This window comes from Olea europaea, unplaced genomic scaffold, assembly GCF_002742605.1.
Source record: "Olea europaea var. sylvestris unplaced genomic scaffold, O_europaea_v1 scaffold1249, whole genome shotgun sequence".
Taxonomy (NCBI): domain Eukaryota; kingdom Viridiplantae; phylum Streptophyta; class Magnoliopsida; order Lamiales; family Oleaceae; genus Olea; species Olea europaea.
The window spans coordinates 153,056-218,189 of NW_019229928.1; the positions used below are offsets into that span (position 1 = coordinate 153,056).

The 65,134-nt window shown below is 34.0% G+C and overlaps 3 protein-coding genes across 4 annotated transcripts in view; 1 reads left to right on the plus strand and 2 right to left on the minus strand.

The window, feature by feature from the left end:
- The window catches only part of LOC111374421 (protein RST1-like), a 7,556-nt gene extending 1,773 nt beyond the window's left edge, over window positions 1-5,783 (plus strand). The window contains exons 6-12 of the mRNA XM_022997089.1: window positions 780-962; window positions 1,354-2,244; window positions 2,715-3,011; window positions 3,304-3,957; window positions 4,232-4,379; window positions 4,479-4,597; window positions 5,248-5,783. Coding sequence (XP_022852857.1) covers window positions 780-962; window positions 1,354-2,244; window positions 2,715-3,011; window positions 3,304-3,957; window positions 4,232-4,379; window positions 4,479-4,597; window positions 5,248-5,610 — 2,655 coding nt within the window. The 3' untranslated portion in view covers window positions 5,611-5,783. The remainder of the gene's footprint in view (window positions 1-779; window positions 963-1,353; window positions 2,245-2,714; window positions 3,012-3,303; window positions 3,958-4,231; window positions 4,380-4,478; window positions 4,598-5,247) is intronic.
- A 5,040-nt stretch (window positions 5,784-10,823) lies between these two features.
- On the minus strand, window positions 10,824-14,694 carry LOC111374425 (transcriptional regulator DEF1-like). Of its 2 annotated transcripts, XM_022997095.1 has the most exons (3): window positions 14,219-14,694; window positions 13,155-13,433; window positions 10,824-12,157 (listed from the first exon to the last, which is right to left on the minus strand). In XM_022997095.1, exons 1-3 carry the CDS (start codon window positions 14,516-14,518, stop codon window positions 11,129-11,131), a joined length of 1,608 nt encoding a protein of 535 aa, XP_022852863.1. In that variant the 5' UTR covers window positions 14,519-14,694; the 3' UTR covers window positions 10,824-11,128. The 2 variants fall into 2 exon arrangements, with proteins under 2 accessions (XP_022852863.1, XP_022852864.1); XM_022997096.1 differs by lacking the exon at window positions 13,155-13,433.
- Window positions 14,695-33,487: 18,793 nt separating this feature from the next.
- On the minus strand, window positions 33,488-39,568 carry LOC111374426. Its single transcript, XM_022997097.1, has 11 exons — window positions 38,919-39,568; window positions 36,962-37,078; window positions 36,620-36,720; window positions 36,127-36,198; window positions 35,827-35,908; window positions 35,650-35,730; window positions 35,162-35,200; window positions 34,894-34,959; window positions 34,542-34,691; window positions 33,941-34,069; window positions 33,488-33,759 (listed from the first exon to the last, which is right to left on the minus strand). The coding sequence occupies exons 1-11, from the start codon at window positions 39,150-39,152 to the stop codon at window positions 33,724-33,726; spliced, it is 1,107 nt and encodes a 368-aa protein (XP_022852865.1). The 5' UTR covers window positions 39,153-39,568; the 3' UTR covers window positions 33,488-33,723.
- Between the last annotated feature and the right edge of the window lie 25,566 nt (window positions 39,569-65,134).

Here is a 65,134-nt window from a genome sequence, read left to right on the forward strand (position 1 = left end):
ATAAGGATGCTTAAAAATTCTGCTTACATAAAGAAGTTGGGAATAATGCAATCTAATGGGTGTATAAAGAGCCAGAAAGATTATTTTTGATATAAATATTTACGTATGTGGATCTGTGAATAAATGTTAAAACATCAGAATATGAGTTCTGAATCACAATCAAGTTGCAAACCAAGCTAAGGTAAACTTTCTTCATGAATCCTCTCCTTAGTTCTGGCTTATTTGAATACTTCACGAAAAGGCAAGAGTTGGTAAGAAACGAAAGAGAAGTATGAGGAGGAAGACTAAGGTTAGATATATGTGACAGAAACAAAAGAGAGGTAGGGTTTATGCAGAGCAGGAAAAAGAAAGTAAAAGAGAAAAGAGAGGAGAAGGGAGAGAATAGAAAAGAGAGAAAACAGGAGAAGTTTGAGAGGAAAAATTCAGTCTAATATTCCCAGGTTGTATGCATACCAAGCCTGAGTTCCCAATTTGTACGTGTAAAAAATTTGAACCCATGGGAACTTCTAGTAATCCTAATCACATCAATATTTCATTAAAAATAGATTATCTATTTACATCTTAACAAATAAAATCTAAACTACTTTTTTTACTTGTCCCAAAATACATTTTTGTTTTCCATCACAGGAAGAAAGATACTTCTAGAGAGAACTTGGAAACAATTCATATTGCCTGTAATAGACAAAAGTTCGTTGCTGTGGGACAATTTTGGTTCTATGGTAAGTATAACTTAGCTTCCTCCTATTTACATATATTTGTTTTCTTTTTTCTATTTTTAGGTGCTGCCTGCTTCTGCACATGCTGTGAAGTCGTCTGCTTCAAAGTTCCTGCTGGTTTGGCTGTTTCAGTATGAGCATGAATGTCGCCAGTGGTCAGCTGCGATTTCTCTTGGGTTGATCTCAAGTTGCTTGCACGTGACTGATCACAAACTGAAGTTTGAGATTATAAATACACTCATTGAGGTATGAGGTTTGATAGTTTGTGTAACTTTGCAAATAGGAAACTGATATCAATTAGTTTTTCAATTCTTCTTATTTATTTATTTTTTCCCCTGTTGGTTTTCCATTATTCTTAGAACTATTTATTATGCTACTAGGACCTCAGAGTGCAGTTTACACATTTTATGTTTGACAGTTAGCATGCTCTCTTTTTCTGAATCATAAACTTCAGAGCTGTTACCCTCTTATACAAGTATTATTCTCATTTTTTGATGAAGTTGGTGTCCAATTCATGTTTTCTAAGTGATAGGGGTACTCTTTGAGAATGGAGCAATATAAACACTTCTGTATTTGTTAACAGACCGCTTAGTTTTGTTGAGGCAAATATGGTAACTCTTGGTATGTTCTTTTACAGGTTGCATCACTTAGCAAGAGCACCCTTGTAAAAGGAGCTTGTGGACTTGGATTGGGTTTTTCATGTCAAGATCTTCTAACCAGGGTTGATGCTGAAGCGAATTTTCAGGACAAAGAAACACGGAAAATGCAGGAAACTAATTTATTAAAAAAGATTGTTAGGACCGTGCTTCTTATGATATGTCAGTTTGCTGGCTTTTCAGTTGATATTTTGAAGAACCTATCTGCATGCTTTCCCCTTGGAACCAATGACTTCAATTCTCCTAACATTATTGAATATCAGAATGAGAATTTTGATAATCCGGAGGATGATATATGGGGTATTTCTGGACTTGTCATTGGTTTGGGGAATTCTATAGATGCAATTTACAGAGCCGGGACTCATGACGCGGTTGTATATTTAAAAGGCCAATTTATTTCGTGGATTCGACACGTAAACTCTCCTGTCTCTAAGTCTGCTGTCAGTGAAGCACGTGGGTTATTTTTATCGGTAGGATCATGTCTTGCACTACCAACTGTAGTGTCTTTCTGTCAAAGGGTAGAACTTATTGACAATACTGAGTTGGACTGTCTTCTGAGTGGCTTCAGGGAGCTAATCTCTGATCTAACATCTGTTAAACGATTTGATACCTTCCACCAGAGCTTGTTGACAGCATCTTGTGTAGGAGCTGGGGGGCTTCTTTCTAGCATTTTGAATGCAGGGTTACACACTATAAAAATCGAGCATGTTAAAGATTTGCTGACATTGTTTAGAAGAAGTTACTCAAGTTCTCACCCTCCACTTATTCATCTAGGTGGAATGCTTGGAGTTGTGAATGCAATAGGGGCAGGTGCTGGAACACTTGTTCAACAGCATCCTCTAACCTCCTCAAACACTGCAGTCTTTAGAAAGGTCCCAACACACAAGTTACTCTTGGTGTATATCCTTTTATTTCTTAAGAGTGAAACAGCTTGTATTGTTTTTCGTGTTTATTGTGTTATATAACTGAAACAACTGAACTAATTTAACAGTGCGAGAGAAGGTAATTAAATGGGTTTAAAGTGAGTAATATGAGATCATAGAGGAAGATGGTAATTTTAATTTAATTTAATTGTTGACAGTCTTGTGACAAAATTGTTACTAGTGGGGAAAGAAAGAGGCTAATTCCAGGGTTCATAGAAATAGTGCACAAACACAAAGTTGATCTCAATATGCATCCAGTGATTGATTTTCTTCTTTTGTAGACTAGATAAAAGGAAATATTATCTGCAAAACTTACCAATTTAAAAATGGAAAAGGGGCCAAACAAAACTTTTAGGTACAAAATTAGTTAACAATGGCTCATTTTTTGTTTGTCTATCTCATGAATATTTGTATTCCAGCAGGAATCTTCTTATATAACGGGGTCTCTAATTCGAAATCCTGACTTGGAGCCCGAGGTGACGTCATTGATTCAGGAGATATTTCTTGTTGCACAAAATTCTGATGACCCTCAACTACAGCAATATGCAGCATGGGCAGTGTCATTTCTAAGGCATTCCATGTTTTCTAGAGAACTTTCAAATGAGGAAAGTGTTGTTAATAATGACCCTCGTGATCTAAAGGCCCAATCTCAAAGTTTTTCGGAGGACAGCGTGGTCATGAAACTCTCTTCATGGCTAATGCAAATGAGTTCTCAGGTAGATTCTGTCTTTTGATTATAATAGTTGACATTTTGATAAGTACAATGGCTCCTGAGGAATGAGGGCCGATTTATGGAACACCCCCAGGAATCATTTGCATAGCTTTAACTTTAGATCTTGGTTTCATCTTACATTCTTGTACATGGTTACTAGATTTCTTTTTCCCCGTTTTTTCATGTGAGTGCCCCTAGTCTTGGTATGAAATATGCAGTGAAGCTCCAATGCTCTTTTAACTGCAAAACAAAAATTTATTCTGACCAGCCTTTCTCTTGGACTCTTAAAATTCCAGGTTGCTTCCAGTACAAGCACAGTTGCAAGTGTTTTGAGTTGCTTGTCACGTGCTCCTAGGTTACCATTATTGGACTGGAGAGCAATAATTGGGCGGTGCATGAAATATAAGGGTCTAGTTTCTCAGTCGCTTGCACCAGATTCAGCCCTTCGGAAAGGAATTCTCAGGGAGGAGTGTTTACTGTTCTTGATAGCCCATGCAAACCAATCTGATGCACTTCTCAGTTTCCTCGATGAGCTATCTGATCTAGCCAGGTTCAAAACACTCGAGCCAAACCTGCAGTCAACTATGCTCTTGCATGTGGCAGACCTGATAAAGATATTCTCCAGTTCTAGACTTGGGAAGCTCTTTGACGACTTGGCCGCCTTTTTACCTTGGTTTGCTTCTTCTGACCAGTACAACCAAGAACAGAAAATCTCTTTACGGGTTTCATGTTGGAAGGGTTTACACCTTTGTTTGAATGAATCCTTTCTCGAGACGCAAGATTACACACCTAACTTGGAAAATTGCATGGAGGTTCTCTTTACTCTGTTGCCTTGGTCATACTCTGCTGATACTGCAGGATCATGCAAGTGGAATTCTGATACAGAATGGATTGAAGCAATTAGATGCCTCAGGAAGGCTCGACAAGGCTGGTTATTGAATCTTCTTTTGGTATTATTCATTTCTTCTATGTTTTCCTGGTTCCACTCATCCGTAGTTGTTTCTGCCTCTGGAAATTATGCTGAAACTGCTTAGAAAGCTTGGAGTCTTATAATGATGTGATTGTTTTTATATCCAGAAGATTATGTACACAAGATAGATTAGTTTGACTTAATAATGCACATTAAGTCATTTTGGTTCTTGATCTCATGTCATTGTGCGATCATTGATGTTTGTATATTTGTAACTATTCTATTACTTAAAAGCCATCTTGTATTCCATATAGATTTCAGATGCAAATTTCATAGAGAACGGCCATGCCATCAAAATTTTGAAGAAGATTCAAGCGAAAGCCAGACTAGTTCGAATTGGTGTCATTTCATTGAATGAGCTCGGGAAATTAAAAGCTCATATGTTGAGCATTAGAACAGAAGGTTAGTCTGCAAAGTTATTCGGTAAACAATTTTGCCACTCACAGATATGATTAGTTGTCAAAAACGATAATAATAATAGTAATAATAAAAATCTTGCAGCTATCTGGGATGTTCTTGTAGAAGTTGCAATTACAGTGCAACATGCCGAAGGAAGTGCCAGGATTCAATGGCTTATTGAAACAGTGAAAATAAGCTGTGTTACAAGTTATCCTGCAACGGTATGAACCAAATACTTTTTGTCATATAAGTATATATCCAGATAAATGTATTGCAACCGAAATTGACTTTTATGAAGATCTAGACGAATGCATAGTAAGGATCCTTTATTTTTAAGATAATTCAATATATTGGAGTCAGTGGCTTCAGAGGAATATGTATTATTGAATTTAAGAGTACTCTCACTTTCTGTTTCATCAGCATCCTCTTCTATGCTGAAAAGGGCCATATAATCTCTATTCCACTTTATCTTCTATAATTTTGATTGTCCGAAAGGACTCACCAATCAATTTGTAGAGAAATATTAGTCTTTTTGTTGCTACCATTGTTTCAAGCGCTTTTGTCCTACTCTGGTTTGTCATAATCATCGTCACTTTGTTATGAACCAAACGGAGTGGCAAAAAGGCCACTACAAGTAAATTAATATATCTGTGAATGATGTACCTTTGAAAAAGGATGCAGTTTGCTCTGTTATTAAGACTAGTGAAAGCTCCCAAAATTTAGTCATGTTTTGTTTTTTTCAGCTTCACTAAGTTGCAATTTGTCCTTGCTTTACATTGGGCAGCCAATATATTCACAAGTCCTAGGGTTATTATTATGATCTTCATCTTGCTAACAGCCTAACATATTTTTCCGCTTCTGTAATCCTCAGGCTCTGCGGTTTCTTGGTCTATTATGTGGTGGCTGTTGTAAATATAAGACTGTCCTGATTATTGACCAAGTCAGTGTCTTGAGTGATCTGCCCATCACCCTTTCGTCTCTCCTTTCAGAAACCAGCTGGGGGGCAGTAGCAGAATCTGTGGCATCGGATTTCTGGACATCAACAGAACGAATTTATGATTGGGTGAAACATACAAAGGTTGGTGATTATTCGCCTAGTTCCCAACATATTGATAGAAGTGAGAATGATATGGCACCTTTCCTACTGCAAGTGATGCGGGAAGCATGTATTTATTTGAAACCTTACTTACCTCCGGAGAAGTTGCTTAGACTAGCTAACATGGTTGTCCCATGAAATAGGTATTAAAACATCAAGTGAATGTTTGGTATGCACTACTAGATAGAGTTAAGCAATACATAAGACAAGATTTTAACTTATGTTTTGTCTTCAATATTGTATGATAATGTCTAACCCAGCTTACCAGATCACAGGGAACGATATTGAGACATCAAAAGGTATTCGTCTGATCTTGAGCCAAAAAGTTTAAGAAAATTCTTGAAGTTGAGAAAATAGTGAATTCAAGTTCATTCTCGAATATGGTTGATAGTTATCGAAGTAAGTTTGACTCGATGTCTTTGTTTGGGACCGGTGCATTTTTTACATTCCTGGGTATTTGATAAAACCTCGGGGCACAGAGAGGTCGACGTGCACAGGCAGGACGACACTCTGACGGATTTGATATAAAAAGATAAAGATTAACGGAAAAACTACCAATATTTTTGGCTAACAACGATAGGATGCAAGAATTATAGGAGTGTATGTGGAGGGATTCGTAGGCTTGGCCCCTTGAACACATGAGCCTCGTGGCTTGTTACTTGAAGGCGAGTTTCGGCTTGCGAGCTCGTCAATTTTCAATATATATATATATATATATATATATATATGTATGTATATATATATTTTTTTAAATTTAAATAGATAAAAATAAAATACAATTATACAAATCACCTTCCTTTCTCTTGGTTTGAGATTGGTTACTTAAATTTTGAGTAGGTGGAGTTAAAAATTATACACGAACGATTTGTAGGTTATAATGTGTACAATTTTTTAAAGAAAATTAAAAACAGTATTATAAAATAACAAATTCTGATTAATATGATTAAAATTACATTAAATATCACCTGTAACTTATCTAACGACATTTAATTTCGACAAATTAAAATTTATCTTGCAATTGAAAATGAACATTCTGCTAATCCTTTACACACATTAATAATACTTGTAATGTACTTGTCAATTTATATGAGTTGTGACATACGATAAATTTGAAGCTGAAAAATGTATTATATATCTATCTAAATAGATCCAATTTCTATCAGATCCAATTTCAGTTTCTAATTTATCGTATGCCACATAGATTCAGATCATCATATGCCACATAGATCTAGATCTGAATCTATGTGGCAAAAAATAAATTGGAACAATAAGAAAATTGTAATTGTGTGAATCAGAAGAAAGTGAAGAAGAAGAACCAATAATTTGAAGATGAAAATGGGTGAGCCTTGTGGGGGTATTTATAGGCAAACGTTTTGAAGGGGGAAAAAAATTGTGGCCCCGAAATTTGGTCACTGTAACACGAGCCACGAGCCAGGCATCCAAGCCCGTTTGCTCGCCAAATGAGGTGTTGCACTCGGCTTGTCCTCCGGCTCGTGATTTGACGAGCCCGAGCCACTCAAGAGCTCGGTTCTGACAAGCTTAGTTGTCGAGCCGATGAATCGCTCGATCCCTTTGACATCCCTAGGAATCCACCATTCAAGAGTCACTTTATTTGCCAAAAATAGATCTTTCGTACATGTTACAAGATAACTTTTTGAAATCATCAATGTAATCCCAAGATAATAGCTTGACATAGTGCTCTGCTCATCTATTGGTTAGACAAATTTCTAATGTTTGCATATAGACTCAATTTTAATAGACAATTCAAGTAATAGGGCAAATAGTTCACGTGTCTCAATGATCAAGTGTCCCAATAAATGTGAAAACTGTTCAATAAATTCAATCTTATGAGATCACCCCAAACGAAGCATTTGGCATCCAGGTGTCACCTTATCTACCTTTCTACACTGCTAGTGCTTTCGTATTAAGTTTGATCAAAGTTTCAATTCTTTATCATCTAGAATTTCACTCGATAATTTCAAGTTTGCATGTAAGAAAATCCATACAAGCACATATAACCACAAGTTTCCATTAGGTGTATTTAACAAAACTCGATTAATACTGGACAAAAGATTCAAGATCGATTAAAGAAATTTACAACTCAACTTTATTACCAAGGCATCAAAGGTCTCGTAGAACACGAGTTCAAAATATTGTACCCTTTCGTATCAACCCACAAGCCTTAAAAACCGAAACCCCCAAACGGACGAATTGAAGTTAATTTTATTGGCTAGAAGAACTTAATCCTCCATCAAATCGTCACTTTTCTTACTATAGAATGACTTAGACCTTTAATCTTACAAAGAAATAATAGCATCATTAAACCAGAGGTTGAATATGAAGAGAAGACGAAGAAGAAAGCCCACATAGAGAGTTCAAGAAGATGGCCAAGCAAAATCAGAATGCAAGAATGAATTAAGATTTCAGCATAAGGGCCTGTATACCCTCGGAGAGTACCATTAATCATAAGTGTAGATCAATGGTCTAGAGTAACTAGCAACTCATCACTTCAAGAGGCAACTAATAACTAAAGTTGCACTTCTCAAACGTGAGTTCATCCGTTTAAATGGGTCTGGGTTTTGGGCCTCATCATTGAATTTATCAGGCTATAGTTTTATAATTGGGCCAAGCCCAATTTCATCATAGCCCAAAAGGGCCGAGTTTGGTATCACAACCCAACAAATCTGCACTTTGATACCAATGGTATTACAAACGTAATTCTAGACTAATCACTTAATCTAAAACAACATCAACTCCTTTTATTACCTATTAGCAACAAAGAATATGTAGGTGTCCTCAATATAGAATTTAATAGGTACTTTAGAAATTTAGGTGTTCTCGATAACTAATTGATTTAAAAGGATTTCATTAATTAGATAGATTTTGACAGATTTTGAAAGATTTAAAACCATATATATAAATACAAAAAATCTGTAACAATTTTATCTCAAACCTAAAAATTTCACAACTTTTCTCACCCTCCCCCCCCCCCCCCCCCCCCCCCCCCCCCCCCAAAAAAATATTTTTTTTTTCTCCTTTTTAATGTTAATTTAAACAATTTTTCTTTTTCTCCCTCTAATTTCCCACAATTCTGATTTTTTCTTATTGAAAAGATACTACTGATTTTTTTTCTTCTCCCTCTTTCGCATTCTGTTGAATATGTGGGTATAACCATTTGTTTAGAAAATTTGTAATGATCTATTACATAATATTTATGAACTAAACGTAAAGCCATGATAATCTTGAAAAGAGCATATAGACTCTCCATTTTTCTTGAATCCTACTGCATCTGGATTTTGAGTAAGCTATGATTCTAGTAGATCAAAAAAGAATTGTAGAAATTTTAGCTAAATTCACTAAAATCTTTTAAAAACTTGAATTAAAGTTAAACGAAAAGCTCTTTTTTTAAAAAATAATAATAATAAGCTAAAATCATATATATATATATATATATATATATATAAGAACTAACTAATAAAATGCGTCTACAGAAGATAAAAGATATGAACGAAAAAATTCAGTTGTTAGGAATTGGAAAAAAAAAAAAAAAAGGTCTAAGCTCGAAGCTTGGGCAATAAAAGAAATGAACGAAAAAATTCAGTTGTTAGGAATTGGGAAAAAAAAAAAAAGGTCTAAGCGCAAAGCAAGGCGTTTTGCCCAAGCTTCGAGCTTAGGAGGTGCCTAGGGGTCGTCTAGACGAGCTTTTTAGTACACTGGTTTCAACCATTTGACATATTCAACTTCTGATTTTGTGCAAAAAATATAGTATATTTCAACAAAATTAATATATATAGGTACACAAAAATGTTAGGCATTGTGTAAATTGGCACTTCATCACTAGAAGAGTTTAAAAAAATTAGTTTGTTCGTCATTGAATATCGGACCGGTTTCTGATTTCTCTCGTTTCGATCTCTCTGATTCAAATAATAAATTTCTTCTAAATAAAAAGTTTGTGAATCTTAATACTAATCTGGTAGTAAAAATTAATCAGCCAAATAGATCATGCACCGGAACATCTTCAACGACGATATCATTGAAACCATGCTTCCTTGGGCACACGTCTCCTCTTAAGCAAATACCCCTCCCCTCAAAATCTCTACATCGTTGCCGAAGAATTCCAATATTCACTGGAGGGCAGGTCTAAATGTTCCTTGTGAATCAATGGAGTTACTCTTGGAACTAATCCAGGAATCATGCAGACCCCAACAACCAGGTTCCCTTCCCCTAGCAGGGCCAGCTTCAGTGGAGAGTGATTGGGTTGGTTCAAATCAAACCAAGCTCTGGAAAAGGAAGCCCAGTTTCGATGTCTCTTCAAATCTTGCGGGATATTTTCTTCTGAAGTAATGCTATAACCATTCCAAGCTTTCACCCTATAAGGGTGTGCCCATTTTTGGAGGGTTATTCCGTTTTTCTATATGGATTGGTTGTCCCAGTTTGATCCGGAGATTCTCACTCAGAAAACTGAGTGCTTAAAGGGTTAATGATGGCAAAATATTCCGTCCTTGTCTGGCTTCAAGTGGGTTTAAAATTTTCTGTCCCGTGTGGCAATTAAGATAGAAATGGAACATTTTTTCATCCCATTCTCTCTCTGCTCCAAGCTTATCTTTCTATTTACTCGTCAATTTCACACTCTCTTTTTTTACATACTGGTTCTCAACTTGATGAGACAAGGACGAGGAAGGCACCATCTGAACAAGTGAAGGAGATGATTGAAAAGCTGCTAAATAAATGTGAACAATGCCATGGTGATCGAATTTTTTTGACATAATGGTTGACAGACACTCATAATTTTTATTTTTTGGGTGAAGGGGTACACTTCTTTTTTTGACTTTTTTATTCACGCAGGACTCACCCGCATGTAAGAAGATATCAATTATTATGTCAAAAAAATTTGGGCAAAATAGTTTAATCCAATAAATGTTATGGATTTTATAGTGTGATAATATTATTACATCCATAACTTCAAGATCTTCTAAAGACAAAGATATACTTGTTTAGTCACGTACCACACCAAAAAGAAATATATGTGAAAAAGACACAGAAGTATGGAAACTCTTGACATAATAATTTTAAATGTCCAAATAAAAAATAAATATAAATTGAACATTTAAAAGGCACCAAAACTCTATTAACTCATTCTAAAAACCTATATTACCAAGAAGTGAATGTTGCAGTTTTCATCTAAATATTTGTGCTAACAATCCAAACTTCCACTGATCGTCCGACCCTCTGTTTAATAACATCATAAAGAGGTAGAGAATTCCGATTCATTTAACCGCACATACAAGTGAAGAAACACAATTTATATTCCTCACATAGCTCAGAATAGAAAAGTATTATTAAAAAATACGAAAATAAAGAGAGAATGATTTGATTCTCTATAATAAACAGAAGTTTTTAACTTCATATCAAGTACAAACTGAAACCTTGAAATTACGAGGTTTGTAACTTAATGCGCACAAATCGAGGAGAGCATATATACAAATAGAAAGGAAAACAGAAAAACGGTGTAGCAAGGAAGAATACCCTCAATCTACAAAAATATGACAGGAACAAAATTACACAATCTAAAATGACATGTAGTTACCACTTTCCAGCCAAGGTTTGAGGACGAGTACTTCAAGCCCCTATGCATAAGCGTGAAGCACAAAACTTGTCACTGACCAAACCATCCATGTGGAGGCTGGCCTGCCCCATCGTTCATCAGTTTGTCTAAGACAACATTCAAATCAACCGACTGTCCATTCTCTGTTAACTTCCGAACTGTTGCCCTCACTTGATCTCGTGAAAATCCCATAGTTGTCACTTTGTCAATCACGTCATCAATAGGAACCCTGTTTCCAGTACCACCTGACCCCGAATCACCACCTAGCCCAGAGGCAATAGGTCGCACATGAGGTAATATCTGGCCACGAGGGAGTTGGGGATAACCACTTCCACTGTTCTGGCCCATAAGAGGAGAAGGAAGTTGCTGCAATTTCATAGGTGAGCTGCTGTAAGAATATAGTTCCCGGGGTCCAGAAGATTGGCCATAAGAAACAGGAAATCCCAGGGTCAGTTTGCTGGATGGAGGCTGATACATGTTTTCAGAAGGCCCACAAAATTGTTGCGAGGGATGAGAGAGTGGTGGACAATTGCTTGGCTGGTATGTTTCGGGTTGTAGATACTGTGTTTCTTCATGATGATGACCTAATGCAGGCTGAGGCTGAGAGGGATAAACAGTTGATAATACAGGGTGGGGTTGAGGTGGAGGTGGCTGAGAGGACTGTGGCTGTAGAGGTGGAGAGGAAAGCATTTGCTGATGCTGTGGAGGTACTTGGTACTGCTGACTCAGGTTTTCAAGAGTTTGGCCAGGAGGTGGGAAGTAAGACTCCCTCTGAGTGACGGAAGGAACTTGGTTTTGGGGAAACTGGGTCGGAAGCTGAACCAGAGGTTGTAAATCCTGCTGGGAAGGCAGTGGAGGAGGAGCGTTTGGTAGAGCACGGATTGAAGTTGGCCGTACAGAAGGAAGAGTAGGAAATTGCTGGTGAGAATTCTGAGATGTTGAAATTCCAGTCCGCGTGGAATCTGCACATGACGTGTTGTGGGTTTCCACTTGTTGCCCGACCTTTGAAACTTGCAGTTTCCCCATCTGCAATTGAGCTTCCACTATTTCTTGTTTATCCCTAATAATGTGTATTTGCACCTGCAAGCAAGTTTTTTGGAACCAGGAAAAATAACAGGATGCTCAAATCAGTATAACCATGTTATAAATGTCAATAATGAAATTATAGCATTGAATTAAACAGAATAAGAAGAGAATCGAGAACTACCCAGAAATCAGGTTCAACCATTCAAATAATGAAGTATAATGCACAATTTTAAGCAAAATTAGTGAAGCAAATTCAATAAAACAACTGGTGCCATAGAGAAGCAGCCATAAACTAGAAAGCCTTAACCATAGTTAGATTTCAGCCCAGCTCTATGTTTACATAGATTCAGACATAAAGGCAGGCCTTCACATTGTTTTAATTCATACATTGTATTCCTAAATTTAACTACCATAAAAGATGTAATATTCATTACAGTATGTGATAGTTATGCAATTCCTCTTTCTTTTCTAGATACATTAGAATGAATTTCATAATCGTGGTGAGAGATATCTAAACTCTTCGTGCATGTTTGGTATGCAATATTAAATCATACTCGACCGTAAAAATAGACAATATTTTTAACTTTTTCTTTCTTATTTAATATTGTCAAGTAGTGTCTAATTAATTGCAGCAAACATGCCGTAAAAGTTTTGGAATGAATTAGATCGTATAAGGAATCAAGTATAGTATTTGAATAGATATACTATATAAATATTATTAGAGAGGATTATGGTGGATAATATTTTTTAATTTTTTATTCAAAAAAATTTTATTTGCACTATCTTCCTTAAGCTAACCAGATAACATAATACCCGCAGTGAGGACGTGGGTTTAGACCAAATAAAAAGAATAGTGCAAATAGCATTCTTCTTAATGAAAAACTTGTAAATAACATTCACCTTAATCTGCTAATACTATCTATCTAACATCATCTCCACTAATTTTATGCATAATTTCTTGTACAGTCCAATCTGGTGTGCCAAATGTAGCCTTAAAGAAAGTGTGAATGGAAACCCTCGTCACAAGGATAAACAGGCACAAACAAGATACCTCTCTGAGAATATTCTCCATCTGTCTCAATTTTCCATCAGTGCTTCTTTGATTGTCCCCAACAGACAACTTCAGATCATCCATCGAACTTTCAAGGTTGCAAGTCTTGGTCTCCAACTGCAACAGTCGCACAGTGACACCATCCAAAGCATGCATCAGATGATCAACATACTTCTTCATTGTTCTATCAATCTCAGACACCAAAGACTCATTTATGACTTCGTGGTCTTTTTCTAAAGTGACTTTGGTTGGTTCAATGACATCGAGAGAATTGTAATTCTGAGAGACATGGAAAGTTCCATAAGAACATTATGACAAGATTGTTCAAAAACACCATTTAGCATGTAATTACAAGTTTCTAATAGTCTCCCAATGCCGGGTTTTCCCCCTTCTCCAGAACAATAGAAAAGGAAGAAATATAATACCAATTTTGTGTCCTATTACTAGATTAGCTTCACTATATGAAAGCTCCAATTAGTCTTTTTTGTACATTCTTAGCTTCTGCAGCATGTTAATTATTCATCCCGTTTCTTCAAACTGTATCTCCCATTTAATTAAATCCACAGAAAGACACTGAAATCTTTAATTAATAAAATACTTAAGAGATTCGTTGTAGCCGTTCAAAATAAAAAAATCCTTGTAATAAATAGAAATAACAATATTCCTTTAGAAAGTGAACTATATTTCTCCACAACACGTGAACAGAACTATACACAATCAATTCAAGGAACATCCTTACAAACTATTAGTTTAAACTATTTCAGGAAGCTTTAACCAGGTAAAATTACTCAACGAACCATAAAAACCCTCAATAGCAATCATCAAAAGAAAATCATATTCTCACGAAACTAATTAAACTGCCCTCCCTCGTCATTCTCTCCACCATTATCACTAGTTTAAGTTTTTTATAATCAGCAGAAATATAATTCATAGTAGCATTTCCAAGTCGATATAATTCATAAAAATGACAGTATCTACATCACCCACCAATCAAACCCTAAGTATTTCAAGACTCATTATACAATACATGCATGTGCACATATGAGGGATGTTAGAGAGAATACTCTGATGGAAGATGAATTAGTTTTGGAATCAGCAGAATTCCACTCCCTGGGCGAACCACCCAAATTGCCGGAATCAATATTCGCCGTGGTCAGAGGCCGCGATGATGAACCTCCGGCGGAACGAACAGGCATAAAATCGTAGCTCGGCACGATGTCGTTTTCCTTCCGACGATCTTCCGACTGGTTCTTCATGAAATTGATTAAATCAATGTTGCTACTACTGCTGTTGTTACCACTACGAGAATTCACAAGATCCATGTAAAGCTTGTCCATTAACTGCGACGTGGTATTACAACTCATCGAGTATTCAATAAACCAATTTAGTACACTGGAATGACCTATGCATACACGTGTACGTAATATATCCCGGGCGACGAGTGGGGTGGGTTTCGCTGATTATTGGAAATGTTAGGAAAAATGACGATTCAGCATCCTTGAAAACGATGTCGTTTAAACGAAATTGGGCATGTCCTGGTATTATTATAGTATGACCTTGTTTCTCCAAGGGTTAAAAAGGTTTTGAATAAGAATAATGCTTGTGGTACATAAAGGTGTTTAAAATGGTGTTTAAAATGGACACTCGGTGTTTCGGTATTGGCTGAGGCGCTTGTGAACCTAGACGTGGCAAGCTGAGGTGCCGGATATCCATTTTGAACACTTCTTTGTACCCACAGCATAATCTTTAAAATAATGCTGGGATTATTGGCCCTACCAACACTCACATCAAATGGATCCCACACGGGACCCACCTATATAAAATACTAAAAAAAACCTCACCCACCTCCCGGTGCTGTGAGTGTTCGGTATAGGTTCACAGAACCCAAATCTTTTTTTTTTTTTTTAATTTTCTAATAAAAAACATCCAAATGTATTTTTTGTAACTTTTCTGTTGATTTTTCCTATACTTATAGCATCTCTCGAGTTAAAATGGTTATTGTAATGTTGTTTTTAATAGTCACTCAATTTCAGAAGTCGTTTGACAACTATTATCTTAAAATTCCTTAATTTTTATACTTATTTTCAATTAGACATTTATATAATTTCATGCTTTTTAACCATACATTTCCTAAAAAATCACTATTCAAAACTCTTTTTTTTTTCTCAAAATAATAACCATCAAACAAGGCTAATAAAGTTTTGAATATGTTTTCCACCTTCACATTATTTCATTCCCTTTGAAATGGATGACATGGTGCACAAAATCTTCAATTTTTTGAACGATTTAAAGTGATTAATAGGAAGCAACATTAGAAGTAAAGTAATTAATACAGTAACAATTGTGAAAGTATAATAACTATTTCAGAAAATTTAAAATTCTGTAAAATATTTAGGGTTGGAACAAATTACTATAATACAACCCCCGCCTATAAATAAGGTGACATTTTTCACAAATTTTGCGAACAAGATACTCTTATTTTCATTTTTGTCATTTGAATGGTGCATGATTCTGCATTAATAAGCAAGAAGAAAGGAAGAAAATATTGTTATCTCACTACTTTTTTTCTTTTCTTTCTTTTCTTTCTTTTTTTTTTTAATGACGGGGAACCTTTTTTTTTTAATGACGGGGGAACCCGCAATCGCTACTCTTCGGGTGCACACTGGGTAAACCATCGGACTGACATAATAGCCTGCAAACCATGTTAATTAGGCAAACCGCACTAAGCAAGCTCTGTACGACGTGCTCGACCGAGAAAGTGTTGGTAGAAAAAATCAAACTCGTGATCAAAGACTTTCGTGCTCACTTACTCTACCAACTCGCTATTTATTTGTATTGATGATTGAAACTGTGTTGCTTTGTCAGGAGTCGAATTTTCTATCATTGTTTACCAGCTCTGTTGGAAGTATATGGCTAAAGTAAAAACTTTAACAGCTAAACTATACAGTAACCTATAATACTAAAAAAATGAAAAGGGCGAACAGTTGCAGATACGATCCCTAATGGAGTACTTGATTTCTAAATTGCACAAGCCCAAAGAATGTATTATAATATTTCACCCTGTTCCATTTTCAAGTTTCCTGGCAATCCATCTACAGTATGGCTCTAGATATAATTTATCCATCACTGACTTGTTCGAGTGGTTGCTAATGGGATCATCGCGTACTCCACATTTATATCTCTTCTTTTCAATTCAAAGAAATGCAGACAAGCTACCAAATAAAGGAACATATGCTAAACCAAAATGTATCACTAAAAGCATGCTTACAAAGAATATTTTCAGTGTTATAAAAAATTTAAGATGCTAAACCGTTAATAAATATCCTGCGAAGCCAGAAATAAATATACCACAAATAGCTCTCGAACTATTGAAGTCTTATAAACTGGCCTTAGAATAACAAGGTATTATAGTTAGGCTCGTTGATAATAAGAGGCGAGGAATAAACATCTAGTAAAATCAAGAATAAATATCTAAGGAGGTGGGAAAAAGTATCCCGCAAATAGCTCTTGAACTATCGGAGTATTATAAATCAACTTCGAAATGATGAAGTCCTATAGCTAGGCTCGACGATAGTGAAAGGCGAGGAATAAACATCTCGTGAAGTCAGGAATAAGAGTCTAACGAGGAGAAAAATAAACATCCTCCGAAGAGCTCTTGGACTATTTCTATAAGCCAGTTCAAAATGACGAGGCCTTATAACTATGCTCAACGATAGTGAGAGACAAGGAATCAACATCTCGTGAAACCAAAAATAAGCATCTGGCGTGGTGGAATAAACATCCCGCGAAGAGTTTTCGAATTATTAGAGTCTTATAAGCTTGCCTAGAATAGATGAAGTCTTATAGCTAGATTCGACGATAGTGAGAAACGAGGAATAAATATCTCGTGAAACTAGGAATAAGCATCTAACGAGGCGAGAAATAAACATCCTGTAAACAGCTCTCGAACTATCTAGGTCTTATGAGCTAGCCTCGGATAGATAATGTCTTATAACTAGGATCGACAATAGTAAGAGACAAGAAATAAGCATCTAGCAAAAACTAGGAATAAACATTTGGCCATGCGAAAAATAAACGTCCTGTGAACAGCTCTCAAACTATCGGAATCTTATAAACTAGCCTCGAGTAGACGATGTCTTATAGTCAAGTTCAACGATAGTGAGATGCAAGGAATAAACATCTTAGGAAGCCCGGAGAAAGCATTTGGTGTGCCAACGAATAAATATTCTACAAATGAGGCCAAAAAAGACTCCTTCTAGGTTAAATACTTCGAGATATCGCTTCTCCCTTTATTCAAGGAACGAGAACTAAATATCACCTCTTCCTTTATTCAAGGAAGCCTCTTTCTTTATTCAATGAACAATGACTCTAAAATGCCGTCTCTTCCTTTATTCAATGATTGAAGACTCATAGATATCGCATTTTCCTTTATTCAAGAAACGAGGACTTATAAAATGTTGCATTTGATAATAACAAATCCACAACCAACGGCTCGCTTTCAATAATAAGAAAACTACAAGCTACAGCTCGCCTTCAAAGACACTAGAAATCCGAGGCATCTAAAAACAGGTAGAAACAACCAATATATGACAAATTGTAAGATCAAAATGGAGATTAGATTAGTATTTATGTCCCCAGATATGCCAACGAAATTCGAGAAACCACTCTCCGTCAACATTGTAGATTGCAACCCATTTATAAATTAAATAGGTACTAATTGAGTCCAGTCTTAATTATTCTTTATAAATAGCTTAGCCTAATCCTTCATGACGAGAGAGAGAGAGAGCCCAAATAAGTACCCAAGTGTCCCAAATACTTTAGAAAATTAAATGGGCAACTTACAAAAATATCCCAAAAATTAGGGATCTTTTGAAAAATCATATGAAAAGTATTTTAGAAGTAAAAAATACAGTGTAAAATTAAATGCCACGTTTTTTTATTAAAAAGTTACACAATATCACTTTTTTAAGTTATGTGTCATTTTTTACACACAATGTCCTTTTTATTAAAAAGTGATGACCGTCACTCAAAAAGTGACAAAAATTTCAAGAAAGTGATAGAAGAAAAAGTGTCACTTAAAAAAGTGAGACAATATCACTTTTTTAAGTTATGTGTCACTTTTTACACACAATATCATTTTTATTAAAAAGTAATGATCGTCACTCAAAAACTGACAAAAATTTCAAGAAAGCGATGGAAGAAAAATAGAAATGAAACAAAAAATACTGTTTAAAATTAAGTAACACAATGTCACTTTTTTAGTTATAAGAGTCACTTTTTTTTATTAAAAATGTTACTTCTATTTTTATTTTATTTTTTTAAAAAGAAAAAATGACAAACTAAAAAAGTGACAGAAGTTTAAAAAAATGAAATACTATAAGGTGACTTACATTACTTAAACAAGTAACATAAATTTATAGAAAGTAACGAAAATAAAATTACAAAAGTGACAAAAATTTAAAAAAAAAAAAAAAAAGAAAAAAAAAAGGAAAAAAAACAAAAAAAAAGGAAAAAAAAAAAAAAAAAAGAAAAAAAATTAAAAAAAAAAAAAAAAAGGAAAAAAAAAGTGACATATACTAAAAAAAAGTGAAAAAAAAAAAAAAATACAATCAAAAAGTGAGAAACACCAATTAAAACAAATATTCGTTCAAATACGGAAAGCCAAAAGAACACGAAAATAATATCAGATCCTCACAAAATAAGATCTTGACTAAATATAACAAAAGAACTCGTAAGAAATCAATTTGGGGATTTTTATATAATTGTGAATTAGACAGGCTGGAATGCAATGTCTCCTCATGCAATGTCTCCTCATTGTCTACTATCCATCTTATTGCATCTAAAAGTTTATTGCCAGAGGGTGCAGCTACATCGTTCAAATAAAGAAAGATCAAATTGTAGCTTGATTGTAAATCCTTCCAATGACAAACTTGTGTCTAAATAAAGGCAATAAAATTGGAATCGCTTTAGCCAATTTACAAAACTAGATTGAACAACCTGTGGTTGCCCCAATTATAGCTGTCGATAACCTTAAACATGCTATGACAACCTCAACGACAATGACCTGAGGCTATAGTACACAACAGTTCTAGCAACAACAACTAATGGAAGCTTTAGTGCGCGAAAGTTGTGTGGTTGGAGGCTATAGCACATGGTAACTGTCTCAATGGCCCAAAAACTAACCCAAAAGAAGTCTTCAAGCACTTTTAATTTTGCGAACTCATTGAGCCAGAATTTGAAAAATAGTATAGAGTTTAAAGTGTAGTATACAATCGATTATTACAACACAATGCGGAAAATATAAATTCTGTAAGTGTAAAACCGAACCAAACGATCCGAAACTTCTTTAACACCTCCAATGGAGTCTCATATGATGTTGAGCTTAGACTTGTGCCGCACTAGATCATACATCGTCTTCCACAGGAATGACAATGGATATACTGAGAAAATATCCACCGGAAGCCACCAAGAATTTCGTCGGAGATGTAGAATGCTCCCACTTGGTTATCTCTATATTCTTTCTCTCCAATGTTATGCCAAGTCCAAAAGTGAGATAAATGAATAAGTCTTGTAAATATAGAGCCAATTCATTTGAATTCAAAATTCAAATATAGTACTATGGTCAACAAGAAAGTGACAACACTAATATAGGATAATTGACCACAAGATTAAATCTAACCATTGGATTTAATCTATGGTCCATATTACTCCATAACTAGCACAATCCCACTTCACATTCTCAAGACCAATCAATTTTCACCATGTAGAGGGTGTGATCCACCTTACAAATCTTCACCTTGGATCACATAACATCCATCGCCAAATTTTTCGGTTACAAGTGATATCCATTAGTGTGGTCTTATTTTTATCATCATCGCTCACTCCAGCTCAGTACCTGCACAACAATTAACCATTATCAATACTCGATATTGATAAACATTTGTTGAACTTACCAACCGTAAGTACTTTTGTTCCAATACCTGCAGGGTTATCATCAGTTGCAATTTTAAGCAAAATAAAATCACCAGAAGCTTAATTCTCCTTAATGAAGTGATACTTCACCTCAATATGCTTAGAACGTTAATGATAAATAGGATTTTTACACAATATCAATGAACTTCGACTATCGGTAAAAATCATAGCATTATCATTCAAGAAGTTTAATTCACATAGAAGGCCTTTCAGCCACATGCATTCCTTTACAGCTTCAGTTAATGCAACATATTCTGCTTTAGTGCTGGAGAGTGTAATTATATGTTGCAACTGTGATTTTCAAGTGATACAATTATCACCTAAAGTGAAGAAGTAAGAAGTGGTAGATTTTCTTTGATCTTTATCCCTTACAAAGTTAGAATCTACATATCCTTTAAGTTGTAATTTGTTACTTCTCATTTCAAATACTAATGCCCTTTTCAAAGATCTAGCTAGGTATCTTAGTAGCCATTTAAGTGCAGTCCAATGTGGTTTACCTGGGTTAGACATAAACCTACTCAAGAAACTAACTGCATATGCATGGTCCGGTCTCATGGTAATCATAGAACACATCACAGATCCAATGGCATTTGCATAGGGAACATTACTCAATTCACGCATTTCTTCTTCAGTTTTAGGGCATTATGCAGATGATAAGTTCATGTGTGCAGTAATGGTATATTGACAGACTTCGCAAATTTCAAACCAAATTTGGTTATCACTTTATCCAAATAGGACTCTTGATTAATAGTCATCCTATTATCAGTTCTATTCCTTTTAACAACCATGCCAATGATTTTCTTGCCTCTCTTAAGTTTTTCATGTTAAATTCCAATTTTAAAAGGTTTTTCATCTTTATTATTTCAGCTTTACTAGGGCTAGCAAGCAACATGTCACCCACATATAACAATAAATAAACTTCACAGCCTATTTTAGAGTTATTAAAATATAGACATGCATCAAATTCACTCATCTTAAAACCAATTTTAAGCATATAAGCATCAAATTTCTTATACGATTGCCTAGGACTCAGCTTAAGACCATACAAGGACTTTCTATGCAAACACACAAGTTCTGATTTCCCCTTCACCTCGAACCCTTGAGGTTGAGACATGTAAATCAATTCATCTAACTCCCCATGAAGAAAAGCCGTCTTAACATCTAGTTGCTCCAATTCCCAATCATACTGGACAACTAAGGCTAAGACTAATTTGATAGTTTTGTACTTAATAACCGGTGAGAATACCTCATTATAGTCTATTCCCTCTCTCTGAGTAAATCCCTTCGCAACCAACCTAGCTTTGTATGTTAAAGGGTTTTTAGGTTCTACTCATTCTTTTAGCTTGTAGATCCATTTACAGTGGACTACCTTTTGGTTCTTTGGTCTTTCAACGAACTTTCAAGTCTCATTTTTGTTTAGAGACTGGATTTCTTCTCTCATAGCCTTTTTTCCAACTTTCAGAATTTTTACAGTTAACCACTTCCTCAAATGAGGCCGGTTCAATAGACTCCAAGGCTTCACCTTAAACTAGGACAAATTTCATCAAATTTGAAGAGATGTATTTCAAATTGGGCTTCACTTGTCTTCTCTCTCTATCCTTCACTAATTGGTAATCATCCAAATTAGTACTTGCAGATGTTTCTTGATTAGGGACAACAGTTTCAAGAATTTCAAGTTCAGGTTGTTCTATCACTGCGTCTTGATCAGATTCTTCTTAAGTTTAGATTTCACTATCTTCTGGATTATCACCTAATCTCTTCACCTCAAGTTCCATCTTCTTTTCAGTAGAAGATTATCCTTCCTCAATCTGTTTGTTCTGACTTACTATGTTTTTAAGACAAGGCATATCAAGTTCATTGAACTTCATGTCTCTACTGTTAATAATCTTAATGCCCTTTACACCTAAAACCCATAGTTTATATCTTTTTACTCCCTTTGGATAACCTAACATGACACACTTAGTAGCCCTAGGGTCCAATTTACCCTCAACCTGATATGCATAAGCCGCACAACCAAACACTCTAATATGTGACAAATTTGGGATTTTTTCAGACCAAAACTCTTGAGGAGTCTTGAAGTTAGCAGAACTAGAAGGTGACCTATTTATCAAATAGGCAGCAGTACATACGGCTTCGTCCCACAAACCTTTAGATAACCCAAAATTAATCATCATACATCTGACTTTATCCATTAAAGTCTGATTCATTCTCTCTGCCACCCATTTTGTTGAGATGTATGTCTTATGATCCCGTGCCTCATTATACCCTTTCCCTTACAAAAACTATCAAATTCGAAGTTGCAAAACTCTAAATCATCATCCGTCCTAAGAGTTTTCACACCCTTTCCTATTTGATTTTCAACTAAGGCAAGCCAAGACTTAAACTTACTAAAAGTTTTAGATTTGGATTTAAGGAGATATACCCAAACTTTACTCGAGTAATCATCAACAATGAATAGAAAAAAAATATGTTCCCTCCATGTGTGGGATGTTTTTTAGGATCCCACAAATTGGCATGAATATAGTCCAATGGTCTCTTAGTGTTGTGTTCACCTATCCCAAAGCTAACCTTGTGTGACTTTCCTAGAACACACGTCTCGCAAAAACTTAAATGTGTAACACTATCCTTATCAAGTAAATTCTAGTCACTAAGGTATTTCAATCCTTTATTCCCAATGTATCCCATCCTCTTATACCAAAGATCTGATTTATCTTCACAAACTGAAAATAATGCCAACTCTTTCCTATCTAAGGTTTTACCTTGAAGGACATATAACCCATTCCTCTTGAGACCTTTCATAACCACTAGAGATCCTTTACAAATCTTTAAAGTACTAGCATGAGATCTGAACTCATGACCTTCTTCTTCTAGAGTGCCTAAGGAAATAAGATTCTTTGCCAGGCCCGGGACATACCTAACACCTCTAAGGGTCTAATAATGCCATCATGCATACTAATAGCAATATCACCTACTCCTTCTACATTGTGTGTACGATCATCCCCTAAGTATACTTTTCTAGGATTCACATCTTTATAGTTATAGAACCAAGATTTAACAAGACACATATAAACAATGGCACTTGAGTCTAATACCCACTCAGTATCGAAATCAATATTAGAAACATTCATGACATGTATGATATCACGAGCACCGTCTACATCGGTGTCAAAATCTCCTGACACGGTCATAATATTTAGGCAATCGAGGGAATCATTTACAGCAACTAAGTTCTGATCATCACTGTGCTGAGGTCTTTGTTTCTTCTTAAAGTCATTACAGTCTTTCTTGAAATGTCCTAACTTGCCACAATGGAAGCATTTCTTACCACTCTTATCTCTAGACTCAAACCTACCTTCGACTTCTCTCTGCCCGTCTTACTTTGAAAATGGTTCTCCCTTGTCTCATTTCTCCCTCTAACAAACAAACTCTCTTTTCTTGAGATACCCCTCAACTCTTTCTTAAGCTTTAGCTCCCTAGCCCTTAAAGCACCAGTCACAATATCTTTGGTAAAAGTATCCCTAGCATATGTGATAGCATTCTTAATATCTCTATAAGATTCGGGCGTAGCATTTAAAAGTATGACTGCTAGATACTCATCATCAAATTTCTTATCATTGTAGGCCAAACACTTGAAGAGTCTGTTAAAGTCACTCAAATTGGATTCAAGATCATGTTTCGGGTCCAGCTTAAAACTGAACAACTTTTGAAGCAAATGTATTTTGTTTGGGAGAAATTTTTCCAAAAATAGCTTGGCAAGTGCTTCCTACAACTCTTTGACAGCCTTATGTGGTTCAACTTGTCCTAACACATAATCAGATAAATGTAATGTTATTAAACTATGTGCAATTTCATTCATTTCAATAATTTCATCCAGTTTAGCTTTTAATGCATCGGGATATTTTTCTGGGCCGTCAAGAGCTTTAGAAACTTTTTTTTGAATTAAAATAGCTTTTATTTTTTGCTTCCAAATGGAATAATCTCCCTTAGCATTAAATTGTGTCAATTCAACTTGAGAGGCCATGGTAGCAAAATAATATTTTCGGAAAAAGTTTTACTTAGCCAATTTACCCACACACAAATGCAAGCTCAAACCAATTTATGTATAAATTACTTTCTAAGATGACATAAACGATGATATCGTAATAAGTAACACGTAACCAATATCACAAGAGTCAAATAACAATATGGCAGCAAATAATACAATATTTCAATTGTAAATTCGAGAGGTTGTTTAGCGCGCAAATCGAGTGAACCAATCTTTTGGTTCGTATTTTAAAGAGAGATACAAGTCTTTATTGATCTAGGACCTCTAGAAGCTACCATAAGTCATCCAACAATTGCTATAACACCAGCAAACACCACTGAGTCGCCAACGGAAAAAGTTTCGCCTTTTCCACTTTTCTGCGCGAGATTGTATCTGTTTCCACAGTACCCCAAAACTGAAATCCAACAAAACCAAAAGGTCAGATATTTATCAAGGAACAATCTATCTTTTTTGACCTCCGACTGAATCCCTTCTAGGCGCTCGCACGCGCCGCACGTGTCCTCTGCTCATGGTCTTGGGTGCCGCCTCAACCAGTGGTGCGTGTATCATACGCATTGCATCGAAACAGTTTGCTTGAAGTCTGGAGTCTGTGGTGGACTCCGTTCGTCCACCAGGTGCGTCGTTTTTCCAGAAAATGAGTTTAAAGTTTCTGTTGAAGTTGTTTTCGAACAAAATCGAACCCTTTTGACTTCCAATCTGATTTTCAACTTGTTTTAACACTTTGCACCACTAACCTAAGTTTTGATACCATTTGTAGAGTTTAAAGTGTAGTATGCAAACGATTATTACAACTACAATGCGAAAAATATAAATTCTCTAAGGGTCCGTTTGATTGCAAAGATGGAATTGAATTGAATTGCCTATAAATTGTTTTCCTGGGAATTGTAAATTATTATGTTTGATTGATATAATTTTTCACATGGAAAATATTAAAATGAAAGTATTTTTTGGTGTTCGTTTGTCTTCGTTTTTTTATGAAAATTGTCAATTAAAAGAATAGATTTTACTGGTATTGGAAATGAAATTTGTTTCCATTGCCAACAAAAAAATAAAAATAAAAAAAATCAAGAAAATCATCTATCTTTTGGTGTTCGTTTGGCTTTGTTTTACATGAAAATTGTTGATTTAAGGAATATCCTTTTTTTCAATTCTTCCTAGAATTTGTTTCAATTGCAAAAAGAAAAAAAAAACGTAAAGAGCTGGAATTGCAATTCCCACCATTTTGGTGGGAATTGCTTTTCATCAAAAAGCAAGAAAATGCTTATGTGGCATGGGTTTAGCGAAAATCTTTTTCATGGAAAATTTCTACCATCAAACATGTCAAAAAGTGAGAACGGAATTTAATTTCCATTTTCCATGGAAAATGGAGGTATATCAAATAGGGCCTAAGTGTAAAACCGAACCAAACGACCCAAAACTTCTTCAACACCACCAATGGAGTCTCATATGATGTTGAACTCAGATTTGTACCACACCGAATCATACACTATCATCCATGGAAATGGCAATGAATATACCGAGAAAAGATCCATCAGAAGCCACCAAAAATCTCACCGGAGATGTAGGATGCTCCCACTTGGTTACCTCTCTATTCTTTTTCTCCAATGTTATGCCAAGTCCAAAAATGAGAGAAATGAAGAAGTCTTGTAATTATAGAGCCAATTCATTTGAATTCAAAGTTCAAATATAGTACTATGGTCAACAAGAAAGTGACAACATTAGTATAGGATAATTGACCACAAGATTAAATCCAACCACAAATAAATTTTTTTTTATAGGCCACGTTATTCTTTGTTCACAAATTACAAATTTTTCAAGTCGCAACTTATGTCATGGTCATAAAATTTCAAATTAATTAGTCACTAATTATTTATCATTCACAGCTTAATAAAATGTAAGTCACGATCACATATTTAGGTCACATATTATTTATTTGATACAAATTTATTAATTTATTGGTCACAATCAATCAAAAATTGGTCACAAACACCACCCTACCCTACTTGATCCCATCCCATCCGATCCCACCCCACCCTATCCTACCTATTACCACAATCACAATCACATCCACTATCGTAGCCATCGCCATGACCATCACCACTACGACCACCAGATGCATCGCCTTTGTCAAAACTAAATATATCGCCACTAACTCTAGATTCATCAATAGTAGCGCTCGATTCACCACTACCGCTGCCAATGAAACCACTCCAACATCACCACACCATGGAACCAATCATCACCAACAAACAAGAATCAACAATATCTGGCGTGGCTGCCATCCTTCACGCTAAAAAACCATCCCTAAAATATCATATCAAAACCATAGCAGCACAACACTGCCATAAGCGCGATAACATAGCCTCTTCTACATTGGTTCTGAGAGGTGGCTCTCGCGTCGCTGACGAATGATGGGAGAGCTGCGTGCAGCTGCGGTATCACTTAAAGAGAGAAAAGTGATGGTGCCAGGAAAAATGGGGGGTGGTACGAGGTTGTGCCATCCTCTGGAGGTGGTATCTCGCAATGCTGTCCCGCGATATTATGTTGTCTCATGGTGGTAATGTGAGGCTGCATCGTCGACAGAGAGGAAGGAGAGCAGCATCGTCGGTGAGGGTTTATAGAGAGTGTGAGAAGAGAGAAGATGGAAAGATGGAGAAGATAGTGGAAATGGTTTTTAGGGGTTGGGAAGAAATTGAAATGGGTTATAAGGTGGATTAGTTTAATTTTATAATAATAATAATATTATTATTATTATTTAAAATTTTAATTATATTTGATTTTATAAAGAAAAACTTATAACTTTTAATAATGAATTGAGATTTTGAAATCACTTAGTTTCCATAATTTCCACAAATAATTTTTAGTCACTTAGCCCTTGTTGAGTCACATTCTTATAAAAAAAATGCATTTTTAAATAGAGTATTGATGAAAAATGTTTGGTCAAAAAATAAAGAAAAGTCATAGATTTGCATGTAAAATTATTTTATTGAAGAATATGATTGAAATGATGTTAAATCACTATTGAATAATGTATTTTGATGAAAAAATGAAACTCAAACAAGGGTTTAATGGTCCAACCCAACCCTACAGGAAAGTAGAAAACGGCACGTTAACAAGCCAAAAAATCTGGAGAAATTGAGTAGTAGAAAAGCTGAAATATTATTTCCTTGCAAAATCCTGTCAATAATTCAGAGAAAAAACCTATGGCACACCTCTATCAATCCTTGTCTCCACAAAAAATCTAATACTTTGTACTGGACAACAATAAATCTAACAATACGTTAAGGGAGCTGTGAGCACTGACGACTATCTTAAAAGCCTCTTTTGGAGGCCGTAGATAATAGTTGTAATTGGGAATGAAATGGCGGCTCAACGATGATCATTGGAATGTAAGAAACTTTAATCGATCATGTGGGCTTGTATGTGTGAATAATTGCGTGTTAAATTAAGTGGAAATTACAGATTTTCAGGTGTTTAAAAATTGAAATTCTAAAATCAAGATAAAAGTATTTTTGTTCTAAAATCAGGTTTGAATAATAACTCAAACCCTAATTCAATTACAATTCCTAATTTATTCATTCTCCACTCCCACTCTCACACTCATTGTCCGTCTTCCTCTCCCTCTCATCTCTTCCTCCCTGTCACGCCGTCTCCCCCGCCGTAACACTCCACCACGTAGGCAGCACTGGCGGTGCGCTGTGATGAAGAGATCGGAGATGGCGGTTGGTGTGGCTGCCTGCTGGTATCTGTAATCTTCTCGATCAGAGACGGTGGTCGTTGTCGCCGATGGTTCTATAATGAAGAGGAGATGACACGACGATGCAGATCCGCCGCATCGCCCCGAAGCAGATCCCAGCGCCGCCTCACTTTTCCCATACCAGTCAGCACGAAAGTAGCTCTACACCACCTCGAAGCAGTCACACTCCGGCGACTCTTCATAGGCGAAGCACTGTACCAGCGCGGAGAAGCAGAAACAGTTCGGGTTGCTGGCGACTTTGTGGGTTTGAACGGTGTTTTGTGTGGTGGTGGCGATGCGGGTTTTGTGGTGGCGGCTTTGGTGGTGAATCTGGTGATTTGGATGGGGTTTGGACAGTGTTTTGTGTAGTGGTGGTAATGTGTTTGTGTGGTGGAGGTTTTGTGGTGACGGCTGTAGTGGTGGTTGAATTTGGCTGTGGTTTGGGGGTTGTTTTGGTGGTGGTGTGGTTTTAGATGGTATTTGTTGGTTGTATAGGTAGGGTTGCTAGCGGCGATGGTGGATCAACGTTGATTTTTGTTGGTGGTGCAGGCAGTGTTGACGGCGGTGGTGATGGTTGTGGTGGTGGTGTGGTGTGGTGTCAGGGTGAGTGTGGTGGTGGTATGTGACCAATTATTTAGTTATTTGTGACCTAAAAAGTTGATAACTTGTGACTAAAAAATGATCCGTGACCAACTAATTCCAAAATCTATGACTGACAAATAAACAGTGACCTAAAAATTTGATAACTTACGATGTAAAAGTAATTTGTGATCAATTAATTTAAAAATATGTGACCGATTAAAAAACTGTGACCTATAATAATTTTGATTTGTGACTGACGAAAGAATCTGTGACCAATTATTTTTATAATACGTGACATTGTGATCTTAAAGTACATATCTGTGACCATAAATCTTATAACTGTGACTGTAATATGCTTCATTAATAAAATATTTTTAATTAATTAACACAAACCTGATTTTTGCATTTTAGAACTTTAGGCTTGGAATTTGAATTGGCCATACTTAAAGCCTGATTCATGAATTTTTCCCTTAAATTAAAGCTATCAAATTTGGTTAAACCCATTTAAAAGTGATCCAATAAGATTTCTGTATTTTGGGATTTAATGTATCCAATTAAAGTATGAGTATTTTATTTGTAGAGATCGGGGCCCAAGTTCCTAATTCTATGACTGACCGAATTAGGTCAAGGGCACCAATGTATAAATACGGTTATAGCTCCCAGATCACACGTACGTGAATTACTCATTCTATCCTATCTCCCATCGCCAGAGAGAATTCGGGCTGCATGTAGATTTGGAAGACTAAACCGTAAGATTCAATTGTTGCATTAACCAGGTCTGATTCAGGTACGTTTTCGCTATAGTTCTTGAATTTCTTGATGACCTAACATGAAGATCCGATGATTTTAAAGTAATAAATTCTCCTCTATGGAATAGAAGTTTGAACAAAGCATTTGATTAAGCAAGTTGCTGCGCCCATCTCTAAACTCTTCTTCGTTTATAACATAGCATTCCCATAGGATTTAGTCCTAATTTTTCTGTTAGAAGATGCCATTACCCACACCTAAAATCTCCATCTTGTCCAAAGTTTTATAAAGTTGGCATGTGTTAGGGGCGAACATGGGTTGGGTTTGATCAATTTTTTTTCCCAATCCAAACCCAACCCAACCCAACCCAACCCAATTAATGGTTTAAACTCAACCCAACCCAATCCGATCAAGTTTGGGTCGGTTTAGATTATGTTGGTTAGTTTGGGCTTCAACCCAATTAAAATTGGATCCGATTATTTTATTGTTAAATTTGGATAAATTTTTAGGTGTAAAATTACTTGAAAACCTTTTTTTTATTACGTATACAAGGAATTCTTTCTGAAAAATAAAGTATAAATAAATTTAAAATTTATGAAGCATTTTCATTTTTGTAATTTTTTGAGATTTGTTCATTTAATCATCACGTTCTTAATTTTTATTTTATTATCATATAACATTTCATTTGTACAAAGTGTTCATATGAATCAATCTATGTAAATAAAACGAGCGTTTATAAATTATAAGTCATCATATCTTTACTATTGTGCTTATTTAGGGGGGTATTTTTTTTCATTTAGATATTAATTTTTTTAATTCATTGGATTGGGTTTTAAATCATAACCCGAGACTCAATCCAACCCAACTTCAAATCTAATTTTTCAATTCAACCCAATCCAATTGAACTTTAAAAAACCAACCAAACCGATTTGGGTTGAGGGTTGAATGGTTTCGGTTGGATTTTGCCCAACTCCAACATGTATTGAAAGCTTCACAAACTGGTCTTTGAGTTTAAAGTAAATGAACTCCAATCTTTGTGTAACCGGATAAAGTAGAATGCGTGAAGGAAATTTGAGGATGAAGTTCCATTTTTTATTTTTGATTATTCTTGGTCACCATCCCAACCTAAATATCACAAATCTCATGGTTAAAGGCAGTCGCGGCGAGCTAGGGTGGCGGCCCTAGTTGGATCCGCCATGCTAATTTTTTTTTTTTTTGGGTAACAATAGATTAAATTATATAAAACTTGGCAACAATGTTATTTGATGAATTATATTTATTCTTATAACAGAATTATATATGTTCAGTTTGAATAAAATAATTGTTATATTTATACTTTAGGCCTTGTTCGATTTCCCTTTTTTTTAAAATACATTTTTTCTTTCTTCTTTTATCCATACGTTCTTCAATAAAATAATATTACATGTAAATCCAAAACTTTTCTTTATTTTTAGTCACATGTTCTCTATCAAATCACCATTCCAAAATACATTTTTTGCAAAAAAAAAAAAAAAAAAAAAAAAAAAAAAAAAAAAAAAGTTTTTCAAAAAAACCCCAATTCAAAAAAACATTTTTTGAAAAAAAAAAAAAAAAAAAAAAATGAATATCAAAAGTACTTTTAATATTTTATTGCGGCCAACGGTAGATGGTCAACGATCGCCCATGCTAACTCAAACTCCTGGATTCGCCCCTGATTAATGGCCGCCATTTTTCTTCCGTTTTTATTAATTCCTTTTATGTTTGAAACTCAAAGCAATAATGGATTACCTTTTTGTGAACTTGATCAAGCTAGAAGATGCTAGAGAAAATTTTGTTCGTCCAGCGATAGTCATTTGCTTCTGAAATTTTTGGGATGCTTCCCGGAGCTCCATTTTCTTCACGTTTGAGAATATTTGGTTAGCTTTTTCTCATGCGATTTCTTCATTAAACTATACCCTTTTTCACAAATGGCATCAATCTATTGACCTCGAAAAATATATCAACAGAATTCTGATCACATCCTCTCCACATAAACGTCACATATGCAATGGAACATTCCATTAGAAGGTAAAGGTCGCATTCAACGACCGTTTGTACTTCGATGGTCAAGTCAACCCAGAAAAGGTATGCTCTCTAACCCTAGCCAAACTCCTCTCCCCTCTCTTACACTCTTTTACTCTCATTGGCTCTCTGTAAATTCTATCTTGGAGAAGTTTGATTTGCTGCCATTCACGCTATCATCATTAGTATTTTGAGGGGTCAAATGTATCCTAATTTATTTTGCATATGTGCAATGGATGTATTGTATTACAAATTGATTTAGTCCATATTACAGAGAAGATGTTGTCGAGTTCTCGATAAATTATATGCAATATCTATATTTTTGAGGCATTTCATAAGTCCTCATATATTGGAATGACTTATATTCTCAAAGGTAATTTGCAAGTCCACCTACATTTGAAATCGCTACATATTTTTGAGATTGTTCATAATCCCTCACATATTGGAGTTGCTCATATTTCTGAGGCAATATGTAAAGACCTCACATAATTGACTAATATTTTGAATTCCGATCCACACATGAATATAAGACTAGAACTTGCAGACTACTATTACACCTATAAATTACGTACCATGCACATGATGAAAAGATCTCATTTATGTCAACGTGACATCAATTATTCAATTGATTGGACTATTTAATTAAACAACTTTATATTGGGCTTGTGCTTGATCAATTAACCACTTGGCCCATTATCATTCCCCTATATATACGTGAATTCACTACACAAAATGTAGGGTAATTAGTACAAAACGTTCCTACCTTTCGATTTTTGGTAGATTTCACCCTCACTTTTACCTTTTTTGCCCAAAATATCCTTCTATCAACTCCTGTTAAAATGCTCTGTCAAATAAAATAAAATGGATATTTTCTTTTCAAAATGCAAGGGTAAGATTGTCTAAACCAATTTGTTCTTCATTTTGGCTTCAATCCTTCCTTCTTCTTCAAATGTTCATAACCCCCAAAAACCAAAAAAAAAACAAAAAAAAAAAAAAAAAAAAAAAAAAAAAAAAAATAATAATATGAAAAAAAAATTTACAAAATTATTTCATTCAATAAATAAGGGAAAATGACGCAAAGAACTGAATTTATTGTTGAAAAGAATCACGGCAACTGTAATACTTGATTGCTCAAAAAATTTTGGAATGGTATATGAAGAGAATGAATATATTAAATGTGGTTAATAAACTTGAGATGACCATCCCCATTTCGTACTCACGAAGGGTGTAAATAAGGGGTAAAGTGAGAGTCAATTAAAATGTGATTCTATGAATCGACAATACATAAGATGGAGAAGATGATGAAAGATGAACAAGTATTCTTCTCATTTTAGCATAAAATCGAATTGGTGGTAACAATCACTATCTTTATATTGTATTTGCGAAAAAATCCCTACCTTTATATTGTCTTTGCTCAAAACATCCCTACATTTGTTATAAATTGTGCAACCATCCCTAGTTTTGAGCTTGTTGTTGAGTACTGGTTTTGCTAAGTAGGAACAGTTTGCACAATTTATAACAAAACTAGGGATATTTTGCGCAAAGACAATGTAAGGATAGTGATGTTTTTCACAAATACAATATAAAGATAGGGATTGTTACCACCAATTCGATTTTATGCTAAAATGGGAAGAATACCCGTTCATTTTTCATCATTTTCTCCATCTTATGTATTGTCCATTCATAGAATCACATTTTAATTGGTTTTCTCACCTTACCCCTTATTACACCCTTAATGAGTACGAAATGGGGATGATCATTTCAAGTTTATTAACCACATATAACATATTCATTCTCTTTATATATCATTCCAAAATTTTTTGAGCAATCAAGCATTACAGTCTTTTCAACAAGAAATACAGTCCTTTGCGTCATTTTCCCTTATTTATTGAATGAAATAATTTTGTACAAATTTTTTTTATATTACTTCACTTTTTTAGTTATGAACATTTGAATGAGAATGAGGGAGTAAAGCCACAATGAAAAACAAATTGATTTAGACAATCTTACCCCTGCATTTTAATAGAGAGTTGACAGAAAGATGTTTTGCGCAAAAAAAGTAAAAGTGATGGTGAAATCTGCCAAAAAACGAAAGGTAAGAACGTTTTCTATAAAAATCTTGAAAGGTAGGGACGTTTTGTGCTGCTAAGTACCCAAAATGTACGTTCTCTAACCTTAGCCGTAATCCCCCTCTTTGAGATGAACTTCAACTGACTTCTGAAGGACGTGGAATTTCATTTCCCAACTAATGGAGTACAATATATCAATACAATCGCCTTTATTACGTGGTACAACAGCGATACTATGATATACATCACTCTACATTAACAAATTCTTCCCCCATCTTTACAACTCTCATTTATACATGAAAGGTTGGTTAATCCTAAATTGCCTTCTACCTGAAAATGAACTTACAATGGCTATTAACTGACTGATATATGTCACCTTTAGCTTGTTGCTTCAACGGGGACTCCCAAAGCAGACTGCAACCATAAAAGTTCTAGAAGCAGTCAGTCAATAACATTTTCGGCAAAAATTGTTATTCACACAGTAAAAATTACATTTTAAGCTTAGCCAAACATCCCAGCAATCAATAAATCGTATGATCCCTTAGAAATCTTGATTTAAAATGACACTGAAAGAGCAACAGAGTATCACACTGACCGTACTAAGAAGTCGTAGACCAGCAGGCCTTGTGAATTTCCTTGCAAAAAGGAAGCATGTGGAGGGTTTCCCCTTACTAGTGCACCATTCTCTTCTGTATTCGGTCTCGTAATAAACATTGTCTATACCCTACATAAAGAGAGAATATATAGAGGTAATATATACCATCTCTCTTCCCAATTTTCCAAGATATTCCAGGTATCTTGAAAATGCGATCATGAGATTGATAAACAAAAGCTACACTCAAATGCACGACTTTAAGTGCTCGTTCAGTATCGGACATTTGAATGTAAAGTATTTTATCTTATTTTTCTCCCTTGATACCATTTCGAGCTATCTAAGCTCAATCTACTTTGTTGAACATGCCATAAGCATACACTTCTTTTAATCTTTAGATGGTCTCACATATTTTGCAGTTATATTTTCCGTAAAATAATGTAAATAATTCAACAAGCCATCGTGTAGACATCAAGTTATGCATCTCAATATGCATTCCAAGTTACAGTTTATACAGAGACGGAGCAGAAAGTTTTTGCTCGACCCATTTCACCATATAATATTTTGGAACATAAGCATAAAAGCAGCGCAAAATATATCATACCTTAATGGATTTTACAAGTGTGAGAGTAGCATCAGCTAACTTGTAAGTTAAAGGATGCCATCCTCGCCTTTCATGTTCTCTGGAAGAGGAAAGGTCCCAAGAGGTATGAGTCAACGTCCTCCTTGTAATTTCCAGTTCAAGACCTTTTTGCTGATCATTAACAAGAAAACTAAGAGAATTAGAGGAAACTGAGAATACTATTAAGGAAACATAGTTTACAACCTTAAAGGCATCAAAGCACATTAGGTTATCAAATAATATTGAATCTGATTGGTCAAAACGCATTTTTCTCAATAGTTCCTATCTTTCTGATCAAGTTTTATCCTGTAAAGGAGAAGAAAGAACAACTTACCGCAAGCAAGGTTTGAACGTAATGTTCATCCGGTATACAGTTATGCTCCTTAGAATTATCAGAAGGCTGCAGGAGGCAATTATTGATAAAAAGAGTGAAAACCTTGTACTCAGAAGTCAATATTAACAACTTATAATTTGCATTTAGTTTAAGATCAGGCAATATGAATGGTCCATGTAGATAATGTCAGCTATTTTTTTAGGTGCAAATGTAGTAAGCTGCTATAAGATGCCGGAAAACAAGAGAAACAAACAACAGAGAATCTTACAATGTGTCGATCTCGCCAAAATTCAGGTAGAGACTTCCTCTGTTAGGAAAAAGTGAACAAATGAGTGCATAACACACTAGAAGGAACTTTATAGTCAACAATATATACACATATATTGTACGTACAAGGCAAAATTAAGCAACCTATAGATCAAAAACCACATTCATTAGGGAAACATAATGTCTTAATGCATTGCTCCTTGTGATCATGAAGTCTGGCTAATTGAAAACTAAAAGTAGTAAATCTCTACACATGAATTAAGGTTAATAAACCCCTAACAGTGACATGATAGTTCCCTAACTTGTAAACCCGAACAAGTCAAAACTTAAAATTTTGTGAATAAAGGGTAAAAGTGGTTCATTTTAAAGTTCCTATTTTTCATAATGAAGTTACGTCGTAGAAAAGTACCCACAATAAACAGCTCTTTGCTGAAACTGTTATCTTGCAGTGCCACCAAAACTGTTCAACAAAATGATTAAAACACTTGCCTGGCAATGGGACTGAAACATTGCGAATACAGTGTCATCTTTCACAAAAATATCAGCATGATTTCTCATCAGAACAACCCACTGCAAAATGCAGAAGATGCTTCACGTTCTCTTTTATTATGGAGTTTCTGAAATTATTTATCTTCAGTAAGCAACAATGCTAAGAAATGACGTTACTTGAGATCCTTTCCTCCAGTTCTCGACAGGAATCACTGGATGCATTTTTGGATTGTAACGCCCTTCTTTCGTGTCAGCAAAACTGTTACCAATTTAGAGTACAAGCAAAGTTTTAAACCCACTCTTGACCCATACATCTTTCCAACCCCTATTTGTGTAAATTTTTGTCCAAAAATGATATGCAAGAAAGTAAAAGAGAAAAAATATATTCAGATATATCTTGTGATTATTGAGATCACAGAGTTGATAAAAATGTATTTACTTGTGAAAAGAAAGCTTAAAAAATGCAGTTGCACTAACCTGTCCACAAAACTAGTTGAGGCAGACATTATGTAATCATATGTGTAGCTGAAGTTGTATAAAGGTATGCAGCTGTAACAAGATTAAGAAGCAGAAATATCGTTAGTCATGTGATTTGCGGGAAACAGAACATAGACTTAAAAAAATAATTAAAAAAAAAAAAATCCTCAATAATCTTGTTACAATTACACAAACTAAGTCATCTCCCCATAATTTTGGTGTCGACTACATGAATCCATTTTTTGCCAATCTATTCTATTCATTATTAGATCAACAACCACAAGACGCCATGTTAATTTAGGTCTACACACCCTCTTCCAATGAGATCACATCATTCTTATGACAAGAGCTACTATAATTCTACACAAACATGTGCCGACAACCTAATTCATTATTCACTTAATTTCTCCACAACTGGCAACTACACTTGTTGCCTTTAGTCTCATATCTTATCACTTTACATCTACTCAAAAATTTAATAATTTGAAATCACCTGTCTGAAAGAAAAATAAACCGCTCATTAAATGGATCCATCAATGCATTTTCAAGCAAAATGCGTTCTGCCTGGATCATGCTTGCTTCTCCCCAGTCTACCTGGAAAGAAACCATCACTTGCTAAATATTACTCAAAAGTTCACTGAGTTAACACGAGGGTTCAGACATAAAGTCAGATCACATTTTGCATTCATTATAGATAACTTGTCAAATTGAGTTAATAACATATACAAGATGAAAAAAATCATAATAGAATTTTTAGTTGATGAATTATTAAACATTTCATTTAAATTGCTATATATTTCATGTTGCTTCTCCCATACTTCAAATAAAAGTAAACCTGCACACTATCATTAATCTGGCGATTCAAAAAGTAACTTGATCTTGTTGTTGCCTTGCTGAGCAGAAAACCAGGTCTTGAGTGAACAAATATTGAGAACCTATTCTCTTTATCACCCTGCAAAACATCACAAATGACTCTCATATGTCAATTACTGTTGCTGATTGTCTTATGATTTGAACTATTCAAACATCAAAGTCAAAATAAAATGTCTTAGAAGTATAAAAATAAAGCAACTATATTTGCAATATGTATTGATAGGAAATCAACATGAATGTAACCCCCACTCCACCTTTCCACCCACCCTCACTGTTGGTGCAGAGAAGAGCCAACAAACAATTCACTTCACTCCAGGTCATTGTGAATTGATGAAAGATCAGAAAAAGTACTGTCCAGAGGCGTTTTACAATATGAATAGATAGGATTCATTTGAAATCCAGCACAAATTCTCATTTTGCTTGAAAGGTTTCACTATCAAGTCTTCTAATCCCTAAATTTTCTCCCTTGAAGTTCCGGACCTATTCAAAAGTCCAAAGCCCATAGATGAAGACCATGTAAGACCATCCTTAACAATTTAACTGACTGTCATATATTCAGATATTTAGAATACATTAAGGTGCCTAGAACATATTTTCTACAACCTGGAACCTTCATTAGAACACACATGATGAAATGATATTTTCTTTTCACCGATACATTACCATTTCCCTGTTTGTTTTGTTGAAAATACTGAAAAGTTGATAAAGATAAGTTTTTAGCCAAAATTCTTTATATATTTAATATAAGCATGTGAGAAGTCTTAGGCAGCATTTGAACTTCAACTCAACAAAATTTCTGCAGCCCCACTTAAACAATCATCTCTACACGAATCATTTTTCTCATTCAACTTGAAAGAAAAAATTGAGATGATCATCTAATAAAGTCCCCTGATCTTTTGAAGCTCCTTGACGCCTACTCTTACATCCCATGAGTTGAATGAGGTTGGTCACTATGTATTCGAGGCTTACTCATTACATCACAACAAACTATTTATGATTGTTATCAGTAAATAAGATGTTAAATAACTTCTTTACAAATTTTATTAAGCTGCCATTTACTAAGGTACTTTAAATGAGACAATCTTGGAAAAGCAGTTATGATATGTTCTATGTGAGACAATAGCTAATTGGTTCATGTAAATTTTCTTCGTAAAACTTGTAGCTCTTAATGCTGCTACTTTTGCAAGTTGGGCTGATCCTACGGACTGCAATAGGAGGACCCCTGAGAGTTGATTGAAATCATTTAAGGACGTATTACTATTACGATCTATCCTGTCTTCTATCTTTGCTTTGTTATTATTTGCAGCAGTAATTATCTTGTTGGTATATCCGTTCAAATATATTGCAAATCAAAGCACTCAACAATCTAAGCCACTAGCTAGAAAATCACCAGTTCAGCGAAATCAATTAACTATAGTTTAGTTGCAATGATTTGATTTAACCTAACCAATGTTTGATACACTTCTTGTTGATTATGATCTGATTTACTCTAATTGTCTTACACAAGTTTTTAAGAACTAATTTTCCTTTAGTCAAAATATTCTATTGTGGTCCAATAATATCTACAATTTATTCCTTTCAAATGTCATTAGAGAGTTTTCAAATTATAGATTAACATCATTAGTTATATTTCTGTCTAAATACTTTCAGTCCTCCATCCATTATCGATGCCTATCGCAACCAAATCAATACTATACTCGTATATTCCTCAAAAGGGATGCCAGCTTTTGTGTGCTACAAAGAAAGATGATACAACAGCATTTAAACAACACCTACTCTTAGTACTCTATACAGTAATATTAATTACAAACGGGGAAATTTATTTTGTTTATTGCGTCACTATTATGAATATGTAATGAATTGATTACTAAAAATAGAAATATTAGATGAAATAAAAACAAATAAAAAAGGGTAATTACCTGGAAGAATGCATCCCAAACCATCTCAAGTGGAAGTCGATTTCGTGCTATAAATAGAAACGCCATTTTCGGCTTCTGAACCAAAGGCGGGGAAATTAACGCCAAAAATTTGATCCTTATGTAAAGCGATTCCATTAATACTAAAGTCGCGAAACAAAATACAAGCAAAAACACAGCAAAAAGTTTCATCTTCCATCTCTGATGATTTTTCTGCGAAATCGATCTCCTCTTCATTTACTCTCAGCTTCACTCAAATTGTACAGCAAACGTTTGGACGATTTAGGGCTTCAATATTTCACAAATTCTTCCCAACACTTGAATTTCCATACAATCACTAGTCACTACAGTCTTAACTTTTTGTTTTTAATATAATCTGGGTATAAAAAATATCAGATCCAGAAACATGTGAAGTGTTAGAAATTAAAATGATCTACATTTAGCGTGAAATTCAACCAAATCATCTTATAATAAAATAAAAGCAACACAAATTAAAGTACATTATCTTCAAGAATCTCGTGAAAATGTTTGAAGCCGAGCATAACATATATCAGAGAAGGGCGTTGGGGTGTACGTGGGTATTGTGTGACTGTATTAACTGACTTGGCTCGAAGAATGAGACTTTAATAAGTGGGGAGTTGATTTGGTGCATTGCGTATGTCGCAGGCGATCAGGCCACCTTTTTGTTTGATTGGATGGAGATTAAGCCCCTGTTTGGCCCCCATTACGGGGAAAATTTAATGTATAGAATAGTGTTTTTTGAAAAATGAGTGATTGAAAAAGAAAGAAAAATTTTCGATTTACGTGTAATATTATTTTATGGAAGATTGTGTGGTTGAAAATAGGAAAGAAAAAAAGTAGAATGTAATGTAATGTAATTTAATGAAAATCAAACAAGGGCTAAATTGTCAGTTTTATCCTGCAAAGGGCAAGGCCCACCATGGCCCTGGACGGCTGGGCAGACAGGCCACCTATAGGTGGGCATCAAACGGTGTCCTGGACATCCAGGCCATGTGGACGTCAAGCAAAATCCTTCTACAAAATATGAACCCCGTTACATGTACAAAAGGGGGCTTCTACAAAAAACACACAAGGCAGTAAGTCAGGGTGTCCTAGGCCCAAGGCCATGTGGACGTCAAGCAAAACCCTTCTGCAAAATATGAACCCCGTTACGTGTACAAAAGGGAGCTTCTACAGAAAACACACAAGTTGGTAAGTCAGCATTTTTTTTTGCAATTTTTATCACCCATGGGTCCCCTGCATGGGACTGACCTCATGTGTCTCTTCTGGAGAGGTTCTAGTTTTGTGAACTCATTTTCTGTACAAATGATTTTCCCCGCAAAATATACACATTTACGAAATTTGCCCAATTCTCCTAATTCCATTGGGCCCTTTACTATTTGTCCATCCAAAATAATGAAATCCCCACCTCTCATTCAATAATTGAATGCCTAACTACTAAAATTGTCAAGAAATTTGATTCAATTGAGGTTTATTAGTAACTTTCATGAAAAAGTTGTTAGCTCGAACATAGTATTTAGAGATGTTGGGGGAGGAGATTAAGCCCCTATTTGGTAAAGATTCTTTAAATTTATTTTTTTTAAAACATATTTTATAACCGTATATTCTTTTAATAAAATAATTTTACACGTGAATTCATAATTTTTCATACCTTTTAATCACACGTTTTCTAAAAAATCAATTATCCAAAAATCTACATCAAACTCTAGACAAAATATTTTTGTATAATCTAGAAAAAAGTCAAGATTTTGTATATATGTAAATTGTCATAGTAAATTTATATAAGATATATCGGATTAACTTTTGCATATGTCAACCAATCAAAAGATTTACGTAATGTTTTTTCATCAATGGAGATCAGAATTTATTAATTGTTCTTGATGGTGTAGTACAAATAGTGTTGAACGAATGATGTGAGTATTTATTCCATCCTTAAACACAACAATAAGTCACATTTTCGCTTGCTTTCTATGTATTTATTGTTGATCTTGTGCAGTATAAACAGTCTTAAAATGCCGTATATACTATATAGGCTAACGATATAAAAATTATTTAGCTTACAAATTTTTATTAGTAAAAAAATTATAACATAACATTGTTGTGTTAAAATTCTACGGAAAACATATTGACCATGGCAAATTCTATTCTCTGGAGAAAATATTCGACCATGACAAATTCTTGAATTGTGATATTGAAGAGTTGAGTTTATTATAAAAAAAAAAAAATTGAACCCCAACCTTGAGAGCCCCCACGGCCTCGTTTCTGGAATATCGTGAGGGAGGTAAATCACGAGATGTGTTCCAATAGGTCAGGGAACAAGAGTTTGTCCGTACACTGGTGCCCACAAAGAGTCCAATTTCATATTTCATGAATCAAACCCTCACACTGCGACTGTCAGTAAGGTTGAAACTACCTCACTCATATCCTTTACACCACTGGGATATGTATCGGGAGGCGAGTTAAGTTTATTATAAGATCTATGCAGGACGGACAAGGTGTTCCATTGAGCACTCAGATCGATATATCTTTACAATGGTTCCTAAAATAAAATTTAAAATAATATGTAATGAATTGAGATTTTTTGCTTAATCTTTTTAATTAGTTGATAAAATTTTGTCCAAGTTGGATAATAACCGAAAGCGCTAAGTAAGAACAAAAAGAAATATTAAAGCGTGAAAGTTATATTTTTGTTTAATATGTTTGCTCATGAGTCTCCTAACTTGGAGACAGAAAATTAATTGTTTACAATTTGGGTTATAAAGAAAGGAAATGGGAAATTTAGGGGTCAATCTGCAATACCCAAGTAATTTTGTAACTTGGAATTTGACGGTCTATTACAAATTTTACACTACATGTGACATGAACCCATATGATTTTTTTTTTCCTTCATATTAATTTTTACTTTCTAATATCTATCAAGTCAAAATCTATTTCAACGTCACAATATGTAACAAAGATGAATTCAAAATGGAGTAAAAAGTAAAAACGATAAAGTTTTGAAATTTTGTGATTAACAAAGAAGATAACTTTTTACTAATACTTTAACTTTGAACTTCTTTCATTTAAATCGAGTCTTTATTAAATTGACGCGTTCTACTTTGCTAGGTCTAGATATTTAGCTCAGCAAGTACACAAGACTTTTTAAAGTCAAAATCGACAACCTATTTTGAGTAAGTTTCCTTTGTTCACTTAGGTAGTGTACGATAAAAATATTTGTTTCAACCCGTTTTACATAGCTTTTAAAATATTAAAAGTAGCTTTTAAGATTAAAAAGATTTTTTTGAACATTTTGATAAATTTTTGAAATGCTTTATTTGAACAAAATAGCTTTTAGAGGAAGTTAACCTAAATTAACTTTCTCGGATAGCTCTTCTACAAAAAGTGAAAGTAAAAAATAGAAGTCCCACCAAGTGTCTCCTCACTCTTTTATTAGTGACGAAATTCTCATATCTACTTTTGGAGTAATGGAGCTAAAAAGATAAATATCTCGTCGATAATTGTTGGGAGAGAACATAGTTCCTGTTTGGTTTTACTAAAAATTTCGATTAAATTTTAAGTCAACGTTAATATTTAATTTTAATTATACATTTTATTTGTTTAACAACTTTTCAACCGTACATTTTATTAAATTTTATTGAAATCTACTAAAAATTTGATTTTTATCAAAATTAAACAGGGTGTAATAAATGGGAAAAAAAATTTTAAATGTTGCTTAGATCCATGGTCTTGCGTGCATTTGACTAAAAGCACGAATATTTATATAAACAATTACGACTTCCTAACTGTGAAAGGAATTGAATAACTAAACACTCATGATATTGCGTTTATGAAAGGTTTGTGTTACCTTTTATGTATGCTGTTAGAGTACTAGTTTTAGGTGATCGACACGTATAGAATTTTATGTTAGGGAATCATTTACTTAAACGTATAAATGTTTTTTTATATGAATAATAAAATACAGATGATTATCATATAAGTAAACACGATTCGATTTGAATTATTTTTAAATGATTTTCAAATCAAATTATTTTACAAACGGTTTAGAAAAAAAAAATTAAAATCAAACTTTTTCATTATCCAAATTAAATTATTTTTTGTAGTTTGATAGTTTTAACGAAACAAAAATAATTCTCTTTGAATTATTTTTAAATGATTTTCAAATCAAATTATTTTACAAATGGTTTAGAAAAAAAAAACCCTAAAATCAACCTTTTTCATTATCCAAATTAAATTATTTTTTGCAGTTTGATATGATTTCAAATCACGGTTTTAATGAAACAAAAATACTATATCTGAAATGTGAATACAACACTTAAATTGAGACATTGTAAACATATACATTGCCGTACAATACAAATATAATTGTCTCAATAGAAGATCAAACTAATGTTCAACCATAAATTGAAGTTTAAAAGTTCTTTCTTTTTTAAATAGATAAGAAAAGTATTATCATAAATCATTATTTCCTAAAAAAGTCAATAGAAACGAACTAGCAATTAAATTTGTTGAAGTGTAACTTGAATTAATAAATAGTATTTTGGGAAAAATAAATATTTTTTATTTACATTGGTTGAACGATTTGATTTGATGTCAAATAGTTTTCAATTTTCGAAATTTAAAATGAACCATTTTCAAATGATTTGGTTCTATTTTTTAATTGCTGTAATCTAAACCGAACAAATCCATATCAACAATTTCTCACTTGCGATTTTGGTTTGATTTGATGGATTGACGATTTTTTATTTACCCTAAGGTCCCTAACTATTGTAATTGATAAAAAAAAAATGATAACTACTGTTCTTTCAGAAGATAATATAATATCAATGATTAGTGTACTTTCCATATCATTTCTTTAATAGTCATTGAAATTTATTTATTTATTTGTATAGTCATTGCACTTTCAAAGTTTTTTCTCTGAAAATATCACTTTATTTTTTTATTTTTTTTGAAATAGTCAATGTCCTTTCTAAGTTGTTTCCCATTTCTCAATTGTATTACTAAAAGTTTTTTCTCATTGGTCAATATGCATAATTTGAAAAATTTACGGTTTCGTGTTGGAGGAATTTTGTGAATAGCGACGCCAAAACAATTATAATGATGGTTTGTAAATCCGTGCCGAAAATTGGACAAAGTAACGGCAAAAAAAACACAAACAAGAAGAAGAAGAAAGTAGGGACAAAGCCGAGACAAGAGTTGAACTCTTTGTCCTTAAGTCGAATTTGCCTCGCAACGGTGCCTACGGATTTCGGCAATCGACTCCCAAGATACAACGGCTATACTTGTGTTTGTAGCACTCCAAAACACAAGTACAACGAACCAAATTTAGGCTTACGTACTCCAAGGATGAAATGAAGGAAAATCAAAATAAACGAAATGATTTTGATTTTGGATAGAAGAGAGGATAAGAGATGTTTTGCATATCAAATTGTGTGGAATAGGGCACCCAAAGGGTCCTATTTATAGACCATGAAAAGGTGTGGACGAAATGGTTGAGGTCAAACCATGCACCCTTTCCAAACAATGCACCTTTATGAAAAGGTGTCTATTTACCAACCATGCGGTCGCGACTTGATTTTCGTCCTTTTTTCGTAATTTCTCGTTCATCCGATATTGATTTTCGAAATATCAAATATATCCTTCAATACATGCAGAGAAATCAAAATTCTCTTTCGGGGGCGTTGCCCCGAGCCCCCCGCGACCTGACCGGGCAGGTCGATCCCCGTTTGTGCACCCCGAAGCGGCGAAGTGGCAAACAATTTTGTATTTGGCCGAAGTTGATACGAAGTCACTTTAATTTCTCGATTTATTTAACCAATATCCAACAATTCGTTCTCCAACTTATTGAAATAGTTTATTTTCAAACAATGAATAAAGTGATGAATGAGAAACAAAGTTGAAATTACAGCAATCTTTGAGATTTTTTAACCCTGTTGTATATTCTCGCGCAAGTTTGCAAATGTTCGTGTAAAATCGTGAAATGGAATATTTTATATTTGGTATACCTTAGTTGTTGATTAAATCAGCATGCATGTGTTTTTACCTATAGTTGGAAAGCTAGTTGAACTAACACAATTTCATTCATTTATCTAGTGGTCCTGCCGTAGTTTTATTCTCTTTCAAATCCTTCTGCTTTGATGCTTCGTTAGCACTGCTATTCCTAGATATTGAACTTTTTAAGTACATGACTACAGGTAGGAGGTAAAATAAAATAAGATTTTTTTTTTTTTTTTTCACTTCACTCACTAAAATCTCCGTCGAGTTAAAAATTTAATGAGAGTGGTGTCGTGTGATGAATCGTGTTGAGAAATCCATCTAGATCATAACTCATGAATGATTATGTTTAGCATTTAGAACCTCAATTGTCGGGTTGCACAGAATATAAATTGATTTACCGTATATAGTGTACTCAACCCATCAACCCAGACCATTCATATTAGACATACCTTGAAAGAGAGTAGGGTTAAGTCTGACATAAAATCAGACATTAATTTAAAATTAGCATGACCTACATGAAATCGATAAAAGAGCGCTGTTTACATGTGGATGCATATCTTAAGTATACGATACAATGTATATTAATCTAGCATAAAGCTGAACTGTTGGAATGAATTTAACATAGAGGATGACAGATAGACACGTTGCATGAAAAAATTTCATGGGCCCTCTCCCATATTCTCATAAAGCAGTCATATCACCCATAATATTTTGAAGTAATATTAAACATTGCAACCTATGCGTTGACTGAGATAGATTAAGCTAATATTGTTGCACGTGCCCTATGTTGACTACAAGGTAAAGCAATTCTGGTAAACATCTCACGAAAAGAATTAGATGCTGATTTGCTTAAAGTCCAATGAAGTATTAATTTAAATTTTTTTATTTCATAATTTCAAACAATTTGATTGTACAATTTAACAAAGTATCATACCTTTTTCCCAACTTATAGTTCGAGTAGCAAGCTATTTCCCAACTTTTAAAAAGGAAAAATGTTGATATTTAAATTTTTGTAGTAGTTGAATAATTATTCATCAATAACTGAACTGTATAAATCTTCTTTTAATGACCATATGATCTTTGTGGAAAAATCACTCACTTCAAAGTTGTGGGTACCGACCTGAATTGGTGAACAAAACTAACTCTAGAAAGTTGAACATGTAAGTCACGCAACAGTTTAATATTAAGTCCAATATGTTGTCTAAAAATTGAAATATATGGCACTCAAATATATTTGCGAGATAAGGGCATTTGTATTTGGGTATGTTTTGTGTGATTTTATTAATTATTTTAATTTAAGAAATTTTTAAGTTCATTTTCCTTATTTTTAAGTTTTTTGAGTGTTTTCAATGAAAAACTTAAAAAGTTAAAAAAATTATTTTGAGTTTTATGTTGTAAATTTTCCTTTGAAAATATCATATCAAATGTGTTTTGAGTGTTTTAGAAAACTGAAAACTGAAAATAAGCTCAAAACAATAAAGGAAAAACACTCAAAATGGCACACCAAACGCGCGTGCATGCGCACTCACACACATTCTCTCCCTCACACAAACTTTTGTTTTTTCTTTCCTCTAATTGATTGATTAATTGTTGAGTTAATACGTTTATCAAATCCTCTACATCTTAACAAACTTCTAGACAATATTTAATTTTTTTTGGTACCACGTCGCTGGTGATCTGGGCTGTTTTCCTCTTGACGATGAAGCTCATCTCTCATCGTCTCACTGGCGAAAGAGTTAGTGCTGAGTTAACAGAAAATAGAACCATGTCAATGCATTGAAGAATATTTTGCCAAAAAAATATCATCTATTTTTACTTATGTAGTGATTTTTTAAAGAATTTTATGTTGAAAGTTTGGGGAATGTTATATGTTAAGGCCAAACATAACACACAAACCACATGGGTTTCGGGCCTAGTAAAGTGAGGTTCTCTTTAGTTGGTTGAAATGAAGTGTTACATAATTTAGAATATACTCATTTAATGATTTACAACTTACATTTGTTAATATGAAGATAAATAGTCCTTTTTATCAAATTTACTAATTTTGTATTTCCGCAAATATTTTCCAATGACATCTTCTAAAGGAAACATAATTTTGACAATAATATTGTTGATATTGAATCAATTGGATTGCAATAGTTAACATTGCAAATTTGCAATCATTAAAAATAAAAAATAAAAATGTATTACGAATGTCGACAAGCTCAACCTTGATATAAGAAAATGAATCAAATTAAAATCTACTTCCTATGCTGTTGTAATATTCCCGTATAATTTTACAAGTCGTAGAGCGTATTATATCATCGTACAGAAAAGGCTCTTTCAGATTCCTTTATGTAAAGCAGGAGACTAGAGCGACCTAATACAGAGATATGAATTTTCAATACATGCAATGGTAAAATATAGAAGTCTTATAGAAGACGTAGTAAGAGCTTAACAAATAGAAATGTGACAATATGGAGTTGCCTTTCTGGGAACTTGGAGAAGAATTTGTAACCCTTTTATATAAATAATGGCAATTTGCACTCGAAAAATGGAATGTTATGTGTAAAAAATGTGCACACTTCTTTAGTCGAGACCTGAAATTTACTTCTATTTGGCTTTCATTCACTCTATAGTATTTTACCCTTTTTTTTTTTTTTTTAATGGAAATGAATGGGTTGTAGATCCTTTTAGGTGAAGACCCAATAGCCTAACTAGATAATGTATTTGGTTAAATGGATTTTGACCAATAACAAAAATAAATAGAAAGTAGCAAAATATTTTAATTGGCAAAATGGCAAAATTCTCCTTTAGTTTTTCTCATTTCATCCTTTCATTTCTCCTCCAAATTCACCTTAAAACTCTAATTTTTTATTTTTTTATATAAAAAAAAAGGTCTTCTTCTTCCCCTTTTCATCTTCTTCAATTTTAAGTCCTCAAAATTACAATCACCATTCTTACTACCTAAAATTATGTTATTTATTATATTCTTCACTTATTTTGGATATATTTTGAGTATTTGAACAAGGGTTTAGCTAGCTTATCACTTACATTGAAAAATCACATATACATTTGAAGAAAGATGCTCTTAGAAATCACATTTTATTAAACAATATTTAGTTAGTATTACTTTTGTATTTAGTGTGCTTTTCGTATTCTCTACAACCATTGGATGTAATAGCACTCCAACTGTTATACGAAATATAGAACACCACTACAACCATTATTTGTATGTAAAACGACACTACAGTTGTTATTGACTATAGTTTGATCTTTTTTCAATAAAATGACCTCTAATAATAGATTCGTTAATTTATATAATACAAAAAGATTGACTAGTTACAAAGACTGATTGAAATGACATATTTTATATCATTGAGATGGTAAAAATACAAATTATTACACTCATATGTGTCGATTAAGTTAATGAACAAATCTATCAATTTTTATACGTGTCATGTACATATTACAATATAAATAAGTTTCACTTATTATTTTAGGGAATAAATGGGCCGTAACTTCTTATACTCATATTTATGCACGTAACAGTATAAATGTCATTTTCATGTCCAGCAACGATACTTGTGTGGTTTCGAAAGTTTCATTTTTTTTAACAAAACAACATTTAATAATGAACTCCCTAACATATGTTACATAGAAAGTTTGACAATGTCATAAATAACATAAATAAGTTCCACTATTGGTTCTCGAGATACAAATAAGACATAGCTGCTTATACTTGTGTTTATACATATAGCCCTTGTTTGAGCCCCATTTTTCATTAAAATGCATTATTAAACAGTATATACGTTATGAAGTTTATCAGCATGTTTCTTGAGGATGACACTTATGCTGTTATTGAGATAAAATATTTTGAGAGAACAGTACAAGTGTCGTTTAGAGGATGAAAAGGTCCTTCAGAACGACAGGTGTGCTGTTACTGAAATAAAAAAATTCTAAAAGAACGACAGAAGTTTTGTTATCGAATATAACTTGTCCATGAGATATGCTCATTAATTATGTTTTCTAATTAATGTAGATAATAACTTATGATTTCACCAACTTGATACTATATAATTTATGTCAATTCTACTGTTATTTGTCACATAATCAATATTTTTGACTTTCTTAAATTAATGCTAGAGGTCGTTGCGGTGGAAAATATGCAAAATATTGGAGAAATCAACAGAATGACACAAAGGTCATTAAACGTCATATGTGCCATTCTGTCGATAAATTCGAGTATGAGCAGCCATGACCGATCCGTTGCGATGTTATGGCTCAATATCATACAATCTTGTCAATTATATCGATATTTGTCATATAACTAATATTTTTTATTTTATTTTTAATCTAGAGGGTCCAATGTTCAAAATCATTGCAGTGGAAAGGAAGCAAAATATTGTAAAAATCAACAAACGGCATAAGTGTGGTTAAACGTTACGTGTGTCATTCTGTCGATAATATATGAGTTTTAACAACCAAGACCCGTCCGAACCCCAATATTCGGTAAGTTTAACTCATTTAAGTTACAAGATGGACGTGCCGCTTACATAATTTGAGAGATACGCTCATTAAATATATTTTCTAGCGAATGTAGATCATGAATTGCGATGTCACCGGTTCAATATTATATAATCTGTGTCAATTCTATCGATATTTGTCACATAACTAATATTTTTGACTTTCTTAAGCTAAAGGGTCTAATGCTCTAAGTCGTAGCGGTAGAAAAGAAGCAAAATATTGTAGAAATCGACAGAACGGTACAAGTGTCGTTAAATGTCATGTGTGTCGTTCTGTCGATAAATATGAGTGTTAGCAGCCACAAACCATTCAAGCCCCAATATTCGATAAGTTGAACTCATTTATGCTGCAGGATGGACGTGTTGCTTACAAAATTTGAGAAATAGGCTCATTAATTATATTTTCCAACAAATGTAGATCATGACTTGCGATGTCACCTACTCAATATCATATAATCTGTGTCAATTTTATTGATATTTGTCACATAACTAATATTTTTAACTTTCTTAAGCTAGAGGGTCCAATGCTCAATGTTGTTGTGGTCGAAAATAAGCAAAATATTGGGGAAATCAATATAACGGTACAAGTGCCATTAAACGTCACGTGTGTCTTTTTATCTATAAAGATGAGTATGGACAGTCATGACTCATCTTTGCCCCAATATTCGATAAGTTGAACTCATTTATATTGCAAGATAGATGTGCCATTTACAAAATTTAAGAAATATGCTCATTAATTTTATTTTCAAACAAATGTAGATCCATGACTTGTGATGCCACCCATTCAATATGATATAATTTATGTCATTTCTATCGATATTTGTCACATAATTAACATATTAGACTTTCTCAAGTTAGGGGGTCCAATGCTCAAGGTCGTTGCGGTGAAAAAGAAACAAAATATTGGAGAAATCAACAGAACGGCATAAGTACCGTTAAACGTCACATGTGTCGTTCTATCTATAAACACGAGTATGAGTAGTGGCCGCGATCCATCCGAGCCATGATATCGATATGTTGAATTCATTTATGTTGCAAGATGGACACACTGTTTACAAAATTTAAAAAATATGCTCATTAATTATATTTTCTAACGAATGTAGACAATGACTTGTGATTTTACTAACTTGACATTATATAATTTATGTCAATTTTACCACACTTTGTCACATAATCAACATTTCTGACTTTCTTAAGTTAGGGGATCCAATGCTGGAGATCATTACGATGGAAAAAGAAGTAGAATATTAGAAAAATCAATAGAACAGCAGAAGTGCCGTCAAACATAGCATGTGTCGTTCTATCTATAAACACAACTATGAGCAGTTACAATCCGTCTGAGCCCCAATATTTGATAAGTTGAACTCATTTATGTTGCAAGATAGATGTGTCGTTTACAAAATTTAAGAGATATGCTCACTAATTTTATTTTCCAATGAACGTAGACCATAACATGTGATGTCGCTCATTCAATATCATATAATTTATGACAATTCTATCGATATTTGCTGCATAACTAACATTTTTGACTTTATTAAGTTAGATGATATAATGCTCGAGGTCATTGCAGGGGAAAAGAAGCTAAATATTGGAGAAATCAATAAAGCGGCATAACTATTATTAAACGTAACATCACATATGACGTTCTATCTATAAACACAAATATGAGCATCCACTATCCTACCAAGCCCGATTTGAATAAGTTAAAATTATTTAAGTTGTAAGATGGACATGTCATTTACAAAATTTGAGAGATATGCTCATTACTTAATCAACATAAAAAAGAGAATTGCACAAATGCCGCTACTATTATGGAATCAGCATAAGTGTCATTACTATGTAAACATGATATGAATAATTGATGCCATGCATATTTTGAAATTAATTTTCATTAAATAAATAATATTTAATTTTTCAACATCATTTCTATATTTTACATATAAGATAACGCCTGTAGTGTCGTTCTATGTGCAGATAATGACTGGATTTTCATTATTGTCCAATAGTTGCGGACGGTACAAAATAAACCAAATATGAAAGTAAAATCAACTAAAACATCATTTTATACTATATTTAACAATAAAAGTACCAATATAAATGAGATTTCTAAAAATACATTTCTTTTTTCTTCAAATATAATAGATATTTCATGGTAGAAAATATGGAAAACAAAATTCTTATTCAAATGCTCAAAATATTGTAGAAGATAGGTAAAAAATATAACGAAAAAAATGATTTTAGGGTAGCAAGCACAGACAAATCATGTTGATGCATTTTGGAGATGAATTGAGGAATTTGATTGGATTGAAAGAGGTGTTTGAGTCTTTTCCATGGTAAGGGTGTTTTGGACATTTGATATTTTTTTTGTTTATTGTATTTTGTAATTGAGGGCCATTTGACCAACAAACATTGGAACAATGTTATTTAATCAAATACATTGTTTGACTGGATTATTTAACAAAATCCCCCATCCTTTTATGGCAATTTGTGTAATTGTCCTTTTTTCTTTTTTCAATTTTCGCTCTATGACATGTTTGGTTTACCATTTACACAACCAATGTTTAGTAAACCATTTTAAACATTAATGTTGGTACTTAATTATTACAATATTGGTACCTGATTTGTTGCAAGTCGTTAGAATTAGGTGTGGTGTGAATTCTATTTTGAAGATGATTGAGAATTCTAATTAAGGTCAACATTAAAAGGAATTCTATTTCTTGAGTTTGTGATCAATTTTTTCATATTGTGCCATATTATTTTCTCGCCTATTATCATGACAAATTGGCATCAGAGTTATTCGATATTTTCTTTGTTGTTAATAAAAAATGTGTATCATAGTTAAGGCTTTTTTCAAAGAGAGATTATGATTTTTGGCATGGCAAACCATAAAGTATGATATTTCGCTTTTGAATCGCAACACAAAATTTTCACTATCACAGGTAAAAATGCGAGTAATACTAACTCATATGGATTTGAATGTTGTATTGTTGGAATTTGACAAGATGCCTACAACTTAGAATGAGGAGGAGAAACAAGGGAGGGATCGGAAAGCCTTACTGCAAATTCATCTTCATTCTTCAAATAACATTCTTCAATACATTTTGAAGGAGAAATCTGTCACTACATTATGTTTAAGATTGGAACAATTGTGCATGAGAAAGAATCTTACTAGCAAATTGTACTTAAAGACGCCTTTATTCTCATTGTATGATAGAAAGAAATCATCAATGATCTCAAAACCTTGGATGTTAAATATGATGAGAAGATTTCGGTTTGATTTTCTTGCGTTCGTTACCTATTTCATATAAGTCATTTAGAGATACGATATTATGTAATCGTGATGCTCTCACTATTGAAGATGTTTATGATACTCCCATTTGAACTGTGGTTCATGAAGATGGCCTTATTGTTGATGGTGGTTATGTAAGGGGAAAATTAAGGTCTATAGTATAACCATAAGTTATAGAACCAAAAAAAACTTGGCAATAGATAACTAGAAGAAAAAGCAATTAGAACTTTGGATAAAGCCAATGTTGGAGAAATGTTTCACAATGACGAAGAGCTTTTTATTATTTCTAACATCGATTCCAAACGTGAATAGGATTAAATTTTTTACGACTTGCACTTTTCATATGTGTCTCAATTGGGATTCCTTTACAACATGTAAAGAAGTTTTCAAAAGTATTTATTGTGACCAGTAATAATACGCCTTGTCATATAGTTGTTATAGGAAGGTTAGAATTAAGTTGATTGATGAAAATGTTAGAGCACTTGATATAGTGTAGCAAGTTCATGAGAAGAAAAATATTATCTCCTTAAGTATTTTTGACATGAAAGGGCACAAGTTTATTGGTGAAGATTTGTAGATGTGCTCATATTGTGTTGCAGCGAAGGAAAAAGTCCAAATTATATGTCTTACAAAGTTCTATAGAATCTTTGATAGATCAACATAGTTTAACGACTCAAGGTAGATTGTGAGTTTAGTTTAGCACTCTCATAGTTTTGTTCAGGGGTCTACTGTGATGAATTCGTTTAAGTCAAGTTCGAAAGCTATGGATAATTCAGCTTTGCTACCTTTACTAGCCGTGCTATATTCAATTTTAGAAACAAGAGAATATGCCTCCACACAGGTACAAAGATACTATTTCTTTCATGGTAAAATGTGAGGTTTCTAGCAAAGATCTTTCAGTTGAAGCATTTAGTGGTAATTCTGTTTAGGGTTTGTTTCAACCTTATTTGATGATTGTTAATAACATTCGAGTTTTGTTGCTTGTGATTCGAGCAACTATGGTATAAGGGTGCTCTTGAATTTTGATTATTCATGTATTTTATTTTGAAACCATTTGAGTTTTGTGGTGGATGTGGAAAATATTTTCAAGTTGAAAATTTGTTATAGAAGGTTTTTTTTTTTTTTTTTTTTTTTTTTTTTTTTTTTGAAGTAAATGTTATACAAATTAATAGCATCTGATTTTTTTTTTTGAAGTTGAAGTTTATTCTTTGCAGTGGAGTTTATCTTTAGGTACAGAATCTTTGAAATTTACTCATTGCAGTGGAATTTGTGTCAAGCTGGAGTTTGTTAGAATTAGGGTATGACCCAAATTCTATTTTGAAGATGATTGGGAATTCCGATTAAGGTCAACATTAAGCCCCCGTTTGATCCCTATTTTGATCCCCAAAATGCAATTTTCCCGTCCACTCATGGTGGGACCCATAACACGTGAAAGCCTATGATATCTATTTAAATCCTAATTTCTCGTTTTGTCCTTATTGCATTTTATCAAAAGTCACAAACCAATAGCTTTTGAAATGTTAAAGGGTACCATATTTGAATTTTCAATTTCTTTGTTGAAGGTGTGAAACAACACGTTATCATCCAGAGAAAAAAAATTTACACTTCCGATTTCACATGCCGAAATAAGATTCGTGAATAGTTACATTGTTTCACGCATTTTCGTTTGGTCCCAATCCACGTAGACAAGTTGCTGTCATACTAATGCCCAACAATCGCATTAGTTGTGAATATATATAGACAATAGGGTGTCGTACAGACATACCACTACACATTTTAATAACGAAAAATTCGTTAAACTCAATGCTGTCATTGTTGCTCTACCATGTAATCACGTAGTTTGTCCCACTCCGCCGTATTTCAGGTGTGTTCATTATTTCAGGTGTGTTCATTTTACCATGCATTTCGTCCTCTGTATTAGGCAGCTCTACCTTGGCAACAGAATCGTCATTTGTGTCAACTCGCAAGAACACTTTGTCCAAAACTCCAGAACGGCGTAGTAAGTTGTGAATACCCATCATTGCTATGACCATTGCCACGTGTGTCGAAAATGGGTAGCTGGGCATACAGTCAAGGATTTTCCCTCTTTGTTTCTATTCACTGAAGGCGGTTTCGATAACGTTTCTTCAGGACGAGTGTCTGAAGTTAAATCTCTCACGAGCATTTCGAAACCTCAAGCGCTTACTTGTTCGCTCATCGCGGAACTATTGAAAATGGTACAATATATATAAGCCTTTATATGGAAATATATATCCTGTCCAATGAGCAAATCCGGAGTCCATCAAATAATACTTACCTGGTCCTTGCAGCGGGAAATGTATTTCTCGACTGTGTATACATGAACTAGTATTCGTGCATCATGTGTATTTTCCTTTGTACCAGTGAGCACAAACGTAAAACCTAAATTAGAATCGTAGTCTGCCAACACATTTTGCTTGGAGACTTCTTTTCATCCTATGAAGTTGACATACTCCTGGTGCGGTAACACAACTTTGACATGCGTTCCGTCAATAGCACCAATGCAATCGTGAAATAGCAGATGTTTATTCGGGTTCGGCCTGTACAGATCCACACCATCGTTGTAATTGAGACTCGACCATATCATACATCGAGATAAAGCAACAAGGGCACAGAGCACCTCTTTGAAGTAGTAACATACTGTCTTTAAATAATGATTGAATATCATCGTCACTTAACGGTGCCACTTTCCGTCCGCCAATATGCAAAGGAACATTCCAACCTATTCGTAGATATCTATCTGTTGGCTACTGCCATTTATCCTCGTTGGAGAATCTTGAATAAATGGCAAACACATATTTGTAGATAAGTCGTGTTCATCGCTCAAGATGTGCACAAAATATATCAACATTGCCCGGTACATATGGAAATCTTGGTAACATATCTGTTCATTTCCACCCAATGCCTCAATTATAAATATGTCGCCGTTTCTGAAAATGGAAAACTTCAAATACGACGACGCTGTGTGCGATAGTATTTCCTTGCATCGACGTCCACTATTTTGCAGTATTGGACCCATGCCATGACGTCTGCGACTAGGGCATTACACAACTCCTCATTTGCATTGAAGCACGAGAAAAGCACACAATTGAAGTTAAGATCATCCATTATGTAATTCAAGTTGAAGGCTGAAATAGAATTTCACAAAGTAGAATGCAACCTATAGGAAATGTTCTTACTATTATGAAAATGTTGCAATTTCACATTTTAGCCTTTACAACTTGGATCAACCAATATGTACAGCAGTAAGAAATAGGTACATTATTGCATTGAGTGAGCTTGTCGCACAAAAGCTGCATTTACTTGTCATCTACATTGTTGCATGAGTATTCCTTATCAACAAATATGTGTTTCCCATTTATTCAAGATTCTCCAACAAGAATAAATGCGCTGTAAAATCATTTAACATATGCACGCGAAAAAAGTGTTGTCGAAACAAAGCTAATATGTTAGAGGAAAACGTTAACAGCGTAATAACACTCCAAATGGGGCTAAAAGCAATATGAACATGATAAAATGTGCAAGATGATAAAAAAAAAAGTGTTCGAAAGTTAAAAATTAATTTCGTTCACATCTTTCATTACACTGAGCATATCCCGATAACGCTTTTGCTCCAGTAGAGTACAGACGTAAAAGTACAATGGTGTTTGACACTCCAGCCGACTAGCAAAAAGCAACTTCTCGACACACGCAACTCCAGCATTGTCGTTCGGAGCAATATTGGTGTCGATCTTTGCCGCGACTTCTATAGCGGCACTATTTGCTTGGTCGATGGAGAAGGATAGCTTATGCACGAAAACATTTTTCTTCTTCTCCTTTTCGCTTATGTATAGATGACTTTCCTTTTTCGTTGCTTCTGGCATTAAAAACGTTGACACTGGAGTTACCCTCATCATTGCTTTTTCCATCAACAAGGATTGCATCCATGTGCTCTTCGAGTGTAGAATCTGCAAACAAATCGAAGCCTATTCTACAAAGCTTTGTAGTAGTGACTGCGTACTTGTCTTCGTCGTAACTGTCACCAAAAAGTTGACGATATCGAATGTAAATCTCACTGACATCTTTGTACTTGAAGTCCTTGTTTTCCTACGAAAACGAGCGAACAGTTACAACAAGTGCACATGGAGCAAAAAAAATTGAAACAGTAAACTATGACGCACAGAGGCAAAATTCTACAATTGACCAGAATCATAAAGAACTCAAAACCGAATGCATTCAACTTGTGAAATATCGATAAATAAATGTCGTAAAAGTATGTGTCGGTTGCAAGGGAGCCATACCAAGTTCATAGAACCTATAAAGGGCGACCACATATTGAACCATATAAGTAATAAAGTACATGGCAGCGTCGAAAATGGGTGGCAAGATGATTATCTTAAGTTATTAATGTATTACAAAATGCCAATTTACAGAAAGTTGATGCCTTTAACATGCACAGCCCCCTATAGATAACAAACATTATGACTAATACCAAAAACATATAGCATGTGTGAGTGTATCATGGCAGAGCACTCGAAAACGTGAAATTTGTACAAAAAATTGGACAACACAATTGAAAGTAATGGAATTACATTGTAACAAAATACGGTCGTCGGATAACAAATCTATTGTCTTCAATTTTCTGGTCCACCATTCATCGACAGCAACAATTAGCCTAGTTGAAGGGTTCTACTCGACCCCGCTGCATGCCATCAGCTCGGCGAGGCGTTTGTGATCTAGACGCATTGAGTCTCAGTGGTTACGAAGTTCTTATTTGCTCCAATTGTGTCTCGATATGAAGTTGAAGAGCACAATAACACCGTCCCAACCGTGCTTTATGAAACCCTCCCATGTCGATATCATTTGACGATGGCGGGCTCGCAAGCAGCAATGAATGTTCTCTGTTCTGCAGGGTTCCATCACTCGTATTTTTTGGAGGCCGAGTCGTGGGTAACAACAACAACTCTTAACGAAGTCACTAGTGAAACATCATCAAATTGGGACAAGAAGGTATAAAAAATTAGAAGTTGGATATCGAAAATGCAGACAAATGAGAATGGAAATAGTAAAACCAGATTGAGGTGCGGATCCATGTCGATGAAATATCGTCTAAATGGGTGCGTGCAGAGACGCACTTGTACTACTGAGATCTTTTGCTCCACAACGCTAGACGGCCTTACGCAAAAAATTTTCGGCTATGAGTATGAAATTATCCATGCCTTAGACAGGCCCAAGCTGGAATGTGCAAAAAGTGGCTTCAAGTACGGTAAGAAGTGGATGGGACGTTACCTTCAAATGCGGGTTTGTTACATGCATATGGTGAAAGAATCGACGTCGAAAATGTTGAAGGAGGCAGGAGGCTGCACTGGTTCGTCGTTGTCGCCCGGAGGTTTTCAATAGCATAGAATTATGGCTTGTGAACGGTTTTTTTGGAACAGAAATTAGGGAAACTGAATGGGAAAGTGAAACGCATTATACAGCAAGGTGGACCCTGTTGCTTAGACAGTAATGGTTGTAATGATCACAATTTTAATTTCACAGCTGGAAAAATGTAGAGCAAACAGACCCTAAGAGAAATTCTATTAGTTGGAATGCTTTTGGAATCTTATTCGAAGTCTATTTAGCAAATTCTAGTTGAAGTTCTATTTCAAAACCCCAATTGAAATTTAAAATTTGTATTGGACTTGAAGAAATCAAGATATGGACCTGAGATGACATTCGATGCACTTATGCTTGCTTGGCACTCAACTAGAACTCGAGCATCCAAAGTAGTGAAACCGAACACTCAAGCGACTGGATAGCACCCGATTGGCATTCGAGTGACATATTAGTTCTGCCCAGGCCCGTTTTCACGTTTTGACGTGTTTTGAGCACTCCTTTCTATCTATAACTCTACTTTAGGGGTTGAAACATCTCGTATATATATTTAGCTTTTCATTGTATTTTATCTCAACAAATTGGTATCGGAGTTATATATCTGATATGTTCTTCGTTGTTTATAACACAGGTAATAAATGGCAAAGATAAAGCAACAAGACAACAGTTGCTAGAGAGGCTGCATAATATTGTTCTACTTGCCAGTAGTAGTACTAGTCTGTGTCAAGAAGAGCAAAGGCCCAAGACATACTACAATAATGTCATTCTTAGACCTTGATTGAAATGCACTAAATATGTATTTATCTATTGAGCTACTATTTTTATCCACAACTTTTATATGAATGGTTGTATTGTCACTACAATTTTTATTTGTTACATCACATTTTTATTACAGTTAAGCTTTTCAATCTTTGTTGGTTGTAGCAATTATTTCCTTAATATTTTTCATCGAATTCTTATTTTCAACTTTCCATTAATTAGTATATCTTGTCGTTGATGATGATTTATATTAAAATATTTTGCTTTTGTGCTTTGAAATGAGAAAAATATAAGCTGTTATACACTATTTCAGTTGACTTTATATACAAAATATGTTAACTAACGAAAATTTTTAGTGTACAAATATCATGAAAAATCGTTAGAGACATAAATGTTATAATGAGTAAAGATTGAAAACTTTAAGTTTAATTAAAATTGGCGCAAGAAATAAAAATTGTAGTGTGGATATAATAACCCTTTTTATATATCTATCCACTTTTAAAAAATTTTCTATACCTAGACAAGGATAAAATAGATCACTCTAAATTCATCAACTAATACTTGTCATCATAAAATGCTTCTAGACATTTTATTTTTTTAGACTTTATTTTTAACTAAAATTCTAATATTTATAAAACTTCTTCTGTAAATTACGTCAAAACAAATCATGAGAAAAAAAAGGGATTGGTCCCAAGAATTTTGACAATTCAATAGGGGGCATCTCGTATAGGTACCCAATTTATCTCATGGATTTTTCTACAAATACATCAAAGTATACACCTTGGTATAGATAATGCTCGAGTGGCATTTAATCATTAGCTAATGAAAAAAAAAATTTTGTTTTTCACCCGTCAATGATAAAATGCCACTTAGTTATTATGTACACTTTGGCGCCCCCAACTTTTGACGTAAAGCTTGACTAACATCTTTCCAATATTCTTCGATCTTCCACCATCATGCGACGTGGATGCTCCACCCAAATAATTGCCTTATCGCTGCCTCCCCCTCCCAAATGTACAAGACAAAGTTCAGGGACTTGGCGTGTAATTATTGGAGGATTAAACTGCAAAACGGAGGTGGTAAAGCTTCCCATGTGCCTTCGGAGTACCAGTGACGCACATGCGAAAAGTAGTGGCCCAAAGGCAGTGTGCCTTTGGGCTACTCGGCACGCGCGCCGTTCATTTTCGGAAAGGCAAGAAGAGGAGGAGAAAAATCAAGCAAAAGTGAAGAGATTTCTCAAAAAATCGAGACCAAGCCATTGTAATAATCAAGAATCCAACCAAAAGAAGGATTTTATCCTTAATCTTGTGTTTTATCCATTATTTTCTCTAATTTATAACGCATTTCTCTAACTTTTCTTCTTTTTATCATTTATATAAAATGAGCTAAGTTTGTAATGTTGGGATGATTGATGGAGCTTAATCTAGCTTTATTAATTTTAATATTTATTTTTTAATATTAAGTTATATTAATGTGTATTTACTATTGTGTATGACACTCTTCATTTATTTGACAATTAAATGAATGATTTAAGTGATTTGTGCAATCTTTTAAGAAATTATTGTACATAGACCAAATAGTAAATATCAGATGTTCTTGTAGGAAATAGAGATACACTCCTAATTCTAGATGATCTATTGAGTTATTTTTACAAAGATTTAATGCAATTTATTGGGTTTTAATCAATATAGAGATATAGTTAATTAAACCAACTGACTAGGGTTAATTTCACTCGAGAGAGGTAATTAGTTAAAAAAAATCGGGTTTAACCTATTTAATGGGTATTTTGTTAAATTGCTTGTTGAAAAATTGATTAGGCCACAGTTAAGTAAAATCATGAATCTCAACTACCTTTCTTAATTATTAGATTTGTTCCTTTTCGATATTTTAATAGAGGTTTTAGTTATTTTCAAAATTCAATTTAATTGTGTGTGTTTCATTGTTAGAATTAAATTAACTTTAGTCTAATCGAGTAAACATTTCTCGTGAGATCGACAATCTTGACTCATTAGTCTATTTTATTATTTGTATGCGATCTGTGCACTCATTACATACTTTTTAACAAACATAATGTATGGAATTGATCGTTAAGTGGGACCAATCATGTTCCCCGCAAAGAGCAGAACCTCATTTTCTTCTATAAAATCTCATAACTGATCCAGATTTAGCACTTTTTTGCAACAAGTGATGTGGGAAATACATCTTTCGATAGTGAATGGAGCAAGAGAATTGTCCTGCAACACCCTCCTCCCTATCCTCAATACGAAATATATGAACTCTTTCCAAATGTAGAAAAGATTCATAAAGTCCCGAGTGAAGTAATAATTAACATCCTACCCTCCCCATCTTCCCATTGTTGCCTGGGAAGAGAAGATGAATTGAATGTAGTTGACATTTATATTGGGAAAATATTACAAAGTGGAGCCCTTTGATTTTTACTTAAATTGGTGTATTTGGCTGCAAGTATTATTGTTTCAAATGTAAACAAGAAGTCTGAGATTGAAAGGTAGTCTTAATCTGTTTGTTAGAAAGAGGTCAAAAACTAAAGGCCCTTCGATTGCCAATGTTCAACAAGAGTGTCTATTTCGATGTCTCGTATGTTTGGTTTCCTACTATGGATATTCATGTTGGCATCATACATTTCTGCAACCTGCCTTGTGATCTTTTGATTTTTCAATAGCATATATGCATAAATTTACTTCCAAAATATATTCTTGTGGTTAATTACAAAGATAAATATATTCCATTATTGGACAATTTTAATTGTAAGTCAGAGCCAAAACATTCCTGATGCCATCAAATTTACGGTTGACACTTCTATGATCAAGGTAAGCAGTGTCTCATGGTGTAATCATCTTCAACTCTAGTTATTAGAATTCATGTTTGCTTACAAGACAATCTCAAACAATGCAACTGATTCCATGCTCTTTTAACAACCGTCGTGAAAAATGTTTGGCTTGTGGAAGTTAGAGCCTAATACGATAAACAATAAGTGCATTTTTGGTACGCTATTCTCGGCGGTATGTTTCTCATTCTTAATTGTCAACTATTATTGTAACACTGAGTCTCTATGTCCAAACTATTAACTTATATATTAACTGTATTGAGAGTACCTAGCACATTTTATCCCTTAAAATTTTCAGTTGTGTTTTCTAAGATTCGAACTCAAGACATTTGTCTTATGAGAGATTTTAAGTTGAATTTTGACACCAATTAGATAACTTAAGTCTCTCATAAGGTAAATTACTCGTATTTGAATCTTGAGGACACGATAGAAATTCCTAAAAAATAAGATGGGTTTAGACTCTCATAAAGTGGAAAGTACGTAAATTAACGAGTAGGGCATACAAACTCGGATCATTACAAAAAAAATGTGCATTTTTAGTAACAACCTGATATCCATGCCCAATCCATTAATTTACGTACTATCGTCCTTGGGAGAACCTAACCTATTTTATCCTTCAATGATTTATATTGAATTCTCAGGATTTAAATTCAAGACCTCTAACTTATAAGAGACTTAAAGCAGTGTATTGGCTTTGTATCCTTGTGACACGATAAAAATATGTAAGGATTGTAGGGTTCTAAAAGGCATGATGCGTGGCGGAAACACCAAGCCACTTATTTAGGCGTGATTATGCACACCTAAGTGCGCATTATTATCTTTATCTTTTTTTTCTAATTTTTTTTACAATTATTTTAATTTAAAACTTAAAGGTTGATTTTTTTCATTTTGTTTGTCCTAAACTCAAAATAGCCACTTGAAGCCTTGAACAAATGAGAACTTCTAAAAATTTCTATTTATTTACTATTTAGTATTATACATTTGAAACTCATCTTTTTGTTGAAAACTTTAAAAAAAGTACAAAGTTCTTGTAAATCTATTTTAGATGTTTGGTAGGTATTATTTTTAATTATTAAATATTTTTTTGATTGATTGAAAATTAATACAATATTAAAATAAGAAAACGTTTTTTTACGTTTATGCCTCGCCTAAGCTCGCTTAGTCTACAACTTGGCCTTCACACATCGCCAAACATCACGTCTTTTAGAACACTAGTAAGGGATAAAATGACCCCAGGCTCCCGAGAGCGGACAGTATGCAAATTAATGATTTGGGCATACGTATCGAGTCGTTACAACTATGCAATCCTCCTATCAAACACACGTTAAGTTTTAAGTTGTGGTGTCAAAAAAGACATGTTTAGTTGTGCCGCAAGATCTTTTTTCAGTTATGGGGATATTAATCTTCGTAGTTTCCTAAAAGTTGTCACATCTACTTATTTGTGCAGTTTTATTGATATAGCTTTTATAGGTAAATAGAATGAAGAATCGGAAAAAAGCATAGATCATGGTATCTATTGTTAGATTTATGAACTCGTTTGTACTTAATTCGTGCAGTCCTATTGTAATTTGTATGCGAGGTTGTTTGGAATGGCAATTAACTCCATATGCTGTCATGTTAACATATAACACTTTAATGTAGTGTCTTGTAAGTTCTTTCATTACACTAGTTATATTTTTTTTTCATTGCTGAACTCAGTTTCTTATCGTCATTATCTATTACTTATAGGTAGGGATGATAACGGGGCGGGGAGCCTCGTACCCATTTTTAATTTTTTATTTTATTTTTGATAATTTATTTTAATGCCCTTATTCATTCAAATGAGACAATAATATAGTTATTAAATTTTTTAATTTGTTTATTTATTTTTAAAAGTTAAATTATTCGAATAAATTCGGTAAACTAATGTTTTTATTATTTATCATATTCTTTAGATAATTTTAGTTACCACCTTTTATTAGAATTAATGAAATTTCGTGGAGTTTTTCTACTTAGGGCCTGTTTGAGCCCAATTATTTTCTAATAATACACTTTAGAATAGTCGATTAATAGAAAATGTGTGGATAAAAAATAAGAAAAAGTTTTGAATTTATTTGTAATATTATTTTATTAAAGAATGTGTGGTTGACAAAAATGGAGAGAAAAATGTATTTTCAAAATAATGGGAATCAAACAAGAGTTTAAAGTATTGAATTCTTAATTAAAAAAATTATAATAATAAACGAGGAAGGGCTCCCACTACCCATACCCATACCCATACCCATACCCATACTCATACCCAACCCAATTACCCGATTAAGCTGGTAATCCCCACCCTACTCAGGACGGGTCCTTGCGGGTATTCGATAAGACGGCTATTTTTGTCATCCCTACTTATAGGTACTCAAATTAGCCCAATGATCGATATTTTGTTAACTAAACTAGATTTCAGAAAGTTGTTTAGTTTTGCATGAAATACATTAACTAGACTCATGGCTGCAATGACTTTAAACTCAGTTAATGGAATTTTTTTTCATTGACTGGATATGATTTTGTCCTACTCGTGACTTGTGAAACACTAGTTCTATCACTGTGCATCTGGCGGTTTTTGGACTATACTGTTCATAGCACAGTGTTTTGATTTCATTGGATACGATTTTGTACTAGTTGTGACTTGTGAACTTTAGTTATATCTCCACGCATTTGACGGTTTTCAACAATACAGTTCATAGCACTAAGTCACTAACTGGGTATTTAGTTTTCCAGTCCAATCCGATTTTAATAATTACTCATTTTATTACGATTTTGCTAGTGGTACATCAAAGTATATCTAATGGTGTACACCCCACTCACATGGACGAAGAATCCATTTGAATAAAATATCATTTCTTTCACATGGATCACACACCCATGTGAGTGGGGTGTACACCATTCGGTACACCCTATTATGTACCACTAAACAAATTCATGTAGAGTGGATAGGCATGATTGTGAAAATTTTAAATTGTATTAGAAATTTGTAAATTTAGTGATAAAACAAATGGAGTGATTTCAGTAATTATGGTTATCTTTTTATGTTGGTGGACCTTGAAATGCAGGATGAACTTGTTAGACTAAGTCCCTGTTTGATCCTCATTACGTGGAAAAATTAATAGGGGGAATATTGTTTTTTTTTTTTTGAAAAATTAGTGGTTGAAAAAGAATGAAAGGTTTTCGATTTACGTGTAATATTATTTTATGGAAGATTGTGTGGTTGAAAATATGAGAGAGAAAAATGAAATGTAATAGAATTTAATGTAGTGGGGCTCAAACAGGGGCTAAGTCAATATCTTATTTTAACTTTAATTTTATGGGGAAAAATATAGAAAATCTCGAGTAGAAGTTTCTCATACAGGAAAAATAAACTAAACCAAATTAAAATAAATCCGAGAACTTGAAGTTGAGATGATGATGA

Bases quoted from the DNA above. Each gene is read 5' to 3' on its own strand.
- LOC111374425 (XM_022997095.1), bottom strand. From the start codon at position 14,518: ATGAGTTGTAATACCACGTCGCAGTTAATGGACAAGCTTTACATGGAT. The intron at 13,434-14,218 runs GTATTCTCTCTA...CATGTCTCTCAG, and splicing joins CTAATTCATCTTCCATCAGA to AATTACAATTCTCTCGATGT. The intron at 12,158-13,154 runs GTATCTTGTTTG...ACTTGCTTGCAG, and splicing joins TGGAGAATATTCTCAGAGAG to GTGCAAATACACATTATTAG.
- LOC111374426 (XM_022997097.1), bottom strand. From the start codon at position 39,152: ATGAAGAGGAGATCGATTTCGCAGAAAAATCATCAGAGATGGAAGATG. The intron at 34,692-34,893 runs GTAAGTTGTTCT...GTTAATGATCAG, and splicing joins ACGTTCAAACCTTGCTTGCG to CAAAAAGGTCTTGAACTGGA. The intron at 33,760-33,940 runs GTCAGTGTGATA...TTATGGTTGCAG, and splicing joins GTCTACGACTTCTTAGTACG to TCTGCTTTGGGAGTCCCCGT.